At 31.9% G+C, this 60948-nt stretch overlaps 2 protein-coding genes across 2 annotated transcripts; both read right to left on the bottom strand.

Moving 5' to 3' along the window:
- Positions 1–8855: 8855 nt before the first annotated feature.
- On the bottom strand, positions 8856–14642 carry LOC134720720 (glutathione S-transferase omega-1-like). Its single transcript, XM_063583179.1, has 5 exons — positions 14538–14642; positions 13699–13804; positions 12823–13042; positions 11698–11827; positions 8856–9205 (listed from the first exon to the last, which is right to left on the bottom strand). The coding sequence occupies exons 1-5, from the start codon at positions 14560–14562 to the stop codon at positions 8964–8966; spliced, it is 723 nt and encodes a 240-aa protein (XP_063439249.1). The 5' UTR covers positions 14563–14642; the 3' UTR covers positions 8856–8963.
- Positions 14643–31750: 17108 nt separating this feature from the next.
- On the bottom strand, positions 31751–49990 carry LOC134723175 (uncharacterized). The gene is made up of 3 exons (XM_063586808.1): positions 49877–49990; positions 36386–36673; positions 31751–32900 (listed from the first exon to the last, which is right to left on the bottom strand). The coding sequence occupies exons 1-3, from the start codon at positions 49938–49940 to the stop codon at positions 32392–32394; spliced, it is 861 nt and encodes a 286-aa protein (XP_063442878.1). The 5' UTR covers positions 49941–49990; the 3' UTR covers positions 31751–32391.
- Between the last annotated feature and the right edge of the window lie 10958 nt (positions 49991–60948).

A 60948-nucleotide genomic window follows, 5' to 3' on the forward strand; every position in this document is an offset into this window, starting at 1 on the left:
CGTTTACCTTCCAAATACATTTATATTTTATCTGTTTGCCTAGTACTGAATGCGATATTTCTATCAAGCAGTTCAATATTTAGCTACCATTAGAAATTAAATACATCAACTTTTCTAAAACTATGTGTATATTTTTGTTAAAAAATAATTTTAATATTGTAAAATAATAAACAATTCTTTTATGAAGCGCATATGCTGATATATTTAGCCTGGGATATTAACAAATCTGTTTTATATTAAATAGTAATTACAAAAGACATAAGTGTTTAATTAGTAACAAAACACGTAAAGCATTTTGCTACCATAAGTTTGCCCTCGTTTATACCTAGATGCTTTTTCAAGACTTACTAAATACACAAAACGATAGTATCAACAAAAAACTGAAAAACAATAAAAAAAAATATCAACCATGTGTAGACTTCAATATTGTTTTAAAATAATCGCTTACAGTGATGACATTGATTGTACATGTAGCAATAGAAGACTTACAAAATTACAATAACTTACCATCGATGTATTTTTAAAATATTCTAAAACATGTTTTGATCTAAGTTCGTATATATAACTTTTGAACGGTAAATGTCAAATCCATTAGTGCCGAACACAATTGTCTTTTTTTAAGTAAACATTGATAAGATCTAGAACCAGTTTATATCAAACTCATATAAAATTTCATCACTTTATATTTATTAGAATAAACGATGTATAACGGATATTATTAGGCTGATAAAAATTTGAAAGACAATATTCATTTTAGACATTTACATATAGGCAATGTATAAAGGTCATCTATCGACATTCCAATGGGAACGAATTGTGCCCTTCTTCTTGCCGACTTGTTTCTTTATTATTTTGAGGCTGACTTCATACAGGAACTTTTTAGGAAGAAAGATAACAAGTTAGCAATATTCTTTAACTCTACTTTCCGCTATATAGATGATGTTCTTTCACTAAATAATTCACAATTTGGTGACTATGTCGAATGCATCTATCCCATTGAACTAGAGATAAGGGATACAACAGTTGAGTCGGCTTAATATCTTGAATTTCATCAAGAAATTGGCAATGAGGGTCGATTGAAAACAAAACTTTACGACAAAAGAGATTTTTTCAGCTGTCCAATTGTGAACTTTTCATTTCTAAGTAGCAACATTCCAGCATTACCTGTGTATATATCTCCCAATTGATACGATATTCCCGTGCTTGCTATTCCTATCATGATTTTCTTGATAGAGGGTTGTTGCTCACAAGGAAATTATTAAATCAAGAGTTGCAAATGGTTAAGTTGAAATCATCTCTTCTTGAATTTTACGGACGCCAACACGAGTTGGTTGACCGTAATGGAATAACCGTTTCCCAAATGATATCCGAATATGTTCCTTATGTCGTAACTACAATCCCCTTCCCTTTCATGAATGTGACCTACCGAATAAGACTATCTACCGGATTTTTTTTTATCTCATAAACAACACGACGGCTGCCACATGTGGAGTTAAGTTTAAACATATTTATTTTTAGTGGATTGGGAAACAAGTTTTGCAACTTAAATTAATCCCTTTCCACTTTGCGGGTGCGAGTGCTGCCTTGTAGCGGCATTAGCCTACTCTTTTTCGAAATATACCAGGGTGTCTTTAGCGTGCAAGAGATATGGCTCTCTCTTAACACGGGTCAGCCATTTATCGTCCCCTTCCGACGGACTATCATCGTTTCCTCAAGACCATACTCGCAAATGGTGTCAAAAGAGAGCCGAAAATTGAGTTCCTGAAATTTTCATCCCAAACGGGAATCGAACCAGGAACCTTTGTGCTAGTAGTCCGATGCACTAACCACTACACCACATGTGGAGCAGGATATGCGCACCCTTCCGGAGCACCTGAGATGACCCCTAGTTTTTTGTGCGGTTCGTGTTGTTTATTCTTTAGTTTTTTTTATGTTGTGGCATGTGTACTATTGTGTGTCTGTTTGTCCTTTTTATTTTAAACCATGGCGTTGTCAGTTTATTTTCGATTTATTAGTTTGACTGTCTCTCTGGTATCTTTCGTCCCTCTTTTAAAGTCATATGAAACCAACAAATAAAGGTTATAACAAAATGGATAGTTGTCATTATTAAACTTATGTACATATACTTTTTTCGGAATAAAATTCTTTAATTTGTCCACATTTAGAAGGTTACTTTTACTTTTCCAGTAAGCAATTTGACGACATATTTTCCGTATTCAAAGTGACCTTAGTGTGCGCTCTTCGTAAAAACCCGGTGATCGCAATACGTATGAATCTGTCACTGAAATAAATATTATCTGATTGTGCATGTTGTTATACATGTGCTCAATATCCATTCTTCTTTGTTGATGTTCACTATAAGGTAACAATCGGTACACTACGTCCTCAAAACACGAAAATTAATGAGCTGCCATATTTTTATTTCATAACGGACAAAGAACAAAAATTGACTATTATTCGATATTTTCGCGTAAAAAAAATGTTAAAATCGTGCACAGAATCCTTTATGATATATACATGCATTTTTTCAAGAATTGGATAAACATTACTTTTCACCAATCACTCGTGTCATATGACTTTAAGTTGGTGAATATAGAATACAAATATTTTGCCTTTGTTCAAGCGGTTCCTGTGTTGATAACCAAAAACAAATTAAAGCAGTTTATTTATTTGATTATATGACATCAGTAAACAGAATGAAAAAAGTTAGCGCTCATCAACTAAAAGGTTTGTGAATTGATATATTCACACGTCATATACTATTTTTGTGCCACTTCTGAAAAACCTTTTCACATATTTTTTCGAAGGAGTCTTTGTAATATACTTCTAAACTTAGGAAAATTTCTTTAATAACATGTGAAGTCGTAGCAGAGATAAAGCCTTATTTCTAATGTTATATTAGATCAATTCGATTAGATTAAATTAGATAACATTCGTAATTGAGAAGTCTTGAAAACAAATAGGATTGTTTACTGAATTGTAGTTCCATTTTTTTTTGTATTTAAAACTATGTAAAACGATAAAAATAAGGGGAATTTCTCAAAAAAACGTTTACCTTCCAAATACATTTATATTTTATCTGTTTGCCTAGTACTGAATGCGATATTTCTATCAAGCAGTTCAATATTTAGCTACCATTAGAAATTAAATACATCAACTTTTCTAAAACTATGTGTATATTTTTGTTAAAAAATAATTTTAATATTGTAAAATAATAAACAATTCTTTTATGAAGCGCATATGCTGATATATTTAGCCTGGGATATTAACAAATCTGTTTTATATTAAATAGTAATTACAAAAGACATAAGTGTTTAATTAGTAACAAAACACGTAAAGCATTTTGCTACCATAAGTTTGCCCTCGTTTATACCTAGATGCTTTTTCAAGACTTACTAAATACACAAAACGATAGTATCAACAAAAAACTGAAAAACAATAAAAAAAAATATCAACCATGTGTAGACTTCAATATTGTTTTAAAATAATCGCTTACAGTGATGACATTGATTGTACATGTAGCAATAGAAGACTTACAAAATTACAATAACTTACCATCGATGTATTTTTAAAATATTCTAAAACATGTTTTGATCTAAGTTCGTATATATAACTTTTGAACGGTAAATGTCAAATCCATTAGTGCCGAACACAATTGTCTTTTTTTAAGTAAACATTGATAAGATCTAGAACCAGTTTATATCAAACTCATATAAAATTTCATCACTTTATATTTATTAGAATAAACGATGTATAACGGATATTATTAGGCTGATAAAAATTTGAAAGACAATATTCATTTTAGACATTTACATATAGGCAATGTATAAAGGTCATCTATATGTTTCAGAGTTTGGTTTGTGCTTATCAAACAGAATTGAGAATGCATTTTTGATTGACACCACAGTTTTTGAATGTTCTATATAATTTCTGCTTCTGTGTGAAATGTCATACATTTTATTTCTTGGAAAAACTTTGGTAGTACTTATTCGTATCAACTCAGTTGTCAGTGCTCCGGTACTTCTTTACTTTATAAGAAACTGTTCTGAAAGTTTCCGTTAATATATTAAAAAGTTAGGAATTAAATATCGGTGGCAGTTGACCTTAGATCAATTTGGCTATTTTGTTAGGGAACTTTTGGCCATTTAGTCTCTCTTGTTTTAAAGATGATTCATTATGGATGAAGAAAAGATCTCCTGGCGTACGAAATTTAGAATTTTTTTCAGGTATAAAAGTTCGTGAAATGAGCGTCTCTCTAATTTTGTCACTACGGAGTTATCTACCCGAAACCTAAAACCCCCGTAAACGGAAACACAGAAACCGTGATAGGCAGACTAAGCTGAAAAGTGGTTTATATTTAGGAAATTATAAAGGTACGTTGTTACATGAAAGGAGCACTAGTTGTCAAATTCAGGGTCACCGATGTGACTCAAATTCTCATATTTGGTTTATACCATAATACTTACACTTTTGTTCCATTTATAGAAAGTCATAAATTACAAATTACAAGACATGGGTTTGATCATATGTCTTATCATTTCTTGTGTATTGTAGTCTAGACGCAATATAACTAAGAATTGAGTTGACCTCCGAATATTGCTGATGGTCATATAAGTGATAAAACATAAACATAGATATTAATAAATATATATCCCGTGGATTTTTGTAGGTCTTTTTAATCTTATAATTTAGGTTAAAAATATATTTTAATAATCATTTTTAATAATACCTTTAAAGATATGATTTTTTTTTGATCGAGTCAATCAATCAAATGATTTTGCTTTGTTGCACTTTCTCAATAATGACATTATTTTCATTTTTAATAACTGAATACGCACAATCCATGCGATCCATCACTAGCTAAGGGCTGAAATTCAAATGAATACAGATTCAATGAAGTTGAATTATTCCACCTGCAAGTGAATAATTCATCGTTGGTGTTCCGAAATTTATTTTGACAAAATAGAACCGTACTGGCTGCTTAGAGCGAATTATTATTTCACTATTTCACTTTCATTTTTAATTTAACAAAGCAGAATCATGTTTTGAATTCTTTATATATCTCGTAGCAAGTGCCCCAGTGAGTCATACAACTTTCAAAGAATCCTTATCAGCGTTATGCTTTTTGAAAATTAACCGATATCTGTTGCCATTTTAACTCAGAAACCGTTAGTTGCATACACCTGGGATTTTCACCTAGTAATAGAAGTCTTGAACCGAGAAAATCTTCAGATTAACAACATAATTTGTTAAAATACATTATAACATTAAGCTAGTATAACTCTTTAAGCATTGGTGGTCTTTAGTAATGAAAATCAAATCATGATACAACCTTGAATTTGCATGACAAGTTTAGGAAAGATATAATCAATTTATATGTAACAGATGATAATGTTCTTGAAATAAACAATTCGTGACTTTCTCACAAATGAAATGTCATATTAATAGACATGTTTATTTCGTTGCTGTTTCACATATTCTAAAACAACATGTTAATTTATGACATTATATCTTATTATGATAAATTAAACGAAAACTCTGTTTGTAGTATCAAGAATTGTATTGCATGAACTATGTTAAGCCCATGTCCCATTAGATCTCAGCACTCTCACTTTGATCTAAAAATAAATTCAGATCGTGGTGAGGTAGCGGTATGAGCGGCATGAAATTGTAAATTTTCGTTTTAATCACGTCGCTACTACGTCCTCGTTACGCGTCTGGTTTTGATGTTATATTTGTTATTCTCATCGGATTTGATGTCATATTTGTTATTCTCATCGGATTTTGTCTTATGCTTAGTCCGGGTCTGTTTGTGTTACATTTTAATCTTGTGCCTTTGTTCTCCACTTATATTTAATGCGTTTCCCTCAGTTTTAGTTTGTTATCCCGATTTTGTTTTTTGTCCATATATTTACGAGTTTTAAACAGCGGTATACTACTGTTGTCTGAATCAACAACGATCCCACTACGATTATACCACGCTTATTCTGAGACCTCACTACGATAATCACGATCTATCTTCGCTCATCACGTCCCCACTGCGACCATATCACGTTTTATCCGATTGCAATACGATCTTACCACGCTTCTACTGCGATTAGAGCACGCTCTTACCACGACCATACTACGATCATAACACGTTCATACCGTGATCTTATACCGCAGTCCCACTAGGCCATGGTCGCACTACGATCTGTGAAAAGAAGTCCTGATGGAGTCATAAGGAGTCGTGAATTGTTGAGTTAAGGTCATTTACAGTCGGATGGCGGTCGGGTAAAAGTCGTTAATAGGCCCGACCAAGAATTTGGTTGAGCTTGGTCGTGAAAATTTTGACAGTCGGGATCATCGAGTTGATCTGATCGGCAGTGTGAACCTAGCTCTACTGAGAAACGGACCTAAATACGTAACTTTAACTTTAATATCTAATTCATGAAGTGAAATCGAGGTTACTTGAACCTTATCTGAAAGACAGGTTGACATCTCGAAAATTTAGTAAAATAATTAAATAATATGGTGCCTTACTATTTACAAGAAAACTTTCATTTTACTGATACTCAAAACAAATTAAATATGTTCTGGGAATGAACACACATAACAACTCTATTAATGATCTATATTGGTTGATTGATGCCTTTATAATGAAAAATGACATTTCAGGATGAGAACCAATTAATCTGCTTCTCTATTTCGACGTATCTGCACAATCCTACATACCACACAATCAAACAGACGCGACACGTCTTCTTTCGGAACGGATGTAGTCCTGACACGACTCTATTGTAATACCACAGTCAACCATTAGAGTTGTATAAAATGCATACACGTAGCTACAGTGTATGTTTATAATATGTTTATAATAATACACACGGCTGTTCGTTTCATTTATTTTGTCCTGCATTAGTAATTAAAAAAATCTGGTCAATAACAATTGCAAATCTTCTTTCACAAACTATCAAATAATATTGAATATACAAAAGTTTATTTTAATCCAATGTCATAATCGGTTTTTCCAGATCCGTAAGATTTATAAAAATCAATGTGGGTTTGCGCATCAAACAAAGTCTCTTTGACTGCTGGTACAGTCTGCATTCTTGAAACCCAAGCATTAAGGTTGGGAAGTTTGTCTATTGGCATAAAATCAGCATGGAAACCTGTTCTTAATGGTTCTATTCTCTCGTAGTGTGGATATAACAAAAAGTCTAACATAGATGGTTTGTCACCTGAAATTATACAGTATAGTGTAACAATATTTATCTTACCTCCTAGACATTTCTAGGAATATGATTTGTTAAAAGCGTCCGCATGGAGACTGTGTATATTTCATATTAGGTTAGTAGGGAGGCGGGGCTTATTCTATATACGAATAGTAGTAGTGCTGCGTCCCTTTATATTCCATATTAGGTAAGAAGGGTCGCGGAGGCTTATTTCATACACGGTTAGTACTGGTGTTATGTCCCTTTATAAAAACAAAACGGTACTGAGGAAAAATCTTAAAGGTTTCAACAGACGAAGAAATTGATGATAAAGATAAACAAATTCATAATGTACATTTAAACCTAACAAGTTGTTATTTTTGGCATCTGTTTTTGTAGGATCAATGCCCATTTTGATAGGTCACTAGTGACATTAAATGGCCTAAATTATCAACTTTATCATAAAACACCAAAAAGTTCTCAATTTGGTTCGTAATTTTCGTTATTTTCCCTGGCACATGTTATATTTGTTATTCTCATCGGATTTGATGTCATATTTGTTATTCTCATCGGATTTTGTCTTATGCTTAGTCCGGGTCTGTTTGTGTTACATTTTAATGTTGTGCCTTTGTTCTCCACTTATATTTAATGCGTTTCCCTCAGTTTTAGTTTGTTATCCCGATTTTGTTTTTTGTCCATATATTTACGAGTTTTAAACAGCGGTATACTACTGTTGTCTGAATCAACAACGATCCCACTACGATTATACCACGCTTATTCTGAGACCTCACTACGATAATCACGATCTATCTTCGCTCATCACGTCCCCACTGCGACCATATCACGTTTTATCCGATTGCAATACGATCTTACCACGCTTCTACTGCGATTAGAGCACGCTCTTACCACGACCATACTACGATCATAACACGTTCATACCGTGATCTTATACCGCAGTCCCACTAGGCCATGGTCGCACTACGATCTGTGAAAAGAAGTCCTGATGGAGTCATAAGGAGTCGTGAATTGTTGAGTTAAGGTCATTTACAGTCGGATGGCGGTCGGGTAAAAGTCGTTAATAGGCCCGACCAAGAATTTGGTTGAGCTTGGTCGTGAAAATTTTGACAGTCGGGATCATCGAGTTGATCTGATCGGCAGTGTGAACCTAGCTCTACTGAGAAACGGACCTAAATACGTAACTTTAACTTTAATATCTAATTCATGAAGTGAAATCGAGGTTACTTGAACCTTATCTGAAAGACAGGTTGACATCTCGAAAATTTAGTAAAATAATTAAATAATATGGTGCCTTACTATTTACAAGAAAACTTTCATTTTACTGATACTCAAAACAAATTAAATATGTTCTGGGAATGAACACACATAACAACTCTATTAATGATCTATATTGGTTGATTGATGCCTTTATAATGAAAAATGACATTTCAGGATGAGAACCAATTAATCTGCTTCTCTATTTCGACGTATCTGCACAATCCTACATACCACACAATCAAACAGACGCGACACGTCTTCTTTCGGAACGGATGTAGTCCTGACACGACTCTATTGTAATACCACAGTCAACCATTAGAGTTGTATAAAATGCATACACGTAGCTACAGTGTATGTTTATAATATGTTTATAATAATACACACGGCTGTTCGTTTCATTTATTTTGTCCTGCATTAGTAATTAAAAAAATCTGGTCAATAACAATTGCAAATCTTCTTTCACAAACTATCAAATAATATTGAATATACAAAAGTTTATTTTAATCCAATGTCATAATCGGTTTTTCCAGATCCGTAAGATTTATAAAAATCAATGTGGGTTTGCGCATCAAACAAAGTCTCTTTGACTGCTGGTACAGTCTGCATTCTTGAAACCCAAGCATTAAGGTTGGGAAGTTTGTCTATTGGCATAAAATCAGCATGGAAACCTGTTCTTATTGGTTCTATTCTCTCGTAGTGTGGATATAACAAAAAGTCTAACATAGATGGTTTGTCACCTGAAATTATACAGTATAGTGTAACAATATTTATCTTACCTCCTAGACATTTCTAGGAATATGATTTGTTAAAAGCGTCCGCATGGAGACTGTGTATATTTCATATTAGGTTAGTAGGGAGGCGGGGCTTATTCTATATACGAATAGTAGTAGTGCTGCGTCCCTTTATATTCCATATTAGGTAAGAAGGGTCGCGGAGGCTTATTTCATACACGGTTAGTACTGGTGTTATGTCCCTTTATAAAAACAAAACGGTACTGAGGAAAAATCTTAAAGGTTTCAACAGACGAAGAAATTGATGATAAAGATAAACAAATTCATAATGTACATTTAAACCTAACAAGTTGTTATTTTTGGCATCTGTTTTTGTAGGATCAATGCCCATTTTGATAGGTCACTAGTGACATTAAATGGCCTAAATTATCAACTTTATCATAAAACACCAAAAAGTTCTCAATTTGGTTCGTAATTTTCGTTATTTTCCCTGGCACATAAGTTGTCGAAATACACCCCTTCAATTACTTAAACCTTCACGGCTTGGCTTGAGAATTATTTACCAAGTCATCTATAGTGTTTAACTTCTGATATACATTTCAAAATATAGTAATCTACTCCTGGATCGTCCGCAACATAAATTTTAATTCGCATTTTACAATTATAGGACTGTCTTGGACGAAATTCATGTAATGAGACCCCCCCCACCTCCCCCATTTCACCAGTCTTTTAAATAAATCGTGAAAAGCAATAAACGCTTTATAAAAATTGCAAAATTTAACTTGTGTCGATCCTTTGTCCCCGGGCGGAGTCTATAGCAACATGGACTATTCTTTTTTTTTCAGCAGCAATCATCAACCTTTTTTTCAAATTTCATAACAAGATTTGTTTTTATTATCATGAACATTTAATTGAAACTTTAGCACATGTAACGTCGGAAAGGAGAAGGTTCGGTAAGGACCAATTTTGGCTTCAAATTTAAGTTTCATCTGACGAAAGATTTTGACCACCTTTTAAACACTTAAGTGTCTATTTCATATGATTCAATTAATTTATGTGCAAGATTTTAACTTATTAAGTCATTAAAAACGATCCGATTCAAGCTCAAATATGAAAAATCTACCAAATATGCGAAAAAATAACACTTTCAATTGGTTTTTGTGAAAAACGAAAGTGGCCGCATTCGTGTTCATCCTCAATCTTTACATATGTTATGTATTATCATCAAATACAACTTCCATTTCAACATTTTGGATGAACATGAATGCGGCCACTTTAGTTTTACCCGGAAACCGTCTCAAATTTTACTAAAATGCTGGAATTGTGAAGATTTCAGTAATTTAGCACGACTTCATGGTGCTAGTACCCAATATATGTGCATTGTATTGTCAAAAACAGCTCATATTTATGTAGCAGAAACATTCTACTATCCAATAACTAAGACAAAGTTTAAATTTTAACAATTTTGTAAAACTGCTATATTTTGGGGCCAAAAAGAGGTCTTACCGGACCTACTCCTTAGCGTCTTTATGATTTTAAACGTTTTCAGACATTTGGACAAATTGGCTACCGTTTTGTTATGTGTGGAAGCATTTTATTCCTGTAAGACCCAAATATGTAGTTAATAAGAAAAGAATCTACAAATTGTCATTGTTTCCTCTTCGTGTATCTAACTTTTGTTTTGATCAATTATAAAAAAATACGTGTTAACTGATTTGAAAAATGAAATATCAATTTGGACAAAATGGCTACCATTTGAAAAACGACTGTGTAGACAAGATTTTTATTGAATCAGCAATATTTGAACTCACGAACAATGAGGAAAATATTTGTTCTTTTATTAGATATAATTATTGTCTAAAACTCTTTTTTATTCATTTTCTACTATATCTACTTATAAGATTCACTTTCAGTCGTTGCGTAACGAAAAACGTCGTTGGGCATTTTCCTTATTCCCAGCTCAATATGCAGCCATCAATGAGTCGAATGAAATTTGGCAAAATAGCGGCTTAAACGCCACAAGAACCAACACGTGTCGTTGTTCCTGCCAAGAATCAACAAGACCAGAGAAAAAGAAAAAGAATCACTATACATAAAGAGTTAAAACAGTTTTTTCATAAATGAAACGTTGGACAACCGTATTTTTCACATAGCTTTGTTATTTAAATCCTAAAATATACAAGTAATCGGGAGCTGTAAAAACATAATTTAAAACATATCTTGAATTTGTTTTAATTTTGATTCGTGTTTTCTAACATCTTTATTTTGTTTGGATGATGAAATTTGGAAGATTCTGTTTTAAATCCTAGGGGTTGTAGGAACATCGTGCCCAACGTTTGAATATACAATATAACGACATGTTATGTCGAAATTACGACATGCTATGTCGTAATTACGAAATAAATCATTTTTTAATGGCCCTTATCGGCTCACGTAACATGGTGATTGTCCGCATGAAGACAATCATTCCAAAGTTTAATTCACTATAAATATTTTACCTCCATAAAAATTTCCTCTCTCTCCAATAGCATTTTCTAAAGGTACTAAACTTGCGTGAACAGCTTCAATTAAACTTTTAGCATCTTCTCCTTTAAGGCCCAGAAAAGCTTTGTAATAGGCCGTAGTAAACTGAAAATAAACATAATTTGTCCGATTTAATCACATCCGAGGTATTATTTACGACGAAAATAATCATTTGACAATCATACCACATCTTCTTTTTTTTTTAAAGTTAGCAATATGAAGAACATATATGATCTAAAGGAGACGTTTGATAAACATTATTTTAATTAAGCAACCCAACAATACAATATCATTAAACGATACCCAAAGGGCATCACAATTACGTTCTTCAACAATAGAAAAATTATAAAGTATTTGAAACTCTGATTCAGGCTTATATAAGTTGTTATAGGTCGATGCCACTGCTGGTGAAGTTTTAATTCACCGAGGGTATCACCAGCCCAGTAGTCAGCACGTTTGTGCTCACATGAGTTATCGTTGATATGGTCATATTTATGAATTAACTGTTTACAAAACTTTTAAATTTAAATGCTAAGGCTCGGATATAGATTTCCTGAGCTGTATTTGGCAAAACTTTTAGGAATTTTGGTCCTCAATGATCTTTAACATCTTTTATCTTTATTTATAAAGTAAAGCAGAGATTGTTAACGACATATCACAACTTACTAAATTAGTTATATCACTTTAAATTTCATAGAAGATGCTCTTAGAAAACTGATATTATAGTTTGTTTTTTGCATTTAAGATTGATTGAGTGTTGGATGCTTAACGCCAAATGGCAAATGGTTCATACAATTTCAGGACGATGTTGAATTCATGTTTGTTTAGAAATGGTGAACTATCAAACTGGAATATTAGCAGCTTTTCTTAATATTATGTCGGACTGTTCGTATTTCACAGACGAAGTTTTACAGATTTTTGGCCGAAAGACGGAAAACGGAAAATATGGTAAAAACCAGTATTAAGTAGTAAATTTATCATAAAAAATATAAAAGATAATGAAATTCCCCCAAAAATCAGATTTATATTGAAAAAGGATATAATCACCTCAGTGCAATATTATAATGTCAAATAAGCAGGGTAGATTTATTTTTCAATACCTTGCTGTTCATTTCCAGAAGCATCTTGTCTCTTGCCCGTCTGTAAGGGTCTGTTGGCGTGACACTTTTCTGTTTATGAATATCTTCTATGTATTCATTACAGATAGTAGATTCGTAAACAATTTTCCCATCATGCTCCAGAACCGGAACCATACCAAGAGGATTTTTCTCCAGGAACCATTCCGGTTTCTCTTTCAAATTTATGTTTACTGTTTCGTAGCTACAAAAGTATAAGGTTACTGAGTGAGTATATAGTATTTAAAACATGCATATGTCCTTGTCAAACAGGATAATGGGAATAGCTGACCATACCATACAGTACAACAAACAACGCAAAAAACTAAAACAGAACATCTAAAACATCTAACATAAACAACAAACATATAAAAAAAGTTAAATAACAAAAAAAATACGAATTTCGAAGAAATTTAAAAACGGAAAGTCCATCAAAATGGCTAAATCAAAAGCTCAAACACATCAAACAAATTGATAACAACTCCGTGTAATATTCCTGACTCAAGTTCCAGATTGATTCGCATTTATCTCAAACTGTCATTCCAGAGCTCATATATTTTCTTTTTTTCAACATGTAAGAGAACAAGTAAGATGGTACAATTTGTGTAAGTTGTAGCTTTTAGGAGATAATATGAGCTCCTCCATTGTTGTAGCAATCATAGTCCATTTTGTTTGTTTTAATGATGAAATCATGATTCATTTTTGTTTTGTATTGGGACTGACGGACTTATTTAAAAAGTCAACTTAATATATAGAAACATGTTATTCACCAATTACGTTTAAATACAGTTAGTATAAATGGCGGTTACTTCATTAATGTTCGCTTATATAAAATTAACTCAATCATCATTAAAATCTTACGGAATCTTTTTGTTAGCTAGAATAATTCTTGTTCTTTGTGCATACGGGCATAATCGCATGCTATAGAGTCGCAACTTTCCATCTACCAAAGGCGGGAATGATGAACCTGCAGAAAAGTTAGGAAATATGTCAAGTATATGAAAAGTTTTAACATTTCATGTCTCAATTCCCCATCACGTGAATAAAGTCTGCTTTATGGAGAAGCAACAAACCCACATTCACAGGAATTTGTTTCTTTTAATGGGAAAGTCGACCATCTATATGGACCTTCCCATGGATAGAAACAAGTGCCTGTGCAAAACTTTTACCGAAAAAACTCCTCTAAGAAGTCCCTAAAAGTGCTTATAATTTAAAAAAAGATCCACAGTTTGTTTCGGTCTTTATTTAAAAGTATAAAGTCCAACATTCTTATGTTACTTAGGCTATTGTTTGATTGACTATTACACCTTAATCGTCTCAATAGGTCGTATACAAAGTTAATAGGGGTTTCACGGTTAACAAAACAAATAAGTAAACATAGCTATTAAAACACATTTAAATATAGATGCTTTCAAAGTCTTACTTCCTGGTTAGAAATTTACAACAAAAGCCAAATTATACCTATATTTGTTTATAATGTATGTGACTAAATTTGCATTGTAATCCGGTTGAATATGCAAACATATATTTCCAATCAAACACGTCATCCAAGTATGCAATACAGTTAAAACAGAATGGTTCCATCTCGGTTCCATGTGATATTTTTGGTGATTAAAGGAAATTTTAGTTTAAATACTGCAGGCTTTATAGGACATTTTACCTGGTTGTATGCTATCTGAAACGTTAGAAAAACACCGTACCTTTGCTATATGCTTTCTCTGTCATTTTTCTTCTGTAAAAATGTATATACCTGTATGTTCTATATTATAACTGTGTATTGATCGTGGAGTATTTAAAGTTCAGAGTGAGGGTCAACTATAATTAGTTACATAAAAGGATAACTTGTAGATAGAAAAAAACTGAATATTACTTTTTCAATGGTACTTTATTTTCATTTTTCTCTTTTAATTCTTTATTTTCTCACAAACCAATGATTAATATTACATTTGTTAAGAGACTATTAAATGTTTCGATACCTTTCAAATTATAAATCCTGGTTTATTTTATCCGTCGGAGAGATTTCATCGAAAATCTATTAATTCTCATCTAATATCCTCACCTTTCATCTCCCCGGGATTTTGTCCTTTTTTTTCTTTTTTTTTCATAGTATATTCGGTTTTTCTTACTTTCTGTGTGTCCTAGTGTTATCTTCCATCTCTTTCTAAAAACTACCTAAAGTATCTATCTATAATACTAAAATTACGAGGTCCAATTTGTCAGCCGTCATCACGTAAAAACGACGAATCAAAGAATTCAACTTTATATATAACTAACATAGTACAAAGGTGTAGATTAAAAATTACACCACTCCAGGCCCTTTTGTTTTCCACGTAATTAATATTGCCAATAATTAAGAAGTTACGGGTCGAGTCCGATACCGATACCAATAGTATAATCACCTGTTACTTATTACCTTATCTGTACGTTCCGCATCTGACAGGGACACCACCAAACAGTGTTTGCAGGATTAATATGCTATATACACGGGTCATAATCACAGGGTTGACACTACTAAATTGTCAAATTGTTACCTATTGTAGTATTTTAATCAGTAAGACTTTCCAAGATAACAATACGAATACTAAAAATCTGGACTAAAAATAAGGCGTTTAGGTACGCTGAGTTTTCAATTTGTTAGCGGGCATGAGTGACGTAAAACAGAGAATCAAAGAATTCAACTTTATTTATAACTAATATAGGACAATGCTGTTGATTAAAAAATACTCCATTCCAGGACCTTTTGTTTTCCAAATAATTAGTATTTATCATGAACAATAATTGATAAGTTCCAGTTCGACGGGTTCAAACAGAAAGATTTGAAAGCAGAGAAAACTGTGTATCTTATAATCGGCATGATTTTATCAGATGACAATACTAATACTAAAGTAAGGCCTGCGCATAGTTATATACTTTAATTCAGTCACGGACCCGCGATGTCACGGGTGTGTTCTAGTATATATATATACAACTCGTCTTAACATCAACCCACCAATGTTAGATCTGTAAATTTGCTTTCGCAAATTGTTTGTTCTTCCCTCGCCGGGATTCGAACCCATGCTACTGAGATATCGTGACACCAAATCGCCTGCACTGCAGCCGTCCCGCTAGACCACACGACCACCTGGGCTTCACATAATAAAGCTTTTGGTGGCCGTGTGTTACCTTTCCTCGTCAGTTTTAATCTAGCGGCGTACTACAGTTCATGATATATAAGGCATGGAGATGTTATTGCTATATATATATATATATAAACTAGTCTACATTAAAAACTACGTTCAAACCTATGATTGCGTTGGATAAAAACCGCAATTTTTTTACGTGTGCATGTAAAACAAATTTCGCTGAAGAATGGTCTAAAGACAGCACAAACAACATTTTCCAAAAGACCAAAAAAGTGAAAAGCATATTTAAACAAAACGCATTTGACTAACAGGTCGAACAACTGATGTTCTTAAACCCTGCTGACTGCCATTGGCGATTGCCTAATAAAATTGATCACAAGATATAACAAAATGGATCTTAATATATTTTATACTAAACAGAAAACCGAAAACTTTGCGGCATATATATTTTGGTCTTCAAATGATTTAGATTTCCGATAATATTTCAAGGTTTTAACTACTAGTATTTCCCAAATGACTGTGTTTATATTACGAGTATATAAAGGTAACAGTAGTATACCGCTGTTCGAAACACGTAAATCGATTGAGAGAAAAAACAAAACAATTCTGGGTTACAAACTAAAACTGAGGGAAACGCATAAAATATAAGAGGAATGCTACGGCACAACAGAAACACAGCATTTAAATGTAAGGCCGTGTTCACACCAAACGCCGTGTATAGTAAACATGTTTACAATTAGTTTAATTGCATGGAAAATGGTTTCACATTAAATTTGTTCACATCTATACACCTTGTAAACTTAATGTCATTTAGTGTTCATTACGTAGAACCGAATGCAAAGTTTTCAGACAACTTTTCTAGCAGTAAGGGACCGACAATTTGACTTCAAAAAGGGTGATGGAAATAATCTGATCCCCAATTAGATAAAAATAATCTTATCATACAGATGATAAAAATAATTATACTGAATCAAGAGTTTCCCTATACATTAAAGTCACTGTGTTAGATATGGAGATTTTTGTTCAACGTTCGCGCGAAAAAAAAATCTGATTCAGATATCACCCCCCCTCCCATTTTAAAGTTAAGTTGTTGCTCTTTTATGAAAGCCATTTTGATGATTTGCAGTAGTTTAAATAAACTAAAGATGTCTCGATTGCTCATTAGGAAACGTAGGCTGCAGCAGCGTGCGTACAGACGAAAAATACGATTGAGATATTAGGGATCACTTTATTTTTATCTTTTCTGTTTGTTTCAAATGATATTTCTTCTCCAAGGATCGTCATGAATATGCATGAAATATTTGCCACTGGACGTTAAGCAACCAACAATCAATCAATCTTCTCCAAAGAGTATTTGGCGAAGGGAGAGTTTTTTTTTGTTTTTTTTATCTTAAGTGTAATTTGACGGATCTGAGATACTTGACAGACATATCGGTGACCTATAATTGTTTATGTTTGTGTCATTTTGGTATTTTGTGGATAGTTGTCTCATTGGAAATCATACCACATCTTCTTTTTTATATATCATTTACCTTACACTTTTTTTAAGTAATGCATTTATGCTTGAATCGCTGTTAGAGTAAAAACCAGTGGCGAATATTTCTATGTACGTCAAGTCGATTCGGGAAGACCTTTTCAAATGAATTAGGCAGCAGCTATTTAATTTTCGTAAAGGGGGAGGGGGGATTTTTTCATGACAAATTTTGGTGACAAGTCGAAAACGGTATTTTTCTTTCATGAATTTTAGCATTAAATATAATGGCAGCTGAGTGCCAAAAAAAAATCAGTGTAAAAAAACATTTTTTTTTCTCCAAAAACTGGAAACACTTTTTTTTTTACCAAATAATCTATAGCCTACCCCCCCCCCCCCCAACACACACACATTCTCCCGAAAATCAATGGTTGCTGCCTTATTGGTTCGGCAAGGATGTTGCTTTGAGTATTGATCAGGGGCTGATAAAGTACGTTAATTTTTTTTTTAAATAAACATAATATACATTTTAGACAACAATTTCTGAAAAGAACATTATTAAATAGTTGTTGAAATTATCAATTTCATTCAAAAAAAGTTTCCTCCTTAAATATAAACACGGTTAAACTAATGTCCTATACACACAGAACCGAACTATACTATAACAATGGCCATTTTCAGTGATATGTGTCATACATGCCAATGTTCAGGAAAATCACTCATTATCTTTGAGAATACACAGTGTGTGTTGTCTCCCTTTTTCCTATATAGTTTTAGTATTATTGTCAAGTTTTGTAATTTCAAATAGTTCAATAAACAATCATCACAATTTGATTTTTGTTCTTTTTAATTTAACCCGTAATTGCACTGCTATATATCTCCCAAATGATACAACATTACCGGGCTTGTATTTCCTTGACAGAGGGTTGCTGCTCACAAGGAAGATATTAAACTTAAAACAAAAAATATCCAAATGGTGAAGTTAAGATCAACCTTTCGTAAATTTATCGGATATGATTCTTATGTCGTAACCACAACAATCTTCTTCCCTTTTCACGAATGTGACCCCACACATTATACTATAAATCGGGTTCACCTGCTTAACCTTCCGTATATAATACCTGAGATAACCTCCCGTTTTTGGTGTGGTTCGTGTAGCTTAGTCTTTAGTTTTCTATATTGTGTCTCGTTAACAATTATTTGTCTGTTTGTCTTTTTCTTTTGTAGCCATGGCGTTGTCAATTCATTTTTGATCTATGAGTTTGACTGTCCCTCGGGTATTTTTCGTGCCTCTTTTATAGATAAGCTTCGGAACAAATTTAATGTCTCTGAAATGTTTACAGACATTCTTATAACTTGATTTTTCGTTATTGGGATATTTTTGTCATTAATATCTAATACATTTTGAATACAAGTTTATTGTAAAATAAATTATTATATATAGTAATATAGTTCTTTTGAATGAGATCAAATTAGCTAGCAGTGTTAGATTCAAAAGAAATAGACAAGAATAGTTCTTACACTCTATTTCCAAACGCGAGCGCAGCTACATTGTACATGCAGAAGGATTACGCAAATATTTAGAATATGACAATGTTCTATATACATCAAACGTAAGAGATATTTTTACAAAATGATCTTTAAATTGTATATTCTTATGTCTTTTTAAAATGTAACAAAATATTCCTTATCTACTACAAAATTTGCATGTCGTAGCTTAGTGAGTCGCCATATCAACTTGCCAAAATAGCTTAATATCGTTAATTAGGTAGATTGCCTTTTGCAAATGGTCTGCAAATTAAAAAAAAAGCACCATGAGAGCTCACCATTAGCTACGACATGCCGATTAACTAAATGCAGTGATGATATTTTTTTTTCAAAATCCAAAACAAATTGTGTATTTTTGAAAAAAGCAAAAGAATATAGCCTTTACATATCTAGGGTCATTGACATGTTCATTTTCTGTACTTTCTCTATTTATAAAATGTTGATTTGATCAAACTGTAGGTTAAATTCCCTCAGCAAAAATCGCTTTTAATGCTGTTCCACTTCGTATTTGATTCGGTCCATCCAACTACTTAAATGTGAACACAACTGATAAGTTTTATTTAAACGAAAGGCGCATTTGGATTACTAATCGATAAGCCATATATCTTCGATGCGGTTTTAGGGCAGGCATGTTACAATGCAGCTGTTTTCCACTACAGTATTTGTTTTAGATCTCGATCTTCCATCTTTTAAAACATTCCATTACCAATAAAACACACATAACAGACTATACGATAAAAACCAGAAAAGGAAAAGCGCATAACACAATAATAATCATAACCCAATAATAAGCTAACGTTATATGATGAACATAACATAGCTAATCATGAAATTGTGAATGGATATGGGGAATGTGTAAAAGAGACAGCAACCTGACCATAGGGCAGAAAACTGCCGAAGACCATTGATTGGTATTCAACACAGTTAAAAAATTCCGTATCTGGAGGCGGGCTTCAACTGACCCCTAATCAAAATGTGTACTAGATTAATGAAAACAGACGTCACACTCAACTCCCTACCATATAAACGGCTAACTAGTCTTATTTTGATAAGATTTGAAATCCTGAGTACTTTCCATATATCCATACACAAAACTAACTACAAGCTAAATTTGCAGAACATCATCAATTAATGACATACACATTATTTCTTTCTATTGTAAAAGAAAAAAAACATACTTATTATGTTCAGTCTATAGTTTCTATGTTTTATTTTTGTGGTGTTCAGATATTTGTCTGTTTGTATTTGTTTTTATCAACCATGACGTTGTCAGTTAATTATTTTGACATATGAAATTGAATGTCACTTTGGTATATTGAAAACAACACGTTATTAATATCTTGCGTCCGAAGCGCTTTTCTGGATTTACCTTCATCAGGAACGCTCAAAGCCAAACATTTGAACTCCGAAGATGTATAAGTACCGAAACCGTTGAAGAGCTTTATGTCAAAAATACCTAAAATAAATAGCCAAATTCATCTAAAGCCAACTTTGCCTGAGGGAGTTGAAACCTTAGTTTCTTAATAATTTATAAATTTATTAACGGACAATTTTAGTAAAATTTGTTTAATCATGTCAGTACCGAAATACTGACTACTGAGCTGATGATACCCTCGGGGACTGATAGTCCACCAGCAGAGGTATCGACCCAGTGATGTAAATATTGAAAACAACACGTTATTAATATCTTGCGTCCGAAGCGCTTTTCTGGATTTACCTTCATCAGGAACGCTCAAAGCCAAACATTTGAAATCCGAAGATGTATAAGTACCGAAACCGTTGAAGAGCTTTATGTCAAAAATACCTAAAATAAATAGCCAAATTCATCTAAAGCCAACTTTGCCTGAGGGAGTTGAAACCTTAGTTTCTTAATAATTTATAAATTTATTAACGGACAATTTTAGTAAAATTTGTTTAATCATGTCAGTACCGAAATACTGACTACTGAGCTGATGATACCCTCGGGGACTGATAGTCCACCAGCAGAGGTATCGACCCAGTGATGTAAATATGGGTATCTTATGCCTCTCATCTATAACTACAGTCTGGCTAAACATAAGATAATCACATTATTTCACATTAATTTAACATGCAAGACCACCAGCACAAAACCTCGTTTATATATTTCATTATTGTTGCTCTTTAACACGCTATTTTTGGTCCTTAAATGTTTACCTTGTTTTTTTTTATCATTCTGTATTTTAATGTAAATTCGCAATTTTGCTGGCGGAGGTGTATGATGTTCTAATCACAATGGGGCATGTCATATATTTTGACAATTTGCGGAACATATACAATTTGCCATCTACCGAATTTATGATAAATTATATTATCTTTCACAGTGCTCATTTTGATATATTAAAAAAAATCAGTTATGTGAATATGGGTCAAGTCGATGATCAAGATTTTGACAGCCAATGAAACATTTGAGGAAGACTGTGAATACTGATATACAAAATAATATGTCTTGTGAACAGCTGAATAATTTCATTTTATAAAACTACTGATCTAATTTTGTAGTTTTCAAATTCAAGGATTACACAATTAAACTTTTAAGTATCAATTCAATATACATCAACAATTGCAGTGCTGTCTTTAGCAGAGTTTGAATGAAACAGTTAAACATCAAGAGACAGTTGACAAAAAACGGTTGACGATACAAATGTTGAAAAAAACACACCAGTAGTTGAAAAACTACAAACTACGGCTAGATAATTGTCAAACATCTTTATAATCTGTTCTATTCCGAAACAATTTCAGCGAAAATACTCTATCATGTCCATGACAACAAACAAAACAGGAACAAGACATATAATTGTAGCACCTGCTAAGCCAATGGAAACGGCGGAAATACGATCGTCTGCTGCAGAATATTTGGTGCGTAAATTCATGTTAGTATTTTTCTTATCTATCGCAATAAGTTTCTGTAATTTATTTAAATCAGGTTTTAATATCTCCTCTAATTGTGCCAAAGACAAATTTAGATCACGTAAATATTCCCATTTATTTCGTCCAACTAGAGAGCAAGGACAGCGACACGACAAAGGGTATGCATCAGTACCAGGCGTAGTCTGATCAAAGTTAGCTGTTGTCTTTTCTGTTATAACTTCTGTATATGACAAAATGTCTGTATCAGTATCAGGCGTAGTACGATCAATGTTAATTGTTGTCATTTCTGTTGTTATTTCTGAAATAATATATATTTATATACATCGTCATCTGGACACAATATGTAGTTGCAATTATATTGATTTCATAATAAAGAAATGTTTTTTTTCTATATTTTTGCAATGAAGATTCTCATTTGATTAGTGTTACTGGCTGTAGCTTATTATACATAAAATAGTTTTATTAGTCCCTACACCTTTTTTTGTTTGGATTATCAAAGATAATTATGCTCTGATTAGTGTTACTTGCTATAGCCTTTTATACAAAGTCCCTGCTTCTAGCAATATGACAGTTACTATCTATTATCGTATGCTGTGTTTTAGCTTTTGATGTTCCCATTTTATAAGAAATTTTTCGTTTTGAATTATCCTAAGTTTGGAGATTTCTTATATTACTCTTTAAACTCGTTCTCAGAAGGGGATTTAACACATGATCATATGTTTTCGATGTGAACAGGACCGAACAAAAACGCAGTCGTGTTTCTAAAATTTTATAACGGGATTTCTTTACAAAAATGAAATAACAAAAAAAAATGAACTCCGAGGAAAAGTCAAAATGGAAAGTCCCTTATCAAATGGCAATTTCAAATGATAAAACACATCAAACGAATAGATTGCAAATGTCATATTCCTTACTTGGTACAAGATATATAGGATTACATGTTCATGTGAATCAACGGTATTTAGCTACTTTAAAATAACATCATCATTCACATAAAAAAAATATATATTCACCCATATGCAAGCATTCATATGTAACGTTCAGGTATTTAAAAACACCTGGAGAAGGGTCATCGTATAGGTCGTTGGTGGAACTGATAAGACATGACTGTTTTCCGTCACATTCGTTGCTCATATTAGTGCTTGCAGAATTGGTAAGGTTGTATTCTGTAGAATTGATCACAGTGTCGTGTGGACATACCATAGAACTAGTTCTTCCGTACGTCGCCTGTAAAATTTGAATGGAACATTTCTGGCAACATTCCAACTCGGTACTGTTACCCTCACATAGAATGTAGTCATCTGCAAATAAAGGTTAAACACTTTGAATCTATAGAAAAATAGATTTAAATATAAAAATCAAACTTAGATTTTACTCACCTGAACATAGTCAAATCTGTTTTACAGAGAATAATTGTTATTAACTGCAGTCTAATTGTAAAGTAACACTATCTAGTAAATAAAGACAAACCATATTTGGACAATTTTGCAATTTTTGCTACCGATCATAATTGGTTTCTACTTATTTATCCATGGTAACGCAAAAAATAAAGCTACCTCGCGTTAAGGTTATTCATTATATCGCTCGGAAAGTTAAATGTATGAGCTTAATTATATAAGAGCTTGATGATATGTTCCTTACGTCGTAACTACAATCCCCTTCCCTTTCATGAATGTGACCTACCGAATTAGACTATTTACCGGATTTGTCATCAAATAAGCAACACGACGGGTGCCACATGTGAAGCAGGATCTGCTTCACCTTCCGGAGCACCTGAGATCACCTCTAGTTTTTGGTGGGGTTCGTGTTGTTTATTCTTTAGTTTTCTATGGTGTGTCATATGTACTAATGTTTGTCTGTTTGTCTTTTTCATTTTTAGCCATGGCGTTGTCAGTTTGTTTTAGATTTATGAGTTTGACTTTTAATTGGAACTACTATAGACATTTTAATTAACAAAGAATTCAGATTATTTTTTTTTAAATGCAGGCTTACGAATAGAACCTCGTTATTTTGGTTGAACTTCACAGTTAGGTGTGTAGTTTCGCATTTTGGCCCCTGTTGATTTTTTAAATATGAGAACTAGTGTGCAATAAAATTTTGGGATAGCTGAGTATTGAAATAGCCTTTGTATTGGGTTTATATGAACATCAAGGTTATGTAATGTATGTAATATAGGCGGTTTTCTGTATGACAGTCCGTATTTGCATGTTCCTACCATGCATTGGTCCTTCAATTATTGTAATGTTTTTTTCCAACTTTTTATCGCACGAACTTTATGATTGGGTATTACGAAAAAAATGAGGCGAAAGACACCCATGTTTTATATGATCATTAAGAAGATTTATGAAAGCAGTTTCTATAAAAGGTATCACTCAAAGGCATTGAAATTCTAGTTTGATCCAAATTTTGGGGGGATATGTGGCATGTTCCCCCCTTTTCGTAATATTGTTTGGTAAATAAATGCAGAATGTTGCCATGGATACACATAAAAGGAATTAATTTTTACCCTTTTAACTTTTGAAAATGAAATCTTTGGAAGATACTGATTACATACATATGCACATGTACAACACAAACAGTTAGGTTCATGTATAAGAAATCCAGAAATAGGAGATGAAAAAACATTTTGTGGCTCATTTTTAATTTTATTTTCTGACCGTGGAGTGCTACCTTTACTATTGACTGATCATGTGCGAAAGCGTATAAGACACGGATTGATAACGGTATCCAAATTTGAATATTTTTCTCATAAATTGGCTTTTTCTGTGAACTAAAGTATAAAACACTACATTGATACGTCATATCACACATATTTCATACTATATATAATTTAAGAGGAGTTACGGCTCAATTAAATCGGTGTCTTCCTTTAATAGTATAGATGCTATCAGGACTTCACAGATTTCGTAGAAAATGAAACACAATGTGTCGAAGCGTTTTAACTTTCTTCGTGAGAAATTTCTGAATGAATACCATCTCGCTAATATGATGAACTTTCTTTCATATTTTTAGTTTCTTTTTATAAATAAAGTAAATCAATTAATTGGAAATTATTTACTCATAATATGTTTAAGTCAAATCAATCGATGAAAACGGTCTCCCTAATGTAACCTTCCCTAGATTAAATTTGTTCAGCTGTTTTTCGTTTCAATTATGCAAGACATTTCTAACTAAGGGTAGATTAAAGATTGCACCAATACCGACATAGACGAGGTCGTATACTTTTCTCGAAATACAAAAATATACCAGCAATGTATTTGAGCTTATATTTGGCTTGGTTTATAGTAGGGTCGTGTGAATGGGAGAACCGGTGGGTGAAATATTTGGGTAGTCAACTCATAGTTTTTAACCCCAATCTCTGAAATAGTTATCAAAGGTACCAGGATTATAATTTAGTACGCCAGAAGCGCGTTTAACTTTACAGAATAATGCACATTTTCAAGTTATGCAAACATTAGTATAGAATATTTTTTTAAACCTTGGAAATAAGCAATTTTTTCAGCAAAATTTATGAGTTCCAACCCAGATCCCGGAAATGCACTTGAAAATTATACATTTTTTAAAGTGATGCACCTGTTATAATAAATTGTTTTTAGTACAGTTATCTGATTTTTCCAGACTTTTGAAGTATGCAATTTTATAAGCAAAATTTATGAAAGAATTTCCTATTGTGACAGTATGAATTTCCTATTGTGACATTATGAAAAAAGGCGACCATGCCTGATGACGTCACTTAGAAAGAACACATCTTTTTGCAGATCATTCGAAAAAAAGGAATACGTTTGACTACATATTGATTAAAAATAATTAAAGGAACAGATTCTACCACCAAATTTCGTGTAATACGATATTTGTCCACTCTCGACAGTTAAATTTTCAATATTTAAAACGCTCGTCGAACGTCGAGTTTTAAATTTGAAAATTAAACTCTCTCGAATGGTTAAATATCGTATTACACTCGATGCAGTGGAAGAATCTATATTCATATTAGATTATATCTTTTATGTTTCAAACTAATAATTATTTTTTTTGGTTTCTCAGTATGATTCATTATCAGTCAATATAAAACTAATCCGAAATAAAGGTGACTTCAGGTTAGTTCCGATCACTATTAAATTACTTAATCATTCGACAACCGTTTTTGTCTCCTCCCCAGTTTAAAATAATAACAAAACTATACTTACCTAGTGTCGTGACAGTGTGAGCCAATCTATATATTACGAGATGTAAGTAAAATATGTTCAACATTATACCGTTAGAACTTAGAATACCAGTAAGATCAGTGACTATCTATTTGTTAGATGATTCGTAGGTAAAATGCATGAACATTTAACCCGATATTGCAGGTATATTTCGAATTATCAATACTTTTAACAAACACTCATTTTTAAATAAACCACTTAAGCATTTTAATTGATTTGCATATACCTCTGAAGCAGACTATTTATTTAGACAAACGTTGAACTCTACAATTGTTTATCTTACTGATATATTATTTTGTTTATGTTCTAATAGACTTCGTTTAAATAAACATAAAATATATTAGTGCTTAATCAATTTACCTAATTCGAAAGCATGTGCAAATAATGGAGCAAACTTCACCGTTAGACTTTTCTTACTAACACAATAGATCAAGCCCAATGTTAAGTGACTGAATAGAGCATTTACCAAATCATCACCCACAGAAAGCAGACTTCATTTAACACACATTTTTAATTTGGAATGTATGATTATCGTTTATAGGTTGCACTTTGTAAATACATGTTTTTCTAAAACCACGCCTCTTTTTGGGACATATATAAAATGGATAGATATATTAATTTGATAGCGTACTAATTCCCAGATATAATCAATATATTTTATTTCATAGAGTCACTTGAGACTGTTAACAGTATAAACAAAATACTATTGCGATGTAAAAGAGGGACGAAAGATACCAAAGGGATAGTCACACACATAAATCGAAAACAAGCTGACAACGCCATGGCGAAAAATGAAAAAGGCAAACAGACAAACAATAGAACACATGACACAACATAGAAAACTAAAGAATAATCAACACGAACCCCACAAAAAAATAGGGACAATCTCAGGTGCTCCGGAAGGGTAAGCAGATCCTGCTCCACAGGAGGCATCCGTCGTGTTGCTTATGTGATAACCAATCCTGTAAATAGTCTATTTCTGTAGGTCACATTCATGAAAGGGAAGGGGATTGTAGTTACGACGAAAGGAAAATATCCGATATCATTTGTGAAACGGTTATTTAATAACGGTCAACCAACTCGTAATGGTGTCACTAAAATTGACGAAGGGATGATTTCAACTTCACAATTTGGAACTCATGGTTAAATAGCTTCTAAAAATGAATTCTGAAGTAAGTAAAACGTAAAGGTAGGGGTAGATAAAGGCAACAGTAGTATACCGCTGTTCAAAACTCATAAATCCATGGACAAAAAACAAAATCGGGTTAACAAACTAAAACCGAGGGAAACGCATTAAATATAAGAGGAGAACAACGACACAACACGGAAACGCAACACACACAGCAACGGACCAAGCAACAGACAAAACACCACGAGAATTACAAATATAACATCAAACCAAACATATGAATTTGGGGTAGACAAGTACCGTGCCACGTCTTATCTCAATATCTCAAAAATAAGAGAAAACACAAACGACTCAACGTTAAAATGTAACACACACACATACGAACAATATTATAACAATGGCCATCTTCCTGACTTGGTACAGGACACTTTTAAAGGGAAATAAAAGTGGGGGTTGAACCTGGTTTTATGGCATGCCAAACCTCGCACTGTAATGGCAAAGTTAAATATTACATTGAAATGACAACATAATATTACAGGACTACAATACAAATAAATAGGAGAACATATTAGACAAAAAAAAAAACCACATGATTAATAGATAACAAAAAGCATCAGGATTAAAATTCAATACGCCAATAGTACATATTTAGTATAATTTAAACTCTAATAACTTCAGGGCATATGAATGTTGGAAATATGCCGCACAACCCTATGTTTTGACCTTTGATTAAAATAGTAGTGCATATCAACTTTTCTTTCTAGGATATACTGTTTTACGAAATTTCATAGTAAATGTGTCGCACTTAAAGCCGTATAGTGAGTTCATATGTGAAATTACATTGTCTTTATTTATAAAAATGAAACCTACAAAAACAACAGTATAAATACTATGTTTGGGGTTCATTTTGCTCACTCTTTAGTTTTCGATGGTGTGTCATGTGTACTTTTGTCTGTCTGTTTGTCCTTTTCATTTTTATCCATGGTGGTGTCAGCTTATCGTCCCTCTTTGGCAAATATAGCTTGATGACACCAGAAGTCAAATGATCTTGTTCTTGAAAGTTCTACCAAATGTAATACTTGGCGACTGCTATTGAAGGAACTAAATATGAATAATGTTTCATTGTTGAAGGCCCTACTGTTGCCTATACTTGCTTTTATCCACTTCATTTGAACTTTTGGTGAATAGTTGTCTCATTGGAAATCATACCTCATTTCTTTATTTATATACAAAGCATGTCGTAGCATCAAATCGGACAAATAATAACTCTCTATTAAAATATCGAGTTTGTTTGAACTGGTGGTCTATCAAATGCATAAGGGACTTTTGTGGACGAGTGGTCTAAGTAGTTACTACTGTAATCACTAGCCAGTCAATACTAAAGTTTTCCCAGGGCACTCCGGCCTCCTCCACCGATAAAAACTGGCCGCCTAGAAATAGCACCAAAGGGTATTAAAACACAAATTAATCAATCTCATGAAATTCTTAAATGCCATTGTTCTTTACGAAACTGAAACAAAAGCGACCAAAAAGCAAATGATGACTATTTCGAACCAATTTATCCTGCATTTGTTGTCACTGTATGATTATCACCTTTTTCTAGAAAGATTAAAAGGAGATCTCACCAATTAACATTCCGTCATAGAACTACTAAGTTTACACTAGTTCTCTATTCTTAAATAAGGAATTACAAATCTTCTACCCTTCGTGTTGCGTAGTTGTCTCCATCCAATACATTGGCTTCCCAAGGGTTGACCAGTTTATTATTATATAATCATCCCTGTGTATTCTACTTGGTATGGCTTTTGGTATGAAATGAAGAAACCAGAACTTATACCATTTACATGTTAATTAGTTGATATAGATGTTGAAACGAATAACTATCACAGACCATGAATTAGACACAACAGTAGTCAATCGATGTACAAAGACCATAATATTTTATAAACGTATCAACATTTGGCTGAATTTACTCCCCACACTCGTTAAGAACACAACTTTTCTGAATAAGTTTTACAGGAAGCTCTCATACTCAGTATTTTTGATTGACATCATGATAAGTTGACCATACGAGACCTATTATTGTTATCAAAAAGTCCGTTTCTATGTATGCTGCCCTTTGCTTTTGTAGAAGTGTCTGTTGTTTCCAGGTTTTCCTCATATTGTTGTTTGCTTCCCTCTGTTTTGGTTTGTGATCAGGGTTTGTTTTTGCTTGATCGATTTATAAGTATGGAATAGCGGTATACTACTGTTGCCTTTATATACCGCCATTTGTATCGGTTTTTAGTATTGTGACACTTACGTCTTGTGATTTTCATTCCTCTTAGACCGTATTACAGAATACAATCATTCTTAGTTAGATACACTCTCATTTTTTTCTTTGCAAATATTCAGTTTTTTATTTGGGTTTTGTTGTATCAATTACCTTTCAAATAGTCTGTGGTTCATATTTAAAAGAGAAAAGATCTTTTAATAAATTGTAGTTATCTTATGTTGATATTTTAATAACGGAGTTTCGATTGATAATAATTTGGTCATACACATTTGTTTGCATTTTGGCTAAAATAAAAAAAAAAAAAAAAGATTATGTTTTTTTTTTTAAAGTTTGACCGTGTTGAATGAGTTTGAAAGAAGATAAACAATTTCATACACATTGGTTTACATTTTGGCTAAGTGGAAAAGAAGAAGATTCGCGATCTTATTCTCCCAACAGAAATAACCCCACTTTATTTATTGATTTAGAAAAAGGAGACGATTACATTTATTTTTGATAGGTTTTAAACCATTGTTATATTATAGTTCGTTTCTGTGTGTGTTACATTTTAACGTTGCGCCGTTTGTTTTCTCTTATTTATGAGTGTAAATTCACATTGCGATAAGACGTGTCACGGTACTTCATGTATTTGGTTTTGATGTTATATTTGATATTCTGGTGGGAGTTTGTCTGATGCTCGGTCCGTTTCTGTATGTGTTACATTTTAGTGTTATGTCGTGGTTCTCCTCATATTTAATGCGTTTCCCTCGTTTGTTTTAGTTTGTTACCCCGATTTTGTTTTTTGTCCATGGATTTATGAGTTTTGAACAGCAATATACTACTGTTGGAACTATTTAAAGCTAATATTTCCAATGAAATTTTAATTTCCTGGCTATTTCTTTGTAAGATAAAAATCAAAGGACTAAAGAACTGAACATCGGATTACCGCAAGCTCTTGCGGATGGTAACAAGCACTTGTTTAAAAAAAAATCACATCTCTATACCTGAAAGTTAAGTTAAAGTACAGATGTAGTATATTCTGAGACAAGTTCGTGAGTGGATGATAAATCCAACTTCATCGTAATAATTATCATATTGTAGGGATATCAGTAAATTCTGTATAATATATTTTCCATCCATTTATATATCATTTATTCTCACGGCGAAATTGAGAAAAGTAATCGAGTTGAGATAACCAAAGATAATCTGTTTATCTCTATTTTACCTATGACCCCATTCAAAGCTTTATTGACAACATCACGTCCACCCTTTGTTTCAAAACTTTTCATATCACTGTGCTAAGAAAGGCAATCATCAGTTAATAAGATCGAAGGAAAATTTCGTAAAATAGTGATAAAGCAATATATCAGAAATGTGTTTTCGCTTATATTTGGCACGGTTTGAAACTGGTTTATAGTATGGCCGTGTAGATTGGAGGGCTGTCTTGGAAAAGTGGATACAGTGTTCAACCCCATTTTCTGAAACATTAAAGGAAATTGTACTTTTGATGATATGCAAATTTCAAATAGATCGATTAAAAAGTAGTTTGGAATGACAATTTTAAAATTTAATATAAAGGATAACACGAAAACCCTATCATTATAAGTGTCATATTTAAATTGGCAAAATGATGAACGATTTAGACATGTCATATAAATATTTAAACGAGAATGGATTTATCCAGTTGTAAAATATGGTACTTTCGATTAATTTCTGTAATATAAATAAATGCTATTCCTTTTTCCTGAACATTTAACCAAATACTCGTGTGTTTATTACAAAATTACAAAATGCTAGTAATGTTTCTATGTATAGACTTCGACAGTCCTCCTACTTACAGTCAACCCAAAATGAAGTTAAATACTATAAACAGGGAACGTTTCGCGGTAGTATTATTTTCGCCATTACCGCTGTAAGAATTGAAATGCGAAAATTAAACGACCTCGAAAATATCAAGGAAACTCTTTTCATTACATTTACCTTAACAAATTGGGACTTGCATGGAGAGTTACCTCAGTGGCACTCATACCACACTTCGTATATGAATAGAACATAAATAGGACTACTGCATAACACTGGTTTGTATAAAAGACGCATATAACTGAAATCATAACTGTATCTCTTAATAAAAAGCAATATTTGAAATAAAATTAACTCAAATCAGTGATTTCATAAACACGGGAGCAAACATTATGGATATTGTTACGTAAACAACACCTGTTACACTTATGTAAATGACACATGTCAATCAGTAATAAAAGTATCACTTCGTTCAATATACTACACAGATTAATCATATCAAAAGTTCGATTAATAAGCATGAATCCTGAAAACACATTATTTTAATTCCCTCCTAATTAAGGCTACTTCTCTGTTATTGTGTATGTGTTTTTACAAACAACCACGACAAACTTTAAATCCACTCTAACATTAATGAACCGAAAATATAAGATTTTTTGATTTTTTTATCACTTGATTTAAGATATATGTAAAGCTGATCCCTTTCCAAATATTTATTTAGGCCACTGTGCAATCGCTAATTCAAAACGGCGCGAATTTAGATTGTGTTAGTTAATCGCGACATAAAAACGGCGCGAAAATTTCCTGGTTTACAGTACTAGCTTGAAGAAACGATGATAGTCCGTCGGGAGGGGACGATAAATGGATGACCCGTGTTTAGAGAGAGCCATATATCTTGCACGTTAAAGACACCCTTGTAGATTTCGAAAAAGAGTAGGCTAAAGCCGCTACAAGGCAGCACTCGCACCCGCAAAGTGGGAAGGGATTAATATAAGTTGCAAAACTTGATTCTCAATCCACTATGAATGAATATGTTCAAACTAGGCGGGCAATCGAAACTCACAAATAATTGAAATACGACAATCTACGATTAGACAAATGTCAAACATTTTAACAATCTTTTATATTACGAAAAAATTTCAGCGAAAAAATCCTATCAAATCCATCACAACAATAAAGGCAAGAACAAGACTTATAATTGTAGCTCCTACATAACCAATAGAAACGGCAGAAATACGATCGTCTGCTGCAGAATATTTGGTTCGCAAATTCATTGTAGTGTTTGTCTTGTTTATCGCAAGAAGTTTCTGTAATATATCTAAATCAGGTTTCAAGACCTTCTCTAACTGTACCAAAGACAAATCTAGATCACGTAAATATCCCCATTTGTTTTGTCCAACTAGATAGCAAGGACAGTGACATGCCAAAGGGTCTGTATCAGTATCAGGCGTTGTGGGATCAATGTTAGCTGTTGTCTTTTCTGTTGTAATTTCTGTATATGCCAAAGGGTCTGTATCAGTATCAGGCGTTGTGAGATCAATGTTAGCTGTTGTCTTTTCTGTTGTAAATTCTGTATAAGCCAAAGGGTCTGTTTCAGTATCAGACATAGTCTGATCAATATTAGCTGTTGTCTTTACTGTTGTAATTTCTGAGAAAAAAAATATATAACGTTATAATTTACATTCATAATTATCCACGATTATCACAAAGATGTGAAACAAGTTGGAGGATAAATGTAGAAAATTAAAGGACATTAAGAGCATTTTGAAATTTACTTTCATATATATGTTACAGTAAATAGGTGAAATTAGGAATTACATGTAATTACTAAACATTTCAGAAAATACCTGTAATTACTGGCCAGTTTATTAATTACATGTATTTACAAGTTGTATCAGTGATTACTAGTAATGACTGATATTTTTATCATTTTTACAGCTATTAACTAACTTTATATTTTTATGTTCTCAAATTAAAGATATAATTCAAGATACTAAATAAGAAAGTAAAAGGTAGGCATTTTAGGGCTTACTTAATTTAGGATTAAGGAATATAAGGCACACCATAGGTGCATACTCATTAGTGTTGTGAATTGAAGCTGGAAAATTGTTGTTTATAAGTTTTGAAACTCTCAGAAATTCATTTTCAGCATGCAAGACAATGATATCAATACAAAATTGATGAAAAAACAACATTTGTGAGACGTTGATAGGCAATTTCGCCTGCTCATTTTCATAAAAGACATTAGATTATGCCAAATGTGGTTATATAATCTTGATAAGTCTGAAATCTCATAATATCTTAATAAGTCTGAAATCTCATAATATCTTGATAAGTCTGAAATCTCATAATATTTTTATGAATTAAAATCTACACCATACATACTTTGCATATAACAAATGCAAACTTAATCAATGACATAAGTTAAATTCCTTTTACAAAAATGGTTTATTTAAGACCACTTTTGTCAGACTGTTGCGATGGAGCTGACATTCTTCACACACAAATTTATTCAATGTTATGGTGTTAAGAGTCACATTTCATGTTTCTTGTTTTTTTATGAGTTTTTCAAGACCTGAAAATTAAAGCGTTTATAGCTGCAACAACATTTAATCATCGTTAAACTTGTATAAAAATCATCTATTTGTGCATTTGATAAGTCGACTAAATGGTCAGACAATTTTTTTTTTTACTTTCAATGTTGTCTTTCTATTTCTTTTTGTCAAGCCTGCGACTTTTGTCGCAAAAGCGAGGTATAGCAAACCATTCTGTTGTCAGCAGAGTCCACAATTAATCACTCTGTTGTTAAATGTTCTTTAAATTTTGATAACTTTTTTAAATTATACTGGGTTTCTCCTAAACCGAACAGAAACTTGTTTATGATCGTAAGATAATTTTCAAAGATTTAATTTTGTAAAAATAAGTTTTTCCGTATTTTACTTATAAATGGACTTAGTTTTAATAACAGTTAACATTACATTCACACTGTGGTTAAAGTTTTTAAAATCTAAATAACTTTCTAAAAATATCTTGGATTGCTACCAAACTTGGACAGATAAAGTTTGTAATTAAAATCGTTTTTCGTATATTCCTTATAAATGAAGTTTTTTTCTAATAGAAATTACATATTCTGTGCGGTTAATTTTTTTTACATTTACTTAATTTCATAAACCATCCTGGATTTTAACCAAATTTAGACAAAAGCTTCTTACAGTACTAGTCAAAAGATTGCATCTGAAGGAAAATTTTAATATTTTTTTCCATATTTGTTGAGCAGACAGCAAAAGTAGGCGAGATACTAAGTTCTGCGAAACCCTTTTTAACTTAAATACCATCGGTAACCTATCTCCAGCTAGGGGTTGAATTGAAGGCCACATGGATGATGATGAATACGTATTCAATGAGGTCCAATTATTCACTTGCAAGTGTTCAACTCATCAACCATGTTTCTCAGCTTATTTTAGCAAACAGATTGACTGCTAAAAGTGAATTATGATTTCACTATATCATTTTCATGAATGATTTACCAAAAAAATGATCTTATTTAATTTTTATACATCACTTAGTTAATGCTCCTGTAAATTTGAGGCTGATATTTTTTTAAGAGTATTCATTTATCTTCTATAGTTAGTTTTACCATAACTTTTAATCAGATGATCAAATTACATTATCGTTTTAACAGTTAGTAAATAGGTGTGAAAATTCATTTTAAAATTAGTAATTACTGGTAATTACTAGGCCGTTTTCTAAATTTTAGTAATTACATGTTATTTCTAATTTCATCTATTTCCTGTATCATATATACATTTAACATGTTTATATACATAAAAAAAAAGTGCCAATGAATAAAATGAATAACGCGCGTAGCGGCTTATATAACAGTGTGCACCAAATTTATTTATGTTATTTCGAATAGACAGACAAAATATTACAGTCATTTCTTAAAATTTAATTCTAAATGCCATTTAAAACCGTAGATAACCATGAAAAAAACGTTAATGACGTCACGGTCTTGAAAGGGAGCAAAGACCAGTTACTCTGCATGCCTGGGTAATTGCAAACCTTTTCTTAACGTGTGCATAGATATCAAAGATGTTTTAATTATATATATATATATATATAACTCGTCTAAACATCAACCCAACAATGTTAGATCTGTAAATTTGCTTTCGCAAATTTTTGGTTCTTCCCTCGCCGGGATTCGAACCCATGCTACTGTGATATCGTGACACCAAATCGCCTGCACTGCAGCCGTCCCGCTAGACCACACAACCACCTGGGCTCTCAAAAAAAGAGCTTTCGGTGGCCATATGTTACCTTTCCTCGTCAGTTTTAATCTAGCGGCGTACTACAGTACATGATATATAAGGCATGAAGATGTTATTGTTACAGATCAGCTAAATTATCTATAGTAAAGTATATAATAACTATCTATATATATTCAAACGACAAACTTTCTCAATTTTATTAATATATGTTCTAAAATAAATTTCAAGGAGTATCAATTAAAAAATATTACAGTCATTTCTTTTAATTTAATTCTAAATGCCATTTTAAACCGTAGATAACCATGAAAAAACGTTGATGACGTCACGGTAACATGACTTTATTATGTCTATGGGCTGATAACAAAATAACGTCAGCTCATCAGAAGACGCGTTACATCATAAATTAAATCATTATGCTTTATACTGAAGTAAATTGTTGCGTTGAAGAATTGATTTCTTCTAAATTACCTGTCATGACAAAATACTTTAAAAAAAATCAACGTGCTCCCCCCCCCCCCCCCCCCTTATATGTGTATGGCTCTGATCTGGCTGTGGCTTAACATCTTAAAATTGTAATGATTATTTTCATATATATGATTTATATCAGCATTATTGTGTCAATTATCAAAATCTTTTTAATAAATTACTTTGCTCATATTTGACCCTTTAATTGGAATAAAAGTATCTTATCTTAGTAACAGCAAAGACAATCAAAAATAAAATGATACATAAAAGTACATTTCGGTACTTTATCTAAGAGGACAAAAACTACTGTGGCCTTTGAAAAAATATATACTAGTATATTTATATATATTTCCACAATAAAACATCCAGACACACTATGAATTATTAATTTGTACCATACCTTTTTGTAAGCATTCATACGTAACGTTCAGATACTTAAAAACATCTGGACAAGGATCACCGTCTGTGTTCGAGGATACGGGCTGACATGACTGATTTCCGTTACAAGCGTCGCTCACAGCAGTGAAGGCTGGATTGGTACAGTCATATTCTGTAGACGTGTTCACGGTGACATGAGGGCACACTATAGAACTAGTTCTCCCGTACTTCGCCTGTAGAATTTGAATGGAACATGCCTGGCAACACTCCAAATTGATATTGTCAACACCCTCACATAGTATATACTCATCTGTAATATACAAATTGACCTTTCATTATTACTGGCATTAACTTTAAAAAGGTAACAGTACGCAAGTTGAGATGCCATGTAAAAGACAAATATTTATTGGTATGTACAACGATATTTTTCGTACATCTAATGCTAATAGAGTTAGAAAGTAAGGGTACTGAAAGTTACAATGCAGGAAAATTGGTACCGTTAATGTAATTACAAGACATTTACTGACATTGAAATCTTTTAACGTATTTTGTTTTACTTGGATTACAGATTAATCAAGTTTTAAAGATTCAATCAAAAATAAGCTATAATGCTCTCATGTTTTAGTATTATTTGAAAGTATTCAGCACTTAATTTGGATTTTGTTGTCTCAATTACTTTTCAAATAGTTCATGCTTTACATTTAAAAGGGATTTTATTTTGAACTTATTAAGTAATTTTCATTTTTTAACATTTTGAAACCGAAGGTTTAATTGACAACTAAGTTCCAATCTAGTCGTGCACATTGTTTTTACATTTTACACAAGTGGAACAGAATATGATGTTGGTTTTTTTTATAAAACGATTGACCGTGATGTATAAATTTGAAAGAACTATACAATGTTTCGGACCTGTGATTTTAAATAGAAATAACCCCAATATGATTAGTAAGTTAGAAAAAGGACAGGATTACATTTATTTTCGATAAGTTTTAAGGCTTATTTTTCCAAGGAAGTTATAATCTTCTTGATATTTCTACCTAAGATAAAAATCACAAAGTACTAAAGTATTGAATATTGGATGACCGCAAGTTCTTGTTGGTGGTCACAAGCACATGTCTCAGGAAAAAAAATCACATCTATATACCTGAAAATGAGGTTAAAGTATAGATGTATTGTTTTTCTGAGATAAGTTTGGGCATGGATGATAAATTCAACTTCATCCTAATAACCATGATATTGAAGTGATACAACTCAGTATACTTTGGTTTGTTGTAATATATTATACTTATAATTGTAAACAACAGTTTAATGTATATATTATTTTCTTCCATTGGTATGACATTATATTCTACTATACTACTATATTAGAAATGGTGCAATGCAAGTGTGAGGTGGAACCTTTTCTGTAATAAGCCGATTGTTCTAATACTAGTAGTTTGGATTTGAGTAGGTATTCATATTTCCCGCAAAAAGATCAAAGTTCCATGCAATGTTATCGGTCCTTGAAAGAGAGCAAAGACCAGTTACTCTGCATGCCTGGGTGATAGCAAACTTTTTTGACACATGCGTTAACACACTTTTTTCTTTACGTGTGCATAGATATTAAAGATTTTTTGCTTATATATATATTCTAACGACAAAACTTCTTAATTTTATTAATATATGTTCTTAGATAATGTTTTAAGGATTATCCATTGAAAAAATGAATTTATAGCAGGCAATAAGGAATATTATTATGCACTTGACACTGTCCGCGTATTTATCATTTTTACAGATCAGTTACAATTCTCGACACGAAAGTTATGTAATGACTATGCAGATCGTAACATCATTTATTCATTTTACAAAAGTCCTCCAAGCAAATAAATACATATAGGTCTTTAACATTTTGATTAAACTTTATGTATCTATATTAAATTAGCCACAAGAAAACTTAGGTGAAAAAAGACCATGTCTAAAAATGCCGTTCGGTTACTTACAATGAAAAGAGGAAAGTCTGTGTATTTAAAGGCCACGAAAAAACGTGATCTTATCTGAGGTCCGCAATTTTGAAGTTTGACTGTTCATGACGTCGAGGTCAAAGTTGCCCTTATAAAATGGCCTCTTTTGATTGATATTGACAATACTTGATTATCTCTTATAACTATAGTTATAGTTGATTAGGATGGGCATTACTTTGACCTATAATGGTTGAACTTTATACATATTGTGACTTTGATGGATGGTTGTCTCATTGAAACTCATATCGCATCTTCTTACATCTATGAGAAGCCAAATTCAAACGAACCAATTTACACAGTTTCAAATTTGAATTACTAAAACAAATTCTTACATTATTTATTGTGATTTGTATGAAGGGATTTCATATGGGTACTTATGCCGTATCTTTTTGTTTATATTAAATGGTACAAAGGGCTTCACAAATTTCATAGATAAAAATATTCAATGTATGGAAGCGTTTTATAGTATCAACGTTCTTGTGTATTTCTGACATGAACTACGAAAATTGTCGTCGATCATGTGAATCCGTTTTAATATCGATTTTCTTTTATATGTTTAATTTCTTTTTATACGAAAATACATGCTTATTAATTGAAAATTATTTCCTCATATGATGTTTAAGACTATTTTCCTAGTCAAATTAATGGGGGAAAAAACCGGTCTTCATCATGTGACATTCCCTATATTCACTTTATGCAGCTGACATCTGTTTTAACTATGCAAGCTATTGTCAACTAAGGGTAGATTAATGGTTGCATTAATACAGACCCAATTGAGGTTAAATGCGTATCTCGAAATACAATAATATATCAGCAATGTTTTGGGACTTATGTTTGGCTTGGATGAAACCGGTTTATGTTTTTGTCGTGTTGACTGAGGGCTGGTAGGGAAAAATTGGTGCCAAATTTGAATAATTCACTCCTACATTTTTTTAACCCCGATCTTTGAAACATTACAGGTTACATTTCTATAAATATAAACAGTGCAATATTGCATAAGAACTTCTTTTTGGTCTAAATCTGTGACACTTTTACTATAAAGTTTCGTGAAAATAATATCCTAGAATAGAAAGTTGATATGCACTACTACTTCATTCAAATGTCAAAACATAGAGCTGAGCGGCACATTTCAACAGTTATATACACTATACTTTTCAGAGTTTAAACTTATACTAAAATTGTGTACTATCCAAACTTATACTTTTTGCCTACTTCAGAAATTATTATGCAACGCAATAGTAATTTGTATACTGGTAACATTGCCCAATGAGGACAAAAAATACCAGAGGGACACCCAAGTTATGTCTCTATAATATGACACATAGAGGTCATATCTGGGAACTAGTATGTCAACACATTAAATTATCTATGAATATTATATCTTCCCATAAGAGGTGTGGTTTGAGAAAAACCTGTTTTTACAAAGTGAAACATACAGGAATATTGCAGATGTTAGAGTTATGTTGGAGTTATGCATATTGAAGCGTGAAATTTTGTAGGAAATTTGTTTCTTCGTTTTTGTCAAGAATTTTGAACTTAGGAAAAAAGTTTGAGAAACATTTAGGAAAGAGGGCACATGCTTTAGTGTTCAAACCCAAAGCTGAACTTTACGAGAAGGTTGCACATTTTTTAAAGTTATGATCCTATTAATTATGGATTTTGTTTAGTATTTGTTTCCAAACTTTGTAACTTTTATAGGCAAAATGTATGAAAAACAATCAAATAAAAATACAAATTTAAAACTTCTACAGTTTTAAACCAAAATCAATAAGACTTCACATACAATTGTACAGCTATTTATGATCTGCAAATGCGTTTATGGATTGTTATGGTACATTCTATATTGATTACGAAAAACTTTTTCAGCCAGACCGTTGACCAAATTCTATTACTGTTCAACAACAGAAGAAGACATTTTATTCCAATACTAGTATTCCGCTACTATCAATGTCTAAACAAAAAAATTTCGTCTTTCGTTATCCTAGATAGCCAAATAAATTGTCGGAATTAAAATTATGATGCAAAACATATAAAAGCTAATTATTCCAAAAATTGGTAAAAAATCTTCAACGATGATAACATACTTACAGCACACAAATAGAAAACATCAATACTGTGTGTTGAAGAAAAAAATAATCGCTTCTTTTGTCAAAACAGTTTGGTATTAAGCCAAGATACTGGTAATTATTATGTTTGTATAGATCAAAGAAATTGTGAAAAAATTAGTGTTAATTGATCTATTTAGAAGTTGTCTAACATGGCAAATAAAATTTAGTATGTAAAAATAAACCGAAAACCCGATCATTATAAGTATCATATTTTAATTGGTAAAATGATGAACGGTTTATACTTATGATATACATATCAAAACGGGAATGAGTTCATCTAATAGTAATTTGATACTTTACATTGATTTATCAGTTTTAAAGCTGAAATTATAGGAGATGTTCTCATCATTGTAATAAAAGGAAATATTATTAATTTGTTTTCTGTAATCTCTACCAATTCTTTAATAGTTATCCCAAGAGGACGCGGTGTGTCAGTGTAAGATCACCCTGATGACCAGAGGGCAGAGGGTGATCTAACACTGACACACCAAGTCCGAATGGGATAACTATGTTACATCTCCGCTGTTTATGATTAGACGTAGAACCATTTACAATTCTTAAAACTCATTTAGAACGCCACACAACCATTATGATATAGTTTATATATTATTATATGATTTATATTAATTTTGATAGATAGTCTTTTCCGTATAATTGTGTATTTAATTATAAGTAAGTTTTATAGTGGATTTGACATTCCCGCCAAAATGTGACAGAACAAAGAGAAGCATGCATAATAAAAAAACTCATAACCCCCGTTAGAACACAGGATCTTGGATGTAACTAAAGTAATCAAACTATAGAACACGTTATTAGTTTAACGAAATAATCCGATTTCTATATTTAATTAGATTGACAAAACCCGAGTGTTTATGCTTAAACCAAACAAAAAAGAAAGAAAGAAAGAAATTTAGCAAATTGAGGGAACCGCAGTGGAAGTAACCTTTCCATATATAGACTTCCACTGTCGACAGTAATCAAATTCTAGTTGAATACAAGCTCATAAGTGCTTTCTCCTATATGTGTACGATAGCCAATACAAGTTATAAAGGTACTGTGTTTCATTCCTATCGATATAGTGAAAAGTGTCGTTTTCTTACAATCAAAATATATATAATGAGGCTGATCTGTAATCAAATATTAAATTCAGCTCTCCCCTTTCAAAGTATTTGTCACTTTATTTATTCAATGAAAAGCATCAGGCCGTTGATTCTATTTGAAGATATGGTCTTTCGTTTGTCTTTGTAGACTTTTTTCCCATTTTTTCAAGTTACCATGGAGTTCGATCGTTTTGTAAGGATCGAGCACCAAGATTGCAAGCTTTTCGATGCACAGAAACCGCGATCATACAACCACCAAGTATATTTTGATAGATTACTATATGGACAATAGGTTATAGCTTGAAGAAATGAGCATTCAAATTACATAAATCATGTTCTGGTATATGTTTTGTTTCGTTCTATTAAATCATGATGTATCAGCTAGTGTGATTTTATTATCGTTAGAATAAAATTTTGACGCTTTGTCTCATAAGGCACAGTTATTGCTAAACTTAATCGTTTGTACTACATAGGGATCGAAAATGGTTGACATTTTAATCTAGTTCTAAGTATGAATAACTTAGACTCGCTTTCGGTTTCTATAGAACTATTCTATTTCATTGTACATTAATCAGCACAATCTCTAAATGAGCATTAGAGATAACATCACATATAGCATTGAAATCAATTTCCATATGATTGGTAGACGTGTAATAACATATACAATATTAACTATACATAACAATAGTAATGTAGTTGAGGTAATTATTTTTTGTAACTTACAGTGGGCAATACAAATGATAAAGCATTTTTGAAAATACAAATTGATACTTAATTGGATTTTCAAAAACGATACTTGTCATGTGTATAATTGCCATTTATTAAACGAGACGACGTGAAGATTGTAAAATAAATAATGCATATAAACATCAATGAAAATGCTATGAAAATTTAAACAAATAAATTTACTGGCAATTTCAGTATTCAAAAACTATAAATAATTACAAATAAATTGCAAAAGGGAGTGGAGTGATACTAGAGGGACATTGAAAGTCATGAAATAAACAGACAATCTCATGACTAAAGAAACAAAAGACAAACAAACAAATAATAGTACACAAAAGTACAACATAGAAAACTAAAGACTGGGCTACATAAACCCCACCAAAGACTTAGGGTGTCTCAGGTGCTCATGAAAAGTAATCGATCCTGTTTTACATGTGGTACTATCGTGTTGTTGAAGTTATTACAAACCCGGTTATATGTCAAATTTGGTACGTCATTTTCTGCAATGTATCAAACTAAAACAGCTGTGTCTTTTAAATATAGTATATGTTTTCTTTTTAGTGTATATAACAATTATGCATACAAATGTGTGTAACTTATTATGTTCATGTGCAAATAAGGAAAAAAAGAAATTTAATATTGAAAACAGTATATACATTTTTCAAAACCTTTGCATTTGTTATACAGATAATTATATTTGAAAATCTCAATAGTAAACTTCGTTCTGTTTTTTTTCAAATATTGAAAATTGAATGTATAATACTATAGGGTTATTGCATGCATATTCATGCAATAACCCTTTTATTGTATAGCAATATAATATTTGAAAGTAAAAATTTGTTTAAACTAAGATTTGTCGTCGATGACGTCATGAAACGTGACGATTTATTGCACTAGTGCAATATTATAGGGTTATTGCATGAATATTTGGGAATATTGTCCCGAGTAGAATTTTATATTGCACGAGCTTGCGAGTGCAATATATGTTCTACGGGGGCAATATTCCCCAATATTCATGCAATAACCCTTTTATTGTATAGCAATATAATATTTTTTGAAGGTAAAAAATTGTTTTAAACTACAATTTTGTCGTTGATGACGTCATGAATTTGAAGATTTATTGCACTAGTGCAATACTGTAATTTATTGCACGCTAACTTTTGGTTACTTTCTGTGGGAAATATTATATTGCTATACAATCATAGAATTTATTGCATGCTAACTTTTGCTTACTTTCTGTGGGAAATATTATATTGCTATACAATAATAACAAATATTAACAACTGTATAAATATTATATATACTAATGTTAACGAGGCCGAGATAAGGTACCGGTACTTGATTTTTTCAACTAACAAAAGTACATATTTCATTAAAATATGATAAATTTAAAAAAAAATTAAAAAAAAATTTGGTACGTCATAGTCGGGAAAAGGGTACGGGATTGTGAAGATTAATGCATTCGTTGAAATATTTGTTTAGTCTGTTCGTATTTAAATTAACTACACAAATAATAAATCTTACTGCAACACACATGAAAAATCGCGGGTGACTGAATTAAAGTTTCTATTCCTTATCTTGTAATCGTAGTTTAATCGATTACAGCAAAAGTAATAATGGAATCATCATTACTTTTCGATTACATTCCGATTGCTTTAAAGAATAATTGATAAAATAGAACCTATCTTAAATGAAAAAGCCGAATGTTCAGCTCTGTACTACATTGAAAATAAAGCTTAGTTATACGAAATGTCCTAAAAGCATAATTTTCAATAAGAGTTAGAGTTTTAGCTTAGAATAGATAAGCCTTTGATTTATCATAATTTTATGATATTAATGTTAAATGCAATTCTAGTTCAGTAATCGATACATGTATCCGATTTGGACATTACACATATATATTGTTTATAATTTAAAAAAGAGAATAAAGATTTATCAATTGCCTTCTTGTCTTTACTAATCAGATGATTCAAGGCTTCTTACCAATGACATATAGACTTTGTTTTGATTTCACTTATCTCTAATAAAGAGGAAATTCACACAATATTTCTCTAGGTTATAAATTTTACGACTCGGATGTTTTATTTTCTGAAGGTAAGGGAGATTATGTAATTGGAAATTTGAATTGCCATATTTTAAGCTATGTGAAGTATTCATCGAACTATAGATATTAACTTTAGTATCAGTAAATAGAAAGATATGAAATTTAGTCACAAGGTTTGAAACAATAAAAGGAAGGTTTGGATTGATTTTCGGGGTTATGGTCGCAACAATTTATTAAGGGGCCAAACAAGGGGGCCATTTTTCTTGTATCCAGAAAATTACTTGTAGAACAGTCACTCCGCAATTATACCATAAGGTTTAACACCACAAAGGGAAGGTAGGAATGAGCTTTGGTGGGTTATGGCTCAAACTGTTTAGGAATTGCGGGCAAGAAAGGGTTGATACAGGGATTTACTGGTTAATTGAAAATTACTTTTGAGTTGGTCTGTGGATCTCTATAAAATAGATATTGGACCACAAATCATTATATAACGGACAGCATTCGATAAATTCATGATATTTTACAATATAAAAAAGTCAAAAATATTTTTGAATTTTTATTTTGAGAAAGCTTTGAATCTATATATTGGGACGTTTTACAATTGTTCATGCTAGAAAAAAACATATTTGCCTTATGTTGAATCTATATGTGTATTTGGTTGTTGTGCCCATTTCAAATGGGTCAAAATGGTGGTTCTTAAGTTATAAAATTTGTTTTGTTTGATTTAATAAACATGTTATACTTATAATGTTATATAGAATTTTCTCCCTTACATTGTTTTATAATATGTAAACTCATGAAAGTATTTTTAGCATTAAAAGTTACCTTCTTTACAATGGTTTTGTTATACAGAAATGGTGTATTGCCTTGAAGTTATCTGTCAATTTACTATTAGAAGCTTCTATTAAATGCTAATGAAGATATATTAATTTGAGCCATGATTATTTATGGAATTTTTTTATTTTAATACTTGATTAATTTAAATGAGTTTTTATGGTTGCAAACTCAGTAAGTGATTTGAATTGAGATTATGCCCTTATCTTTAGGGAAACAATTTTGAAAAAAAGGGGGAGGTTAAAAAATTGAAAATTAGGGACAATTTTTTATCCTCAAGATTTCAGAAATTGAATTAGAAATTTTTTGCATATAATTTTTTCTTGGCAAAAAAAGAGGATTGGGCAATATTTCTTCAAGAATTAAAGAAATTGTAAATTTTCCATAGAAAATTGTGTGTCACAATTGCTGATTGTTGTTTATGTTTGAAAACAGATTTACTAAGTTTTGTGCATCAGTGTATTGCATAAAAGCAAAAAAATGAAAATAAGAAATCATATTAAAATTTCTTTGACTACAGTTATTCTGTGTCACAAAGTCATCAAATGTAAAAACTTTAATAACAATCCAAATTTAGACCCATATCATGAGGGAATATTGTGTCCGTTTTTGTCCCAACTGTTCAGGGTTGAACCTCTGCGGTCTAATCCAGCTGATCTTCGGAAAGCACTTTATTTACAAAATAAGTATTTTTCTAGTTTCAGATGAATAAGTACCACAAGGTTCAATATAATTCCTTTTTAGATATTTTTTTCCAATTTAGATTTCATGAATTGTCAATTTTTCACAGACAAATTTGGGGTCACAATTTAAATTTGACAGTTCTTTGCACATGTATATTATATTGACTGATCACATGTTTCGCAACAGCAGATTGTATTGCACAACAGCAAGAAATCATTAATTGAAAACAAATGTTAATCGCATAACCCATTTCAAGTTCTACATTTAATTTGTGTCAGAAACCTATAATGTGTCAAATATTTAATTACAATTCCTATTCAGACCTGTATCAAGATTTAATAATGTGTCCATTTTTGCCACAACTGTTCATGGTTTGAACTCTGCGGTCATATCCAGCTGCGCTCAGCGTAGCAGTTTATTGGAACCTTTTTTCAGAAGAAATTTTCAACAAAAATAATGAACTACCGGTATATTCAAATATACCTGTTAGTAATGAGTAAAAGCAAACAACAAACTGAAGTCAGTATACATTTGTAAAGGCAAAAAAGTGCAACATATGGAGCAATTGAGCTGAAATATTAAGTAGTGATTAATGTAGTGGTCTATGTCATTACAAGAATTTTACCATCACTCACTCATCATGAAAACCAGAATTTCCATAAATTTTTAATTTTTTGGATCTATTCTTTGAATATGATATTTTTATAAATTCCCACTATAATTTTGTATCATGTTATTGACAGTAAAAGAAAAGTGAATTGTTGATAAAGTAATCAGTAACTCAAAAATTATCTATGTTATCTATTATACAATGCTTACTAGTAATCGATCACAAAAGTTAGTAACCGTGCCCATCCCTGGTCATTTGATGAGTATAAAGCCGATAAAGAAAGGCAACAGTAGTAAACCACTGTCCGAAATTCATAAATCGTAAAAAAACCAATCCAACAGTAATAGTAAAAAAGACCAATAAAAAAACAACATAACACGTTGTTAAGATAATAACAACATCAGTACGCAGAATATTTACACCAAGACCATCATGTATAATTTGTGAATTTGATACGGAATATTTGTTTTAGGTCTTGGTACCTTCCGATGAACGTTTTTTTAGAAAAAGGACGAGACTATTTTTTAGTTATTCATTCTTTGAATCAAGATCAAAGAAAAATGATAGGGAAATTGTTATGTTTTCTAGAATCTACTGATATTTTTTATATATCATACTTAGTAATTAGATACTTGCCGTGGAATTGCATCGATTGAAATCGAACAAATTCGGGTCACAAACTAAAACTGAGGGAAACACATCAAATATAAGAGGAAAACTACGACACAACAGAAACCCAGCATTAGAGTATAACACACAGAACCGAACTATAATATAACAGTTGCCATTTTCCTGCCTTGGTACAGGACATTTTAAGACATGGTGGGTTGAACCTGGATATGAGGCATGCCAAACATCACGCTTTAATGGCAATTTAAAATATTAACATTATAACGACAACATTACAGGACTACAATACAAATCAATGGGAGGACATTTAGGACAGAGAAACACGCAAATATTAGCTATTGAAAATAACCAGGTTTGAAATTTAATACGCCAGACGCGCTTTTCGTCCACACAAGACTACTCAGTGACGATTAAATGAAAAAAGTCCGAAAGTCAAAACAAGTACAAAGTTGAAGAGCATCGAGGATAGTTTCAAAAAGTTGTGCCCAATACGGTTAGGGTTTTTTGCCTTGAAAAAGAACATCCTTGTTATTTAGAATAACTCATATATACTTTTGCATACAGTAATTTTTTATAAAATTGCTATATAATAGATATACATGATAAAACAGAAGTGGTGACTAACTACAGAATACAAACGAATACAGAAAACAACCTACACCAGCACATACAAATTCACAGAAGAGTTAGCCAAAGCGTTAAACGCAAAGTCACATTTGATTTTTTTAAAAATCAAAATTAGGATAAAATTCAAGTTTCCCCTGCTACAACCGGAACCTACTTGTATATATTATTTTCGGTTAATGCTTGAATTTGGTAGTTTCAATCCCTGTATAAAGATAAAGTTCAGGTTTGATAAAAACCCGTGTATGAAGCAAACCCAAAATAAACCGTTTGGTGTTGCGCCTGAAATAGACTGAACGTATAAATTATGTAACAGGAAACGTTACTATTGACATTGATATCTTGTCGGATTTATATCAATCAAGAATATTGCACAAAATCTATTAATTTCTGAGATAGATTTACTATGTATGTATTTTATTTGTTTCTATCGTTTTTAATGTTTTTGATACTCCTTTGTTGTTCGTGTCTTAATAATCCCTTAATAAGGTCTTCTTATATATTAAGTTGTTTCGTTTAAACCAAAATACTGACTTTAAAATGACCTCCGTTGTTCAAATCAAGTGAAAAAAACAAATTTCTGTATACTTGTTCTACTTTCATATTCAATGTTTAATGGCAGTATCGTATCTAACAAGACGTAATATGAAGGCCTAGGTAAAATAAACGTTTGCTATCGGACTTCGTTTAGGAATTATTGCCTCACGTTGAATGCCATAAATATCCCTCCATACACTTCGTATTATGCAGACATGAAAATTCAATTTACGGCGCTCGAAATTTTTATACAAAAGAGGGACGAAAGATATTAATGGGACAGTCAAACTCATAAATCTAAAACAAACTTACAACGCCATGGCTAAAAATGATGAAGACAAACAGAAAAACAATAGTACACATGACACAACATAGAAAACTAAAGAATAACCAACACAAACCCCAAATATTTCATACAATAGTCATTAATTCTGCGTTTCTGCGACTCGGACTTCTCTTGAACTGAATTTTAATGTGCGTATTGTTATGCGTTTATTTTTCTACATTGGTTAGAGGTATAGGGGGAGGGTTGAGATCTCACAAACATGTTTAACCCCGCCGCATTTTTGCGCCTGTCCCAAGTCAGCAGCCTCTGGCCTTTGTTAGTCTTGTATTATTTTTATATTAGTTTCTTGTGTACAATTTGGAAATTAGTATGGCGTTCATTATCACTGAACTAGTACATATTTGTTTAGGGGCCAGCTGAAGGACGCCTCCGGGTGCGGGAATTTCTCGCTACATTGAAGACCTGTTGGTGACCTTCTGCTGTTGTTTTTTATTTTGGTCGGGTTGTTGTCTCTTTGACACATTCCCCATTTCCATTCTCAATTTTATTTCATGTCCTGCGTACACGGAAGAAACATTTCAGAAAAATTATCGTTCTCACAAATGGTGTGCAGTGGAGAATTGATGAAATCTATTCTAGTTCCGATACCTTTACACTTTGGTTTTGCACATGTCTTTTTTCAATATTGACGGATGCACGAATGCATGGATATATTACTACTTCGGGATTTTCCTTCTTTACTGAGGATAATTAGCTTTTGTCATATACGTAAAGGAATCAGGTACAAACATTGAAAAAGATATATACTTGTTAGAATTGACAATAAATAGATTAAAATAAAACACTTTATAAATTTGGTGAAAAAACACTTTATAAATTTGGTGAGATCGACGTTTTTTGAAAGATTATACTGCACCAAGAATGTTCAAACCAAAATTCTTAAATATTATAATTCGATACTCAGTTTCTTATCAATTATAAGCTAACAAAAACTTCACATTAAGAGAGAGTCAGGGTTGAAATACTAATTTATTTCAAAATCTCAATAATTGAAATCATTTGGAATGTTGATTGTGTATTGTGTGTATTTTTTGTTATTAGATTAGATCTTTTAAGCTATCATCATTTTTATGAGTTTTGTTTTTTTGGTAAGATTTAGAATCAGTTCATGCAAAACAAATAACACCCCGAAATTAAGGCAACTTTAGGTTAGTTCAAAAAGATAGTTCCGATCCCAATAAATTATTTAATCAATCCTTCGCCCAACTTGTTTTGTCTCTTTCTTAGTTATATATAATTATTTATTTTAAATAAACAAATCTATACTTACCTATTGTCGTAACAGTTTGAGTCAAATAATATATCACGTGATAAAAGTAAAATATGTACAACATTTAGTCCGTTAGTACTTAGAATACCAGTTAGATCAGTGACTATCTATTTGTTAGATGATTTGTAGTTAAAATGCGTGAACATTAAAACCAATATTGGAAGTATGTTTCGAATTGTTAATAATATTGACAACCAATCATATTTCAATGAGTCATTAAAACATTTCTAATTAATTTGTATTGACTTATGAAGCAGAAGACTTAGATAAACGATAACTTCAATTGTTTATCCTGAAATATTTTGCTTGTGTTTTAATGGACCTAGTTTAAAAACACAAGCAAAATATTTGCGTGCTTAATTGTTCTAGCTAACGTGTTGCCAGGTACTTATTTGTTAACAAAGATACCAGAATTATAATTGACTACACCAGACGCGCATTTCGTCTACATAGGACTCATTAGTGACACTCAGATAAAAAGTGTTATAAAGCCAAAAAAGTACAAAGTTAAAGAGCATTGAGGACCAAAAATTGAAGACAAGCAATTAAGTTACTAACTTCATTGTTAGACTTTTTAACTTACAACAATGACACAAGCTTCACTTACTGAATAGCGCAGTTACCTTCACGAAGACAACAGACCTAATTTAAAATTTTAAACACATATTTCTCATTTAGAATATAAAAATTTTAAAAAGAAGATGTGGTATGGTTGCCAATGAGACAACTGTCCACAAGAGAACAAAATGACACATACATTAACAACTATAGGTCACCATACGGCCTTCAACAATGAACAAAGCCCATACTGCTTAGTCAGCTATAAAAGGCCCCGATAGGACAATGTAAAACAATTCAAACGAGAAAACTAACGGCCTTATTTATATATAAAAAATTAACGAAAAACGAATATGTAACACATAATCAAACGACAACCACTGAATTACAGGCTCCTAACTTAGATTTATGAGTTTGACTGTCCCTTTGGTATCTTTCGTCCCTCTTTTGGGACAGGCACATACTTAAATAATGTGGCGAAGTTAAACATGTTAGCGGGATGTTTGTGTATGTTTATCGTTTACAAGAACAACAGAACAAAGTATTAGGTTTAGCAAACGCAACTTGTTGACACCAGGAGACACGCGATTCTTTTTCTTGGAAGACCTACCAAATGTACTCCTTGGCGCGACTACTATTGAAAATGTTTATTTGAATCATCTTTCATTGTTGAGATCATGTTGTTGCTTATGATTGCTTACATCTACTTTATTTGACCTTAAGTGGATAAATGTCTCATTGGCAATCATACCCCATCGACTTCTACTTATACAAACCATATCTGAAGAATGAAAACTGAGTACTATACTATCCTGTAAAATGTCAATTTTGCCTGCAATTAAAATCTATCAAACGCATGCAATTCTTAAATGACCAGGTGTTTTAACTGAACTTATTCTAAACTTCTATGAAACAAATTCCGCAAAAAAATTAAATAATAATCAAACCAGACCATGACTATTTTGGAGCAACTAATGTTTATTCTGTCGTTCATGTCATTAAATGATTGATGTTTTTTCCAGAAAGATTGACGGAGAACTTACCAATTATCATCTGTTGTTCTATTTACAAGTTAAGCCGCACTAGTTACCTTATACTTAGACAAGGATCGATGAAGCTGCAACCCTTTCGTGTTACCGGTTTTTGGTAAAGCTATCAACTGTACGAACACCCCAGAATAATGTTATAAAAAGTTCTTTAAAATGCATGATTTGCTGGCATTGTAATATTTTGAAAGAACTGGTGTATAGTTAATGTACTGCAAATCTAAAATGTAATAGATAGAATTACATGTGTTAGGTTTAATGATCATGCATTTCAATAATCGAGCTTTGTATCCATTTCCTTCATGCAATGCACTGTACTCAGTCTTCATCCACTATATTGGCAGCCCAAGGAATGACTAGTTAATAGAAATATGATCATCACTGATTCTTCTCCCGAGCGACAGTTAATTAGCCACTAAAATGGGCTGTGCTGTATAGACACAACAACTACTTCGTACGTTCAAAATTTAATGTATTGTGTAAAGCACGTTACGAACTATTTCAACAATTCTAATCGGAAGACGTAGGCGGCCTTATGTATGCCTAATTATCTGTTTTCATAAATTATCCGCTAAATCGATTAAAAGCATTTTTTTATTCGTTTATTCTTGTTTTGTTTTATGTCAGAGACACACCGTGGTAAATGATATCCGTATAGTGAAAATATGCTCGAGAGTTACGTATTAATTGAGATAAAGATACGATAGGTTAGAAGATATATTAATGCAGAGAAAATTTAAAATTTAAGTTATAATCTACCTACCAAACGAGAACAAATAACTGTTAATATTTGATGTTTAACTTGAGAAAGGTGTTCCAAGTTAATAACAAGGCAAATTAACTTAAACTAACACACCTTATTATGATGTTAGCCACTATTGTGACAGTTATTATCCAAATTTTAAATGTACGGCTACTCATTGTCAAATCTAATGTCAATTAACTTAGAGTTATCTCCCTTTAACCTTATTTGTTATATCTCTACTTTTGAAAACAGATACTGTATGTAACTAACCTGTTAATAAAAGCTTGAAATAGAGCATAAAATACACTTAACTTGTGGAAGCTTCAGAGGAGGTTGGAATGCTTTTAAAAAATTAATTTTACCAAATTTCTGGAAGCACTTCCTCAACCAGGTATTCGAAAAAGAGACTGATTCTTGGAATATGTGTTTTACTAGTGTAAACTAGAACGGACGTCTGTTTAAGGTGGTACCTAACACTACATGGAGATAACCCTGTAAGATCATCTAAACGCTTTAATTAAGTTGGGTTTTTATGGGAATATAAAGCTTCTCAATGATCAACATAAGTGTTTGCCAAACTGCTATATAACCAGTGAAATTTTACTGATAAAACGGTTGGTTCCAATTTTTTGAAAGGAGAAGGTTGGGTATGGACCGATTTTGGCCTCAAATTTCAGGTTCATCTGACGAACGATTTTGACCACTTTTTAAACACTCAAGTGTCTATTTCATTTGAATCAATCATTTTATGTTAAAGATTTTAACTTATTTAGTCATTAAAAACGTTCCAATTCAAGCTCAAATATGAAAAATCTATCAAATATGCCGAAAAATGTCACTTTTCAGATGTGTTTTGTCAAAAATGAAAGTGGCCGCATCCGTGTTCATCCTCAACCTTTATATTTCTCATGTATTATACTTAAATACAACTTTGATTTCAATATAACGGATGAACACGAATGCGGCCACTTTCGTTTTACACGAAAACCGACTAAAATGTAACTAAAATGCTAGAATTGTGAAGATTTCAGTAATTTAGAATGACTTTATGGTGCTAGTACCCGATATAGGTACATTGTATTGTCAAAAACAGCCCATATTAATGTAGCATAGGCATTCTACTGTCCAATTAATAACTAAAAGTTTACATTTTAACAATTTTCTAAAACTGCTATATTTTGGAGCCAAAAAGGGGTCTTACTTGACCTACTCCTTTTTACATTTTAGTCAAAGGGTCAAAGCAAATACTTTATAAACAATTAATGAAAATGAAACGAGCCAAATTAATTTTAGTGAAGGTGTTGGGTACCACCTTAATATACTGTACTAACTATCACTTCCAAAACCTTTTTTCCTCGCGTCTTTGTCGGATTTATTATGAAGTATACGTCTACAACTTTTTTGTTTTGCATCTTAGTCGGATTTATTTGTCACAAGAAATAAGATTGGGATATCTTAATACATGTACATGTTTGGGTTTTCTATTATGATAAGAAATCTATGACATTGAGCAGAATGCAGCTATCAAACCAATAAATATAAGAGTTCAAGGTAAAAAAAAGTCCTCTATTTAAGAAATACTTTTTCACGTCATGGTCGGTGCTCATTTAGACATGGGTAGGCATTAAATTTTCCGATATGCGTCAACGTTATTCAACTTCGTACTTTAACAGCGAGTTTCTAAATTGATGCTTTTTTATTATTTAAAATGATGATTGTAAAATTATGGTCTTCCAGAGTTTTTAATTCGGTTCAAATTTACATAACTATTTATCTTGTCGACAACGCTGTCATTAAGATAAAGAGGGATTGATAGACACAAGTTTGCAATTTGCTTTAAGTATGCTAGAATTTTATTATCTGTTAGTTTTGAAATATTGAGGGCTGTTCGAAACCAATTTCTACATCTTTGGGTCATAAAAGCTATTCAAATTTATTCCTTAGGTTATCACTAGCCAAGTAGTCAGCACTTCTGTGTTGATGACATGAATTATCATTGAAATGGTCATAATCATAAAGTAACTGTTTACAAAACTTTGCATTCTTGAAATACTTAGGCTCTCCTACTTCAGGAATAATTATTAATTTAATTGTTTATAAAACGACAAATTTGATTGACCTATACAGTTAAGAGAATTTGTAATTATATATATATATATATATATGTCTCTATGCATTGCTTAAAAAATTTAGATTAATATCTCCAAAGATATGTTTTGCTAAGGTTAACCTTATTTTCAAAAACAAACATTCTTGAGGTGCACTAAGTTAATTTCCCGTACCAATTTAAATTACTTTCAGCATATATAGATTTTACCTCGTTTGTTGAGAAATAGTATTGCAAACTAGTATTGTAGCACGACATTCATGCGGTTGAAGGAATTTACACAAGGAATCTTGCTAATAGTTATCAAGGGTTCCAGGATTATAATTTAATACGCCAGGCGCGCTTTCGTCTACATAAGTTTCATCAGTGACGCTCAAATCAAAATATTTATAAAGCCAAACAAGTTCAATGTTGAAGAGTATTGAGGATCGAAAATTTTAAAACGTTGTGCCAAATACGGCAATGCCTGGGATAAGAAAATCCTTAGTTTTTCGAAAAATTCAGTTTCACAACAGGAAACTTTAGAAATGACCACACTATTGATATTCATGTCAACACCGAAATGTTGACTACTCGGCTGGAGATACCCTCGGGGACAAAACGTCCACTAGCAGTGACATGACCCAGTGGTATCAAAAGTACCAGAATTAAAATTTAGTGCGCCAGACGCGCCTTTCGTCTAAATAAAAACTATCTAATCGAAGCAGAAATCATCAATGAAAATATAAATACATCGTAGATAGTTTTGATGAAATTACAATATCCCCATAAATATTGCCGTAATCTAGCAAATATTTAAAATGTTGTGATAAAATATAACTTCCAAGAACATGTTTTTAAATTTCAGTCACCTGCATGAGTCAAACCTGATTCATAGAGATATGCCTATATTGATGATTACAATGCGAAAATCGTGAAAAAGGTATAACGATTGTAGGTTGTAAGTTTGGTGATCAAACTTTAATTTTACGGACATTAATGTTATAATGTTTTGTGAGGCGATTATATATAATCATTTGTTTGTTGTTTTTTCTTCCTTTGTCAGAATTTGACACATATATGTAAGTTAGAAATGCCATACAAATATAATCTTGAATTTTGATCCAAATTCTTTCTTAATTTTCGGAACACGTTTTAGAAATTAAAATGTGACGTCACTTGAGGCGTTGCAATGGCTTTTGCTAACACGGCTGTGATTTTGTATTGTATTCGTTTTTATTTTATAGCTAGTCATCTCTACAGTTTGGTCCTGTATATGTAGTATATATTCATTTTATAAAATTTACTGTTTGCAAAACTGTGTATTATTCTTGGTAATAATGTTGTTTTTGTCCCAGGCGGATAATCCTGACCATATTGGTCGCTTCTTTTTGGAATTTTTGGTCCCCGTTATCTTCAACTTTGTACTTCTTTTGGCTTTTAAACTTTTTGATCTGATCATAGTTATGTGGGGACGTAACACACGTCTGGCGTATATATTTTTTGTTAACCTAGTACCTTTTGATGGTTATTATTCCTTTGTTTATCTGTCCTATATTTTCTCCCATTTTTTTATTGTAGCCCTGTCGGGTAGTGTTGTCATAATAATGGTATAATTAACATTGCTATTAGAGCGGGAGGTTTGGCATGCCACAAAACTAGTTCCAACCCATCATTTTTTTCATAAAATGTCCAATACCAAGTCAGAAAAATGGCCATTGCTACATTATAGTTCGTTTCTGTGTGTGTTATATTTTGGTGTAGTGTTTCTGGTATGTCATAGTTTTCATACATTCGATACGTTTCCCTCAGTTTTAGTTTGTAACCCGGATTTATTTTTTCTCTATCGGTTTATGAATTTCAAACAGCGGTATTCTACTATTGTCTTTATTTAAGCAACATAATCGTGTGGTAGAATAAACCTAGATGTTCTAAAAGAAACACCCTTAGTTTTACTTGTGTATACTTATATAGACAACAGCAATTTAGAAAAAAATCATTTAAAACTTCATCTTAACAAAGACCAGAATCAATGAATGTTTGAAGTAAACTAAAAATGAATAAGTTCACAGACTATTTCTTTATTTAGCAATATCATATTTCAAATATTTTTGAATAAGATTTTTAAAGAATCTCAAATCGATATAAAATATCAACTTCTTTTTACTGTTTATTTGATATGATAACGTTTTATGATATGTGCAAGGAATGTGCTCATAATACACATCTTTTCAATCATGGCAATCAGAAAGAACGATTCTAATCGACACTACACAAGTTTAACGGTGGCTAACATAAACTAGTTGACCGATATTGTGCGTCTTGATGTCAACCAACAAGCAACACGAGATCTTCGAGTTTTAGAAATCAAGAATAAGCAGTTCGTCTTATATAAAATTTGTTTCCGTCATCATGATTTGGCATATGCATATATATAACATATGGTTCTATATATATTCCATATGCTATTGTATATACTTAACCGTGTTCCATCTGTGCTATTATGATTCTTTTGGTGGTATGACTCTTGAGTGACTTGATAGGTGTGCATCCAGCTATTGGGTTTTTGGATAAAGTCGTTCCTGGTGACAGGTTGTTGTTGGGGGGGGGGGGGGGGGGGGGGGGGGTCCAGATGCGCGATTTGTATTTTTTTAAGTATCATTTTCATATTGAAAGTTTTTAAGGACACTCCCCCTTACGAAGTGAGTTGCAGTATTGCAGTATGATTTTACATGGCAGTTGATGATGTATATCAATAGACGCCTATCACGTCAACGCAACTGGGTTGCGTTTAATATTGTATCAAATGCATAGGGCTAAATAGATTTTGGCTACTGAATGTGTAGCTAGCCTAGCTGCTAAATAGATCTAGATGACAGTTAGGCTAGTTACACGTTCAGTAGTCAAAAATATACGTAGCTCTTTGTAGCTGCCACGATATTGAACTTTGGTCTCGTACATTTTAAATGCCATCATATTGTTCTACTTTATTTGGGATCTACTTTTAATGACATTGTTAAATGACTGTTGTCTTAAAGATGTATTAAACAATTCAGTTAAGGATTATGTATCCATGTGTTGATTCAATTCTTAACAGATATGGAAATTTTATAGAAAAAAACCACAGCCTTTCCTCTTGTATTCTTATATTTAGCGATTCGATGCTTGATCAATAGAGGGTCATTGAATGCTGTGTAAGCAATGATTTCCTTAACACAAGTTTTTCAATTTAGATATTAGTTAAAACACAAAAAACAAATATGAACCAATTCAAGTACACCTTTTAGGGTACACTCGACTTAAGTAACTCAGGGGTCTCAAATCAAAACCTAACCCTAAGTAAACACATCATCGATAAGAGAACGGAATAATATAAACATTGAAGGCAACAAACATAAACGAGGACTATTTGATAACCACTGCCATAACTTGGTACAGAACATTTTAAGGAAAAAATTGTTGGTTGTACCAGGTTGTATGGCTAGCTTAACCTCCCGCTAATATCGCAATGTTAACAATATCGGCAAGATGACAACACTTCGCGATAGGAATAAAGCACAACAACACATAAAAACATTCAGCGCAGAATAACTCATAAAGGAATAATGTAATAGTACATTTCAACATGTAAACCGCACAATTACAACAGACATGTTCAATTTACAGCAGCACTTGACATCACAAACAGTGACGTATTTTTGTGACGTATATATCATCTTGAAATTCATACAACTACACTGGTAGCAAGATCGAATAATGCATAATTGTTTTCACAAAATCAATCCAAATAATTATCATAATTATGAAAGTCTCAAAAGAGGAGCGAAAAATACTTTAACGACTATTTCAGTTTAATGCTGTGACGGCGTTATAATTATTTGGACTCACACAATACTTTATCCATGGAAAATGGAAATTAACTCGATTATACTGAGAAAAATGACAAATGTGAAATGTACCGAAAATACAGAATTCAAACCATAAATGATATGACATAACATAATATCAAACCAAACCCATAACAGAAACATTATAACTAAATATATAAGCGTTGGAAATAGAAATACCGAAACAGTTTCTAAACAGCAAATTTAAAAATACCAAATCCGTATTTTCATGCGAGTTCCGATGTACTGGCTACTGCATGGGCTGGTTAGAATTTCTCACATCAGCAACAAACTATTCAACTAACACAAAAGGTTAAAAATAAATTCACGCAACTATCCTAACTTGGTTTCTTAGCTGAGATTGTCCCTTGAAAAAGTTTTGTTGTTAACTATTTTTTTACAAATACGAATCAATATGTCTTCTTAACCAAATGTTTGTTTTATTAGAAACTAAAATATAGTTATGCTAATTTTTAAATATTTTGTAAAGAATGAAAGGGGGGCTTAATGATAATACTTGGTATTATCTGTTGAATTCACAACAATTAGACATAGAAGAGGAATGACATGTTTAACAATAACCATAAAAAGAATCTTTTATCTATCATTTTACTGTTACTGTTTCAATTCTTATTACAAGGGTACATATCTTGAATTGAATTCATTTGGTGTATTTAAATTCTTAATTTTTTATGTATTTAAATTTATAAAAATAACCAACTCATCATGTTTATAATTGAAGAGATCGAATGTTTTGTTACATGTTATTCCTGCATAGAAGTTGAATATAACACCAGATGTAATGTTGCTGGAACAATGTCATGTTATTTAAATCAATGTTACACAGATGTTACAAGAAGACCATTAATAGTGAAGCGTTAAATAAAAGTAAGTAAAAACTCATATCAACAATTTCAAAGATTGGAAAAAGTAAAATCACAAACATTCTGAGCTCAGAGGAAAATTCAAATGGCAAAATCAAAAGTTTAAACACATCAAACAATTGAATAACAACTAGTATATTCCTGACTTGGTACAGGCATTTTCCTAAGTAAAAAGTGATCGATTAAATCTGGTTTTACTGTTAGCTAAATATCTCACTTGTAGAACGGTCGCATAAAATTCCATTATATTGACAACGATTTGTGAATAAAACATACAGAAATGATAGGACAAAATATCAAATATAGGGCTACATCAGTCAACACTGTATCATTATCTTAATGACCCTAAAAACAAAATATGAAAACAAAATTTATCATGGCACAATAACAAAATGACGTAATGTATAAGTACAAACCACGTTATGTGAAACAAAGGAAGACAAAGAGGCAAACCACTACCTGAGACGTCCTAAAATCTGTATGGTTTCAAAATAAATATTATTTTATTTTATTTTATCATTTTATTATGCAGACGTTAAAAAAACCAAAAAAATATCAAAACAAAAAAAAACGAGCTCAAAGGAAAATTCTAAACGTAGAGTCCCTTTTCACATGGCAAAACAAAAGCTCAAACACATCAAACAAATGTCAAATTGAATTGGAATAGGTATTTTCTCATGTAGGTCATGGTTATTTAAATCTAGATTTATAAAAAGGTAAACCTCTCATTTGTATGATAGAACAGTTATACATTGGGCGAAACAATAGAAGATGTTGTGCTGTAACTAAATGAATCTAACATAAAGTCTAAATGACACCTGTTAAGGGAAGTCTAAACAAGATTATAGTATTTGAACCGGTAAAAAATATGCAAAAGCTTATTTAAAATTTATTTTAAGGGTTGTATGGACATTATGGACTGTACTAAAATGAATCTGAATGATAAAATTACTTGTGATAAAAAAACGTCCAAGTGTCCTTATCACTGTACAACTGACCTATGTAATGCTTCAAACAAATCAACACGTAGTCCAATAATGAAACTATTGCACCTTCTAGTTTCTATATCTATTTATTTCAGGTTGTGGTTTATAAGTAATACGTAAAGATTTGAGACTAATGTTAACTTCCTTTATTCAATATTTATTTTTATTACTTTTACGTAATTAAAAGGTGCTTTAGGTAATATAAATGGTAATTCAAAAGTGCTAACTATGTACTGTAAATTTAATAAGCACAATACACATAAATAATTCCTAATTTAACTGACAACGCAATGGGTGAAAGACTGAGCAACTCGAACCCTATAAAAACAGCGATGATTTTAGGTTCTCCGGGGGAGTAGTCAGATCCTGCTCTATATGTGACACCCATCATGTAACTCCCTGAATTTATGCTTGTATCAAGTGATAAGGCATCAAGCAATAGCGGATTGGTAATTTGTTATGGGCTCTTTATCGTACTCAAACCACCAAAATCACAAAAATCACCAAATTCAAAAACCATCGGTCTGACAAATATTCTTATTTTAAAACATAACCGAATGTAAAATTTTGAAATTGAAATAACCTTTGTTTGACGAATGAGGAATTTTAGTTCATTTATATGTTTGGAGTTAAGTATGACATATATTTTAACTGAACTTGTACACATTTATGTTGAGGGGATATATGAAGGCCGCCTCCGGGTACGTTTTTTTGTATATTGGTTGGGAATTTAAATAGTTCATTTCATGAAGAAGAGTATGAAATACTTAAAATAATTATACCAATTGTCTTTTATAATATACTATGTATTTGTGTTTTGTTTGTCCTGTCTCGCTATGTATTATCTTAATATGTATATATTGTCCTCTTGTACACAAGT

The sequence above is a fragment of the Mytilus trossulus genome, chromosome 6, assembly GCF_036588685.1.
Source record: "Mytilus trossulus isolate FHL-02 chromosome 6, PNRI_Mtr1.1.1.hap1, whole genome shotgun sequence".
NCBI classification, from domain to species: Eukaryota; Metazoa; Mollusca; class Bivalvia; order Mytilida; family Mytilidae; genus Mytilus; species Mytilus trossulus.

Bases quoted from the DNA above. Each gene is read 5' to 3' on its own strand.
- LOC134720720 (XM_063583179.1), bottom strand. From the start codon at position 14,562: ATGACAGAGAAAGCATATAGCAAAG. The intron at 13,805-14,537 runs GTACGGTGTTTT...ACTTTTCTGCAG, and splicing joins AGAGAAAGCATATAGCAAAG to GTTCATCATTCCCGCCTTTG. The intron at 11,828-12,822 runs GTATTGAAAAAT...GTTTATTTTCAG, and splicing joins TTCTGGAAATGAACAGCAAG to TTTACTACGGCCTATTACAA.
- LOC134723175 (XM_063586808.1), bottom strand. From the start codon at position 49,940: ATGTTGTACATATTTTACTTTTATCACGTGATATATTATTTGACTCAA. The intron at 36,674-49,876 runs GTAAGTATAGAT...TGTATATTACAG, and splicing joins TCAAACTGTTACGACAATAG to ATGAGTATATACTATGTGAG. The intron at 32,901-36,385 runs GTATGGTACAAA...TTTTTTTCTCAG, and splicing joins GTATGAATGCTTACAAAAAG to AAATTACAACAGTAAAGACA.